Source organism: Helianthus annuus, chromosome 16 (assembly GCF_002127325.2).
Source record: "Helianthus annuus cultivar XRQ/B chromosome 16, HanXRQr2.0-SUNRISE, whole genome shotgun sequence".
In the NCBI taxonomy this organism is placed as follows: domain Eukaryota; kingdom Viridiplantae; phylum Streptophyta; class Magnoliopsida; order Asterales; family Asteraceae; genus Helianthus; species Helianthus annuus.
In genome coordinates, this window is record NC_035448.2 from 138,343,849 (window position 1) to 138,415,937 (window position 72,089).

Genomic DNA, 72,089 nt, shown 5'->3' on the forward strand with positions numbered 1-72,089 from the left:
CCAATCATAAGTATCAAGTTCTCAAAATGTAAATGTTTATCATGGAACTCAACGGTCCATGTGCCCACAATGATCGCGCCTCCCGTGCAAGCTCCATGAGTACCTATGGTCCTGCAAGGCATGTAACAGAGAGTCAACAACTAGTTGAGCGAGTTCACAGTAAGAAAGTTCGTAATAGTAAGTTCGTTGCATCATCATGCGTCATTAACTAAGTCATTTGTATGTTCATTTAGTGGGGGCTTCCCATGTGTATATGTTCAGTTAGTGGGGGCTTCCCATGTATGTGTGTACTAGACTAGAGCTAACCATAAGTGTTCTTCATAACCCGAGAACAGTAGTACGTACAAGGTTTACGTAGGTTTTACGTAAGTGTCCTTCTCTACCCGAGGACAGCGGTACGCGGGGGTTTACGTAGGTTTTACGTAAGTGCCTGTCATAACCCAAGGCGGTAGTGAGTATTAGTTTACGTAGGTTTTACGTAAGTGTCCTTCGCAACCTGAGGACAGTGGTAAGTACAAGTATACGTAGGTTTTACGTATGGGTCCTTCTCATCCGAGGACGATGGTATAGAGTCTAGTAACAGTGTAAGTCCAAGTAATTGTCTAATCCCATTCCTTTAATCCCATTCCCTACCCACCGGGAATCCCATGCCTTGGTAAGAGTGTGAACTCACCTTGGTTTGCTCGGCAGATACACAGAAAAGTAAATCAAGCTATTTGGTGGTCAACCACGTCCTACCATGGTTACCATACAAGTCAGGTTCGTATTCAAGTAGTGCACATATGTTTTCTACACATATTCCATCTAGTTGCATACAAGTATTAATCATGGCATGCACGTATAATCATGGCAGTTAACTGTTCATACAAGTTCAACAGTAGCATTACGTAAACAAACAAAGCCCAACAGTGCGGCCCAATTGCTTAGGCCCGTAACAGTGTGCATGTGTAAATGGTCTCGAGTCGAGACTAGAGATCTCGAGTCGAGACTGTGCGATCTCGAGTTGAAGTCTACGAGTTCTCGAGTTGCAGCTGAGGAGGTCTCGAGTCATGCGTGTACTAGTCGAGACTAGACGGTCTCGAGTCGCAACCGGACTCGCAACCATGGTCTCGAGTTGTTCTGTTTGTGCTGATGATGTGCGGTCTCGAGTCGAGACTGTGAGTTCTCGACTCGCAATCTGTGTCGAGACTAGGAAGTGTAACCGATTTCCTTGATTGATTCCTATTATTCCCGTAATGTTTGCTAACAGATTTGGCAGTTTCAAAAACAGATCAATCAACACTTTAATTCAGCAATCAATCATAATCCTTCATCCCCTATCATCACCTAGTCAAGAACAATTAACTATCATCCTACGAACATGCGATCGGATCTTCTGATTTAACGAGTTCAAAGACTAACATGCAACCTATTTCTTATAAATCACGAATCAAACTAATCAAAGCTTTAAACTCGAGAATCACAATTCCAGTAACATCATCATCATGTATAACATATGAACTATTGAATCATGAGATTATAAATCAATAACAAAATAGTTTCCATGCATGTGACCACATCATGTTAAACTCATATTCCGGATTCATGATAAAACACATAATAATACACATCAATCAATCAACAACCAAATAAGGACAAGACGCTAACCGGAAGTGTGATACGATTGGCTTGATTGAGATGGACTTCGAGTGGGAAGGTTGCCGTCGCGCAAGGTAGAGGAGAAGAGAGGGATCTTAGGGTTTGTGTGTGTTGATGATTTGCAAGTAGTGAGAAAACTAATCCCCCTAAAGGTTCATGAATGCACTTAAGAAGTGGGCCGAACCCATTGATGGGCTGCCCTTGGTTTCGGGTCGGCCAAGTATAGTGAGCCGAGAAGGGAAGTGTGCGGCCCAAAAGGGCTCGTGTGACCGGACAAGTGTTGTGCAACCGAGCTTATAATATTCACATGCACTTACGTAGCACATAGTATAACAAAACATAGTATTCAAACACGTCAACTAGTCACGTATAGTCCAAACAAGTTACCTCAAAACACAGAGAAAAGTTCTAGAATACGGGTTGTCACATTAACTAGTCCTACGACAAGGAAAATATGCCTTAACATGTCTAATATAGTTACCTAATCAGTGTAGATGTCAAAATTTAGGTTACATATGCTTAAAATGAATTTATGCGTAAAAAGGGTATTTTGGTAATTTTCCTAAGGCATATAAACTACCTATCATACAACTACTTAAACGACGTGACCATAAGGTATAACCTCGGAAGGTTATTCCCTATACAACTATAGTCACCTAATGTGTTTGGTTGGATCCTAAAGATCTACCAAATGGGTTGGGTTCGAAAGTATAAGCGATTGGTTAGATCGCTTACCTTTACGACCCTAGACAAGCACAAATCTAAAAGTGACGAGTTAAACATGCTAGGACATGTTTAGTTAAGTTAGAAAACAGGTTTGGTATTAAAACAAACAGTTTTAATATCCTAGAGTAGTTTGGTTACAAAATACATGAGAAAACGCATTTTGGCCGAAACTACGACTCGTCACTGAGCCTAGATAACGTGGTAATCAGTAGGTATAGTCACTAGGGACTATAACCATCGTGATTACGCTCACGTTATGAAGTTCAAACGAACTTTGCGTTGACCATAAACTGGTCAATGCAGAAAGTCAAACGCAGTTTTGACTTTAACGCTAAAACGAATGAAAAACGCGAAAGAATACTTACAGAAGGTCCCCGCAAGATTTGATCCGATTCGCTTTCAGGTAGGAAGCATATACTTCCACTTAGAAAGCTTTGAATCAGATCAAATGTGAGGAATGCAAGTGAAAGCAATTGGGTATTTATAGGATTTCTAGAACCGTTAGGATCGTTTATCAGGAAACGAGCTTCGATCTAGACCCTCCACTTGTGCCCATTGTTTTGTAATACTAGGGGTACTAGAAAACCATCAAAATTTGCCCCTAGATTGATCAAAAGCATGTCCAAATTCATTGAATACCAACTGCTGTTTCAGAAAATGGTTTTCTATTACAGGGCCTCTCACACGGCCCGCGTAAGATACACATATGAACCTACGCGGCCCGCCTAGATAACTATTCAGAAATTACAGTTTTAGTCCCTACACTTCAGAAACATGTATTTTGGCCCATTTTTGGCACGTTTAAGCCCCGTTAACCTCATTTCAAGGCTCTAAAATGAAGTTAAAGTGTAGGGAACTTGAAACATGCTCAAAAATATTTCAGATGTCAGTTCGTTTGGTCGTACAATCGCGATGTTTGCTTAATTACGACGGAATGCGCATAAGCGCGAAAGACGATCCAAATTGCGCGACGAATGAATTTTTGTCATGCCAAACACTAAAATAAAATATTTTAATGCTTGCATAAGTTTTTGGATGTCTGGAGGTATTCAGAACGTAAGTTATGCGCGAAAATGCAAACTTATGCACTTTTTGACGCTTTTAGTCCCTGAATGACCAAAAAGTTTATTTTAGCACACCGAACCCCTCAAAGCCTATTTCTAAGCTATGTAAAGGATATTTAGGGTATGTTTAACTTATGGTCAAGTTCCGGAATGTTCGTTACAGTTCAAATTGGCATACTTTCGTAGTTTGTCATATTTAGTCCCTGTAAGCGAATAGACTTGATTTCGGCATACCTTCCAAAACTTATATCTAAGTTATGTAAAGGTTATTTAAGGTATGTTAAGCCTATGTCACTGTTCCGGAGTGTTTGTTGCATTAAACTGGTTACATTTATGCATCAGTGCGCGTATAACCTTCCAGAAAGCGATTTAGAGCCCGAAATCGAACAAGAGTTGATATGTGCAAATGATACACATATTTTTACAAATCCCAAGTACGAAATACAATATTTCATTGGTTTGGTATTTGTTTGAAGGTTGAAGTGACACAGATGTCACACGACGAATGGAATTTTATCATGCCAATCACTAAAATAAAATATTTTAATGATTACATAAATTTTTTGGTGTCCAGATGTGGTCAGAACGTAAGATATGCGCGAAAATGCAAACTTACGCCGTTTTTTACACTTTTAGCCCCTGTAAGATCATATAAGCATGTTTTCGCACATCGAACCTATCAAAGCTTATTTCTAAGCCATGTTTATGTTATATATGGTATGTTGAACTTATGATCATGTTCCGGACTGTACGTTGCCTCACGAAACGACAGACTTTTGCAAATTGACGCAAATAGTCCCTGAGAGCGAATAAACTTGTTTTTACCATACCAAAGCCTTCAAAACTTATTTCTAAGTTATGTAAAGGTTATTTAAGGTATGTTAAGCTTATGTTACTATTCCGGAGTGTTTGTCGCGTTAAACTGATTACGTTTACGCACCAGTTTGCGTATAACTTTCCAGAAAGCGATATAAAGTTTAAAATCGATCAAAAAAAACAAAACGAGCAAAATGTCAAACATAAATAACAAACATTGGGATCAAAATACATTGTTTTATTAATATTGAATTGTTCAAAGTCTGTAAAATGATTACACAAGCACAAATGTCACACTTAAACATTCGTTGGATCGGTTTTAATCGATGGGACAAAGTACTGTACCAGTGATTCGAGTTATTACTCTGATTACGGGCAGAGTTTTAATACTTCGGGTATAGTGGATAGAATAGCAGAGCTTCAAAGAGAAAAGAAAGTTTTGAAAGATTCCTGAAGTCCCATGCACGTCCAATTTATAGTCTAGATTTCATCTCGTCACGTCGCGCGGCCAAATCAGCTAACACCTTCGCGTAGCGCGACCTGGCTAGCTAGGGCATAGGTGGCGTGAGTCACAAGGTAGGCCTGCCATGTGGCGCCATGTGTTAACTAGTGATCATAGGGTCTTCGCGTCACGCGACCAAGAGTTGTAAATACCATCGTGTAGCGCGACGTGGTTAAAGGCAGGACTCCTTCGTTTTTCGTGTTGGTTCTGGTCGTGCGTGCGTGGAGTTTCGGTTACGAGTCGTTATAATCTTTTCAAGAGTTGTTACACTAAGCCTTATCCATTTATTGATAAGTATTATCTGCACAAAACCACCATCTCCGCCGCACCACACCTTCCCCACCACCGTTGTTGCTGTTGTGTTTTGGTTTAACGAAAGGTAGAAATGTTATTGTAGACAGAGGGTGAGAATGTTAGTGTTTGGCTGCTGATTTTGAATATTAGGGTTGAATGTTGTTGTCATTGGTTTTGAGGTGAGAAAGATGGAGAGAAGAGGTGAATAGCAGCTAATGTGTTCAAGATTTTAGGGTTTTAGTTGGTTCACTCAAGTACTCAACTGAGAGAGGTGGCTGCCATGGTGGTGGTGGTGCAATGGTGGTGAGGGAGGTGGCTGCCATGGTAGTAGTGGAAGGGAAGGGAGATGGTAGTGATGGTGGTGGCTGCCATATCAGCATCCAAGTCATCATCCACATCAATAAAAACTAACTGGGTTAGATCTATGTTAGAAAAGGCTCGTTGTGAGAAATATGTTAAAAGGTGAGACCATCAGAAAATATTTCTGTAGTTAGGACTGTTGACGGTCAATTGCTAATAATTAGGATTATTTAAATTCATTATTTCGATAATATGATTATTTAAATCCATTATTCTTATAACTAAATAACCTTTAATATGTGGTCTACCGACGAATTTAGTGATCGCCCTTCACTATGTGTTGTGAGTTTAAACCCGATAGGTAGTATTAGAGGTAAAAATTATTGTTAAAAAATTATCTTTTTTTAATTAAATAGACCGATTTTATTTAACTATTTATAATAATTAATTTTATTTACATAAAGACATAATGGTTCAAAATAAAATTAATAAACGATAATTAGATCTATAAATACTTATTTTATAAATTTTCAATTATTAACTTCAATAATGTATCTAAAGGCTTACTTATTAATGGATACCCATGGCTTTATAGCCTAGTGGTATCTTGGTAGTTAGATAAAACTTTGGACCAATAGGTCCTGAGTTCGATTCTCACAAAAGGGGGTTTTCCCATATTTATTGGGTTTCCTCCTGAATTGGTGTTGGTGTATAGGCATTATGCCTAGTGGAGATGGATATGATCGGGTGGTTCTGCTGGTGGCACGATGATACTCCAGTGGTCCGTCAGTGATCCAAATTTGCCGTTCAAAAAAAAAAACAAAGGATTCAAGTCCGACTTGAGACATGTGTAGAATTTAGGGTGTGTGAGTTTGTCGTTAACTACAAAACGCCCCAAGGCTTTCTAATTTTACACTCAACAATAAGCACCAACACATTATATAAGACCGATGTGGTTTTGTTGATCCAACACATGATATTAAACAAAAATTCCTTCAAAGATGTAGACATTGACTTTTGAAGTCAAACCAATGAATTTTATCTTCCAATTGATATAAACTGCTTTAGATGTTTTAAATAAACTCCATTGCAAAAAACTTAACACTTCATTATCAGTAAGAACCCCAATGATCATCATGTCAAGATAGTTTGATTTATATAAAAAACTTAGGTTAAAAAATACAAAAACGGTCAATGTTGATTTTCCTAAGCTAGAGGCGAACGAAGAATATGATCCTCTGAGGTATCGACAGCAGGAACAGAAGCGAATGGCCACATTGGAACTCCATGGTATCCCATGAACGGTACAAACTTGCCGTCAACAATTGGGCTTTGCGGATATGGGAAGAATGCTGATGTGGCAGGTGGTCTGGTAAAGGCTTTAATTTGTTGCTCTAATCTTTCTTTCTCTGCTTTCAGTTTCTGTTTCTCATCTCTTAGCTCGGTCTTTTCTACCTACAAAACATATATAAGCAATTGATATAGTATGACTTTTATGGTCAACTCTGTGAAACTAATAGACATGATCACTTGACGATTACAAAATGTTTGCATATTACTAGAACTGCTAAACACATTACACACAGAAAAGACTAAACGGAAATTGGTCAAATGGGTCGAAACTTGAAAGCCGACCAAAGTGTATTTTAATGAGTACAATTGTCTGAAATGATTATATTATCATCAAAGTAATATACAACGCAATTCTTAGTTTTAAAAAAATAGATAAGAAAAAAATATAACCCGAACAGGGGGGGGGGGGGGTGGGGTGTCGGTTTCACATGACATGAACCAAACATAAAATTCACGGGTTGAGGTTTAGTCTAAATGAATCTGAGTTAGTTTCAGGTTTAACACTCAAACACGATTAGCTAAACGAGTTGTGTTCCAATCAAGTTGTTCGCGGGTTGACTCATTTAACCAATTTATTTTACAAATTTTTAAAACGGTTTCTATGTTATAACTTATACACTGATTGAATATTTTAGGCAAAAATAAAATAGAAATGAGTATCATGTTTTATAGTATAAATGTAATTGTTATATACATTTGAGTTTTTGGTTTTGGGTGTAAATTTGTAATTTTAGAATTTTAATTTTCAAAAAAAAAAAAATCAAGTTAAATTGGTCTGTTGGGGTTTTTTGGGTTTCTTTCGTATTTGGGTTGGACCCACGAACACGAACAATTTAACAAACCTACCAGAACCTACCAATTGTTACTCTAAAATATCCAAATTATTTCTCCAAAACAGCTATAATACCATGATTAAAAAATTACCTTTAATTCGTTGATTTTCGCTTGCAAATCTTGAGTAGACTCCTTAAGCTTCACGGCTTCTTCTCTCAACTGAATCACCCTTCGAATCGCATCTCCCAAAATAACCGTTTTATCTGTCTTGGGTGGTCTTCCTGGGTCAAGTATTTCATTTAGCTCTTGAAACCTTTTCAAGATTTGCAATTAAAACTGTTAAACACCATCCCCTTTTATTCTAACAACAAAAGGTTAAAACTTTAAAAGAAATACTCATACCTTTCATTCATCTTATCTCTCCTCTTCTTCTCTCTGCATGCTTTTGTATCAGTAGACGAGCATGATGCGGGATTCACCCTGAGAGAAAACATTCTCATATGTATGTCGAATAAAACAGCAAAATTTCGTGAAATCAACGACAAAATGTACCTTTTTCTTGATCCAAGTTCCTTGCAACAAGATGAGTCCAGATATTCGGTACTGCAAGTATGATAAACCAATAGATTATTACTGTAGTGAAAAAAAATTAATTTTCTTGATCCAAGTTCCTTGCAACAAGATGAGTCCAAATATTCGGTACTGCAAATACAAATGGGTTGTTGTAACATACAAAATGGCCTTAACATAACAAGTAAGGAAGCTTTTTTTTTTTTTGAATTTTTTTCCATCTACTTAAGTATGATGTTTAATTGCAAAATGCAAAAAAAAAAAAAAAAAAAAAATCGCGATTTTACGCTAGTATGTAGTTACTGTAATTACACTAGAGTAGAGTAAATATAATTACTCTGCTAGTGTAAATACACAATTTTTTTTAAAAAAATTGGGACTAAAATACGTGCTTAATAAGATGAGAAAAAAAAAATAAAAAAAATTCCCTCCTTCACTTCTCACGTTAAGCCAATTTGAATGTTAAGACCCATTTGTACCGTAACCTAACCGTAATTTTCCATGAACAATGACTTTGAATTAAATCAACGAGTTAAATGTCATTTTAGTCCTTGTGGTTTTGGCCATTTTGCCAGTTTAGTCCAAAGGTTTTATTTTTCGCCTGTGGGTCCAAAAAGGCTTCACTGTTGCCATTTTAGTCCACTGGGTTGACTTCATCCATTTTCTCTGTTAACGAGAAGGGCAATTCGGTCATTTTATATGTAATTCTGTTAACTAAAAGGGCAATTCGGCCATATAAAATGACTGAATTGCTCTTCTCGTTAACAGAAAAAATGGATGAAGTTAACCTAGTGGACTAAAATGGCAACGATGAAACCTTTTTGGACCCACAGGAAATGAAACCTTTGGACTAAACTTGCAAAATGGCCCAAACCACAAGGACTAAAATGGCATTTAACTCTAAATCAACAATAAAAAAAGTTCACAACAATATTGCCACATCCAAACACTCAAAACTAATTATTGCCACATCAAACCACAATAATAAGTTCAAACACACATCCAAAAATCCAAACACCCTAAAGTAGATTAAAAATTGCAAACAATAACACTAAAAGTAATACCACTATACATCTTAACCAAGGTTTAGATTTAACGCATTCTTAAAGGATTAAAACAATCCTAATATCACAATTCTCATGGTATTAAACTAACACATGTGAATGACAATCCTAATCCTAATCTCATGTGGTGGCGTTGATAGCCGAAAGACAAGGGGGTGCATGCACTAATCGGCTTTTGTCCTAATTGCTGAGTGTTATGTGCCTTATGTCCAAGGCTTGATGCAAAACTACTACCGAGCCGGGGGTCTCACTGGAAGCAGCCTCTCTATTCCTACGGGGTAGAGGTAAGGCTGTCTACATCTTACCCTCCTCAGACCCTACCTTAGCTTTGCTATTGGTGGGATATACTGAGTATGATGATGATGATGTGAATGATAAATCTATTGATTAGATGTTTACAGGCTTCATGAATCCACTCTATGAATTCATATGCTTTTCAAGAGTAATATTAACAACCATGAGAAAACCAAGAAATATGAAGACACGAAGTTACAAACAACAAAGAGTATCAATGCAGACATAACAGATTAACTCATCCAAACACTCAAAAGTCAAAACTAAGTATTGCCACAAAAAAAAAATCAAAATAATAAGTTTAAACTAAGGATGTAAATGAGACGGAGCGGCTCGAGAGCTACTAGGGATCGGATTGGTTAAAAGCTCAAACGTGCCAAGCCTTAACGAGCCCAAGCCCGAGCCTGAAATATGACTCGTTTAGTTATCGAGCCTTAGTTTGAGCTTTACATACAAAGCTTGTTTAGGCTCGCGAGCCTAAACGAGCCCAAACAAATTTTATATTATTTGTATAGATGTATATAATATATCTACTATTTAACATTGGCGAGCCGAGCTTTGGCTCGTTTAAGCTATTGAAGCGAGCTCAAGTCGAGCTTTTAGCTCGTTTAAATTTGTTCTCAAAATATCTCGAGTCGAGTCGAACCGAACTCGAGCTCTTGGGTTTTACTTTCGAGCCGAGATCGATCTTAAAATAAGGCTCGAACCAAGCTGAGTTCCAGCTTCATAAAAACAAGACGAGTCGAGGTCGGCTCGTTTACACCCCTAGTTTAAGCACAACCCTAAAGTATCTCAAAGATTGCAAACAGTGGCATTTAATTCGCATATTCTGATCAGTGATCACCAAAATTTAACAGCATTATATATCTTCACAGAGGTTTAAACATACAGCATTCTTAAGGAATTAAAAAAATCCTAATCTCACAATTTTCAGGATATAAAACTAACATATGTGATGATATAACTATGATCTACCAATTATATACTTAAATGCTTCATGACTCCACCCTATTAACAGCAATTTTACGTTATTAAAAGCTAGAGATATGAAGATACGAACAACAAAGAGTATCAATGCAGACACAAATGAATATATTCTTATAAATTGACCTAAAAACCGAAATCGATCAAATCGGAGAAAGAAACAGACCTAATATTCGTCGAGCCGGTAAAGGGATCAGATGACCAAAGGAAATCGGAATCGAGAGACGGAAGTTGACCTCCGGGGAGCGGAATCTGATCGATCAAGCTGAAATCGAAGAAGCTTGATGAATTATCATCGTGTTCTGGAGCAATCATCGTATATTCTGGACGGAAAGTGATAATACTAGCCGGAATGTTGCAGTTGCGGTGGTTGACGGTGGAGATGTCGCGTGAAGTGGTGGAATATATTATATGTATGTATTTTGGGGGAAAAGTGGAAGATGAGGCGTGTGGGGGAGGATTGGAGGGCTGCACGTCACCAACGAAATTATTTTTGTTGTTTTGTGGAAGTGATAATATTGTTTTTCTTTTTGACTCTTTTGTTGGTGTTTTGGAGGAGTATTTTATATACGATTCACGTGTTAATTGTGTTAGGGTTTTGGATTTTAATAATTTAAAGTTTTACTAGGTGGGCGATAATAATTTTAACTTTAAAAATTCCCTCTGATAATCCTAATTTGTAAGACTTTGGCCCCCATCGATCCTTTTCTAACTGGGTTATAACCCAGTTAGTTTTTGCTGACTTGGACGCTGACGTGGCACACAACTTTATTATTTGCTTACGTGGACAATGATTTGGCACTCTTATCATCACCTCACCATCACCATCAACCACCACCGCCACCACCACCACTGCCATCTACACAGACCACCACCACTGCCATCTCCACCAACACTGTTGTCATCTCCACCCACCACCACTACCATCTCCACCACCACCACCGGCTACCATCGCCATCACCATTTGTGTGCGAGATGCGATGTTGAATTTCACGCAGCAAACAAGCTGGCAAGCAAGCACTAAAGGCTGCTACTCAACACACTCTCCAAAAAGTTACCCCCATGTGATATTTGTTAAGAGAAAACGACGTTTATTTTCTATGTGGAAGATCGGGCTCTGTATTGTCGTGATTGTGATGAACCGATTCATTCTGCCGGTAGTCTTGCTACTAATCATCAGCGATTTTTGGCTACTAGAATTCGGGTGGCTCTTGGATCTGGTTGTTCGGGTGTGGGGAGCGACAAGATTAAATACGAGCTGAGGCCACCGACTACTGAGGCAAAGTCTGATATGCTTCTTTGATTTGATTATGTTACAGTGTAATTGTGAGCAGAATTAATGCAATAATGTAGCTGTTGGATTCATAACATTGTACTCGTATATTTAATACATCAGGTTAGTTAATAATTACAAGATTTTCATGTTGAAATTAACCATTTCAGTGAGATAACGAAAACATAGGTTCATACTTGAAGGGTTATAGGTCTCGTTGAATTCATTTGCATTGTGCCACCACATGGCCTAATTTCATTGGTTTAAATTAAAGTTACATTTTTGAAACAAAAATCAATTATTTTTTGCAAAAGTAATAGTCAAACACTATTTGTCCCCTATCATCGATCCTGGTAGTGGAGATGGTGGGCAGTGTTGATGGAGGTGAGGTGGCGGGCAGTGTAGATGGAGATGAGGTGGTGGGGTGGTTATGGAGTGGGAGATGGGTGGTTGTGGTTGTCACACCTCAACCTATGGCGAAAACATCGGAGTGAGACGAAAAAAAATCGTTCAAAGCATCATAACACTAATTGTGACAATATAATTAAATCAAAATTTCATAAATGACTGAAGTAAATACATTGTTCCAAACAAAGACAAATTAAAGCAGAACATGGTAATTGATTATTATTAAGCGTGTTTCTATGTCCATCCTAACTTGATTTCTTCACCCCTTCGTCTAATCAACCTGCAACATGTATTAAAATAATGATCAACAATAATGTTGGCGAGTATACAAGTTTGGATACATAGTATAGTAATAAAATGTTTAAACGTGCTCATATCCAACATGAATAACACATACAAGTTACTAATATGCTGAACTAGTGTAACTATATGTCAAACCCAAGTTTCCAACGCAATCTTGATTACCCAACATCGTCGAGACAAGGAGGGTGTAACGTGTTTTACTTAACAATACCCCAAGAATCAAGGGTGGTGTGTTAATCCTATAGCGCTATAATTGTTAAGGTAGGCTAGTAAAGTTAATGAGCATATAGACATAATGTATACATAGCATATGAGATTAACAAGTATCACATGTTTTCATGTTTAAATGCGGATATAGTGTGATTTTGCATAAATAAATCTCAAGTGCTGCGTGTTTTTGTATAATGTACATGTTGCACCCAAAGTGTTTAAAACGAAAATGGGATCGAGTATACTCACAGTTTTGCATAGGGAATACACTTAAACCGCGAGAGAAGTTGATGAAGTTCTCGAGATCACACTGAAATGGTTAAATGAGAGTATAAGTATTCTGCTGTGAAGAGTGTTGGATCAGCAAGTTAAAATACGCGAAATTATACGAGTTGAAACACATATCAGTCCATTCGTACGAACGGAGTCGTCTGCCAAAAACGAACCGACTGATTAGAGTGTGATACGAACTGATTTAATTAATGAAATAGTAAGTAATTGATTTAAACAGTAAATAAAATGATCGGTGTGATGGTTGATGCTAAAACAGAAGGTAAAACAGTTATGATTGGGTAACAGGCGGGTTTGTATGAATGGACATTGTCCGTTCGTACGGACAACTGTTAACATGAAGAAAAGTTTTTGTTTTAAACTGATTTGATTGGAAATGTTAAAGTATTTGTTTAATCAGTAGATAAAATGCTTAAACAATGGCAAACAAGTGCGAGAACAGAACTGAAAATAAAAAATAAAATATGTAAGAAGGGTCCGTTCGTACGGATGGACATAGTCCGTTCGTACGAACCAACGGTTCTTGTCGACCTAACGAAGGATAATCACAAGCCAATGGAATTCGGTCGTGTTGACCTAACGATCCATAACCAAATAATAACACATGCTAGGATGTTGTCTTAGAGAAAATCGGTTTGCATAATATTCGTGTAAAAATCGCTGGTTACCAATCATTTATTCGCTCATGGTAAAACTGAGAATTGTATATATTGTTGTTAATTGTTTTTACAAGGAAGAAGAATACAAATATATATAGGTGGGCATTTGGTAATAAACAAGGAAATACAATCTCTAAATTGAGGAGATTGATTCCAACGGTCCTTGATTGAGAGAAGGTAGCTGTCCATATCCACAATAAAGGAAATGATGATTATAGTGTGATCCTTTTTATTTCTCCATTTTCTAACACTCCCCCTCAAGTTAAGTAGTGGGATCTCCAATACTTAACTTGCGAAGGCAATAACTGAAGATTCTCCCGTTAACGGCTTTTGTTAATATATCTGCTAGTTGGTCTTCTGATCGGACGAAAGGAAGTTCTATGATCCCTGTTTCAAGTTTTTCTTTGATGAAGTGTCTATCAACTTCTACATGCTTTGTACGATCATGTTGAACAGGATTTTCTGAAATTTGGATTGCAGCTTCATTGTCACTCATGGTCATACTAGCTTCGTTTTGAGGAAATCCAATCTCAGTCAAAAGTTTGCTTATCCACAGGACTTCTGCCAGGCCTTGAGCAATTCCACGAAACTCAGCTTCGGGACTGGATAAGGCTACAACCTTTTGTTTCTTGCTCCTCCATGTTACCAAATTCCCTCCAACTAGAGTAAAGTACCCTGATGTTGATCTGCGGTCTCCCTTATCTCCTGCCCAGTTTGCATCCGTATATGCTTGAATCTTTAGATGTTTGTTTGGTTGAAAGAGAACTCCATGGCCTGCTGTTCCTTTGAGGTATCTTACAATCCTCCATACTGCTTCCATGTGAGCCACTTGAGGTTGATGCATAAACTGGCTGACCACCCCAACCGCATATGCAATGTCTGGGCGAGTATGTGAGAGGTATATTAATTTGCCCACTAACCGTTGGTACCTTTCTTTATCTGCCAATTCTGCTTGTTTTTCCATGTATAGTTTCTGATTTGCCACCATTGGAGTGTCGGCGGGCTTGCAATCGATCATTCATGTCTCGGCTAGAAGGTCAAGGACGTATTTCTTTTGATAAATAAAGATCCCTTGTTTAGACCTCAGTACTACAATTCCAAGAAAGTACTTAAGTCTTCCCAAGTCTTTCATTTCGAATTCTATGAATAGACTTTCCTTTAGCTTCTTCATTTCTTCTTCATCCCTGTAATGATCATATCATCAACATATATAATCAAACAAGTAACCATATTACCTTTGTGTTTAAGGAACAACGTATGATCAGAGTTGCTTTGTTGAAATCCATATCCTTTCATTGCATAAGTAAATCTGCCAAACCAAGCTCGAGGAGATTGTTTGAGTCCATAAAGAGTTTTTTTCAACCGACATACTTTCTTTGTCTTAAAGGTTTTTGTAAACCCAGGTGGTGCTTCCATGTACACTTCTTCTTTTAATTCTCCATGAAGGAAGGCATTCTTAACATCAAACTGATGAAGAGGCCATCCTTTATCTGCGGCAATCGAAAAGAGGACCCGGATTGTATCAATCTTGGCTACCGGAGAGAATGTCTCAATACCATATGTTTGAGTATAGCCTTTCGCCACTAACCGTGCTTTATATCTTTCAATGGTTCCATCTGCTTTGTGTTTGATTGTGAAGACCCAACGACATCCCACTGGATTCTTTCCTGGAGGAAGGTTACACTTTTCCCACGTGTTATTCCTTATAAGTGCCTCCATCTCTGTTTCCATAGCATCCTTCCAGTTCTTTGAATCCAAGGCTTGTTCCATAGAATTTGGAATTTGTTCATCGTATAAAGAGGAAGTAAACGCCTTAGCTTCTTTGGATAAGTTCCCTTTGGCAATGTTTGCCATGGGGTACTTGGAAGATCTAGTTTGTTTCTCTGGAGAGTACCGTTTTGGTGGGACCCCTCGATTGACTCTTGGAGGAAGGACATATCTATCTGTTGTTTCTTCTTGTATTTGCTCCCCTTGTTCTTCCTGCACTGTGTTTTCTATAGGCATCTCATGATTGTCAGATATATCAATGTTCTGATTTTCATGTGATATATTATCCTCATGTGTTTGAGAATTACTTACCTCAGACACCGGACTAGGAGGATCTTGGTTAGTAGCACTGATTGTTGGTTCACCAGATTGTTGGGAAGCTAGTGACTCGTGTTGGGTACTGTGATTAACTTCTTCAGTTGATGGGGCCCATTTCAACCAACTCAGTGTGTCATCATACTGCTTCTCCCCCTGACCACTGTGTTGTGAGGTATAGAAAAAATTGGTTTCAAGGAAGTCACAGTTCATTGTAGTGTACATGTGACGTTTTTTCGGGCTGTAGCATCTATATCCTTTTTGCTTGACACCATAGCCCACAAACACACAATTTTCAGCATAAGGGCCAAGTTTTCCCCGGTCTATTTTTGCTATGTGAACGAAGGCGGTGCACCCCAAAACTCGAGGTTGTAACGTGAAGGCAAGTGGGAGTTTGGTAAATTCAGAAAGTGCTTGGAGAGGAGTTTTTAGATCAAGAGCTTTAGTTGGTAGCCGATTTATAAGATAAGTGGCAGTGTTAAGAGCTTCGGGCCAAAAAGATGTAGGTACTTGAGATTCAATTAGAAGGGCCCGAGTTATCTCTAAGAGAATGCGGTTTTTCCGCTCGACTGTGCCGTTTTGTTCGGGAGTGTGAGGACATGAAGTTTGGTGAATCACTCCTTTTGTTTGACAAAATTGTTTCATTGAATCATTTATATACTCACCTCCATTATCTGACCGGAGGATTTGAATGTTTGTTTTAAATTGTGTTTGTACCATAGCATAAAACATAGTAAATTTATCAAAAACTTCATATTTGTGTTTTAGAAAATAAATCCACGTCATACGAGTGCAATCATCAACAAATAATACAAAGTAACGAAAGTTTTGCCCCCCAATCACTTCCGCTGGTCCCCAAACGTCCGAATGGATAAGTGAAAAAGGTAAATCAACTTTTGTGTTATTTGGTTTATATGTTTGTCTGTGACTTTTAGCCAAAACACAAGTTTCGCAATTTAAAGTTTTATTATAAGGAAATAACTTTGGAAATAAAAGATGTAAATAACCAGTGGAAAGGTGTCCCAATCTTCTATGCCATAACCAAGCTTCTCTATCTGTAGTCCCGTGAGCCAACATCACAGTACCATGTTGAGTCACTTCTTCCACGTAATACAATCCTTGACGTTCAGTGCCATGCCCAATAATCGTCCCCGTCCTGATGTCCTGTAGGATACAAAACGTGGGATGCATTAATACCAAACCATTTAATTCTTTTGTCACATGACTTAATGATAACAATTTATGTGACAAAGATGGTACATAAAGACAATTTGAAAGTTTTAAAGTTGGAGAGATTTCAATAGTTCCCCCTCCCTTAACGGGAACTACTTCTCCATTTGCGGTTTTGATGTGATTAATTTTGGGTTTAGTTTTAGAAACCATGTCGGATAGTTCAAACGTCATGGTGCCAGTAGCACCACAATCAAATATCCAAGCTTTGTCGAAATTCTCACACGTTTTAGCCATATTAACTTGCCCAATAAATTCTAAAAAATTTTCTTTAGTCTTAGATTTCCCCATAATTTCACTTTTATTTTTTTCATTAAAACACATTTTTGAGTGGTTTCACTTGGAAAAGTATAACTATTTTTAATATTTTGATGGTTTTTGTTATTTTCATAAAAAACAGAATCTTTATGAGATCCATTTGGCAACCTGTATTTATTTTCAAAACTTTGACTAGGAGTATCACAATTTTGACCATCATATTTTTCATTTTGGAAAGTGTATTTATTTTTTAAACTTTGACTAATGGGAATATCACAATTTTGATAAGTATCGTAATCGACAGAATTATTCATGGTCTCTATAGGGGGCCTAATTAACATTTTATAAACATTAGGGTCAAAGAAGCAAGGGTTGAAAAGAGAGGGGTTTGAGAATATATCCTCAAACCCGTTACCTCCATCCTCATTCATATCCCTGCTGCTAGTTCCGTCTCCGGCAAAGGCGACGCCGCCGAATCCGCCACTTTTCTGCTGATCTTCACTGTTACTAGTGTTTTCTGAGTTGCCAACGACGGCAGCCGCTTCCCCCCCCCCCCCACCTTTATTTCCCTTTTTATGTCCGTCATTCCACCACTCCGGGTAACCGACGAGTTGGAAACACTGATCCTTGGTGTGTTTCATCATACCGCAATGATCGCATTTTAGCTTGGTTTTATCAGCCCGGAATGATGGTCAATTACCTGTGCTTTTCTGACCCGTTCGCCCTTTTGACAGGAGACCCAATCCTCCAGATTCATTAGACCTGTTGGCGACTAAACCTACCGCCACACCGTTTTGGGAGGATGGGTTGTCGATGGTTGTTCCCAGAATACCCCAATGTGCCATCTCTTTCCAAACGGCTTCGTAGGCGCCTTCAGCCGAGGGTAGCGGGTCCCACCGGAGTATCTCTCTTTTTATAGTGTTGTATTGTCGGTCAAGGGCGTTCAGGAATTGGAATAGTTTTTGTTCTGACTGGAGTTTATTGTAGGTCGTTATGTCAACCGTACAGGTCATCGGGTTCGGATCTCTCCTTTCAATCTCTCCCCAAATACCTTGCAAAACGATCCAAAAATCTTCAAGTGGTGAGCCATTCTGTTCTATCCCGTTGGCCTTGACATGGGGATCAAAAGTTTGCAATTTGTCTTTCCCGCTACTGTAAGTGACAACTAACGCGTCCCATAAGGTTTTGGCCGTGGGAAATTCGGTAAGGTTACTTGCAAGTGCGGGTTCGATATTTTGGATTAACCATGAGAACACGACTAAGTCGTCTTGTTCCCATTGTTCATACTTTTCATCGGTTGGTTCGGGTGGTGCCGGATTTCCCGATAGGTGACCCAATAGGCTTTTTGATTTCCCCCCGATTGCTACTCGAATCATTCGAGCCCACCATGCAGAGTTTTGACTGTTAAGCTTGAGGCTTATTTTCAAGCTATCGGAAAGATTTTGTTTTGGGGTTTGGTTTTGGCTATTGAAACTGCTTTTGAGAAGATTGGTGATTTGCAAAGCAAGATCATCATTCTTATTGTTTTCGTCTGTCATGATGGCTTTGTCGGGATCGATTACGGGATTGAAGGGTTTGAAACAGAAGGGTAGATGATGAGCAGGCTAATCTTAAGATCGTGTGCTCTGCTCTGATACCATATTCACTAATGGTAAAACTGAGAATTGTATATATTGTTGTTAATTGTTTTTACAAGGAAGAAGAATACAAAGATATATAGGTGGGCATTTGGTAATAAACAAGGAAATACAATCTCTAAATTGAGGAGATTGATTCCAACGGTCCTTGATTAAGAGAAGGTAGCTGTCCATATCCACAATAAAGGAAATGATGATTATAGTGTGATCCTTTTTATTTCTCCATTTTCTAACATCATTAATAACCAAATATTGGTAATTGTTAATAAACTTAGCAAAATCAAATTATATATTCGAATACAAAATTTTCACACAAAAAATTAATCGTTATCAGTAACAATTAACTAAGATTTCATGTCCAAAGACCATCAAACCAAGTTCATACATGTAAAAGCACTAACATGAACGTAGATATGCCATCATCCACCTTAAAGGCGATGTCGTTCAGCAGCACCGATTGTTCATGAAGACATGTGGCGTTACGGCAACAGAACTCCCATGGGAAGATTATGTTAATGCTAGCTCAAGTTGGTTTTCCAACACCATGTTTGAAGACTTGTTGGAAGAAATCGCGTCCTGATTCTCTACATGACTACAACACTTCATTCGATGCCCTGCTGAACAAGGTAAATCTTAGTGAAACGCAAGCTGTTAGCTTATACCTTAAAGGCCTCAAACAAGAGGTCCGTGGGCCGAGAAAATGTTTAAGCCTTGTACCCTACACAAGGTATATGGGTTGGCACAAATAAAAGATATCAACAACAAAAATTTAAGGGGTGTAATAATTCCCAAGGGGGGCTCTTAGGAAGGGAACAAATCATCAAGAATTACTCCTTTGGTTAAGGCTTCGAAACTTCCCTTGTTGCTGCTAACAACTTGAGCCACTGAACCATCATGCGTTTATGGGTGATGAACTCAAGTTGAAAAGGTAATGGGAAAGTTTTTGGTGTACATAAAAATTTATTCCTGGGCATAAGACTAAGAATAACAACTTTACATACTCGAAGCGATCAGGGGCGCAGCTTTGTGGGGGGGGGGGCGCCCGACCCTTCAAACTTTTTGCTCAGTAGTGTACGATATGTAGTTTTCGTATAGAATTTTTTAGGTATATACGTTTTCGACCATCTGGTTGGAAATCTCAAGCTTCACCACTGGAAGCGATTAATGATGAAAAACAAGCAACAACAGAGTTTGTTGAAAAACAACCCATCATTTGGGCCTAGAGTTTAATTATGTCACACGAATTACTCGAGCCCAACATATATTAATTTCAAGCCCACCAATTAATTGTCTTTGTATTGTAGGCTGTATTCTCATCAAACAAAATCTATATTTCAATTTATTTAATTGGCTTCTGTGAACAAAGCATGATCAAATGATCTCGTTCATGTAGAAAACTATTTGAACTCAAATTAATTAGGTTCATAATAATTGTAATTAAAAATGGAATCTAGTTTGATCGTTAATCATTAATATATTTTATTTTTTTTTACTTGATTACACCGTGTTAGCTCTATTTCTCTCAAAACTTATTAAATATAAATAACAAGTTATAACAATACGTTTCATACAAAATTATTGGATTTTACTAATTACCTAAATACGCACATAAGTGTCTACAAAATGCACCGATCAATGTCAAGAATTTATATAGTTTAGGGGTCATTGTTTTTGGTCATCCGGAGGAGATAAGTCACGTTGGAAAGAGTTTAGGTGAATTTATGCATGAATTCTATCTCTCTATGATATGTTGTGTGGATGTCTCACTATTATTCGATTTACTGCTTGCTATCATTGCAGTTTGAATCTTAGCCGACTCAGCATAGTGTCACAGGGTCATCTCAGAGGCAGCGTGTAGGGCCCCCGGTCTCCTTTGGGCAAGCCATTCGGTCCTGCTTATTAATACAAGTCACTAGTCCACACACTCGCAAGGTAGGGAGTAACCACAACTTCTGACCAGTATTATGCAAGAAGCCGTTACATGACTCTCCTGAGTCATTGAGACTCTCTGGATGAGATGCAGAGGCGATTCAAAACAATTAAGTAGTATGGCACGTCGTAGCAATTAAGCTCAAATTTAATTTGATAGCTCAAAGCGTCATCATGAAGGTCGAGTTCCACTACAAAAAGAAAAACATAATTCCAACTTAAACTAGCTCTATTAGCCGAACAAAAGGTGAAATCACTTGAATTGTCTATGAGTCTATCGTAAATGTAACCTTTTCATTAGAACACACTTCTTAGCATCTATTGAGCCGGGGGTCTCATTGGAAGCAATCTCTCTATTCCTAACGGGTAGAGGTAAAACTGTCTACATCTTACCCTCCTCAGACCGTACCTTAGCTTTGCTATTGGTGGGATTTACTGAGTATGATGATGATGGTGATGACGACACTTCATAGCATCTTTTCATAATGGTGCAAATTAGCTACCAGAATTTATGAAAGCAATGTCCAATCACATTAAAGTGAAGTAACTGTTGCACTTATAATATCTAGGCTAATACATTCAAGAGCTCAAACACATAGGTGGCAAATTATGATGCTAACTTAAGTGTGTAATCCAATTCAACAACACGGGTAGACCTGTTCAGTAGTTTTCACTATTTGGAGTTACTTCTAATTAATGGATGGATTTGGATCCATGTATTGGAAGACTGTGAAACACTGGTTGATTGTTTCCAATCATGTCAGATTTTTAATCAGAAATTCAATGCTCATATAACAGCACAGATAATAATGTGCTTTAGTAATAAATTCATATCTCATGCATTGCTACAGAATCACTCATTGTAAGAACAAGAACATGGTTATGTTTTTCGTTCATTTAACTTTAACAGAATAAATAAATGGATAAGAACTCATAAACTAACATGTCTTCTGTTGCTTGCATTTGTTATCTAAAAGGATAAACTTATTCCTACTCGTCTAACAAACATAAATGTAGCCCTTATAATTGTACCACTTTGAGTTATAGATAGTATGCCATCTCAATGAAAGAACGCAACCGAAAACATTAGTAGCAAAGTGAAGACATGTTTATTAATTGTACCACCCTTCACTTGTAGGATTACCTCACTTAGAAACATGGAGGAGGTAGTTGTACTAAGTCGATCTGAATAGCACAGATTTAGCATGACTGGTTAATTGTGTCACCGCCATCAATAGCGGTCCCGGTGGGTTTCACTTGTATTTATTGATAAACTCTTTTTGGATGCCCTTTATTCTTTACTTTATGTTAAAGCATTTAACCCAAACCCTCATAGATGAGTTGAGATGGATATATAGAATACTTTCGGATATGACATTGTGCTCTAGGGGCATACAAGAAGGTCCGTTGACCCTTGTGATCCTCGTGTCACCAGAAGTTTTTGGATTTTTTTTATATAAGATGTGTTTTTTATTATAAATAAAAAGAAAACATGAAAATAACGTGTGCACATATAATGTATATATATGTGGATACTTGGTGGGCAAAAGTGAAATGGTACTAACTTTAACGTTATTTTACTAATTTCGTGAAAATAACGTTAAAAGCGGCAGATGGTTAATCTTGCATCATGTGGTGACGTTGATAGCAGTGGTACATGCACCAATCAATCTCTGTCCCGTTTGTTTGAGTGTTATGTGTCTTATGTTCAAGGCTTGATGCAAAACTACTATCGAGTCAGGGGTCTCACTGGAAGTAGCCTCTCTATTCCTACGGAGTAGAGGTAAGGCTGTCTACATCTCCTTAGATCCTACCTTAGCTTTGCTATTGGTGGGATTTACTGAGTACGATGATGATGAGTTGGATCTCCTAGTTGTAACTGATAAAGAAAAAAGCTTGTGAAAACCTTCAACTAAAAAGTTCTGGTTTTGCCACCGCGTGTCTCTAATTCTTTGAATATTATCAGCTTGTGCGGTGATAGCGGTGTTGGTTTAATATTAAGATGAACTCTTGGTTGGTGCATTGAATTCTCTACCTGCTTGTATATGAAAGCCAAACATGATTTATATTTGGATTTGAACTTCTTTATGGTGTTTTGATCGAATGGCATTAATATCAGTCTTCTCTTTCTGTCTGTCTAATGTCTATGTCTCTGCGTCATATACACACACTGGGTCCTGGCTAAGCAGCATGTGGTCATGAATGGCAACCGTGACCACTGGGGTTAGATTTCATTTAATAAGTTGCATTAAACATGGCATTTTCAAATTCTGCTCATAAAAATGTTGTCATAACTCATGCATTCTTTGGATTATATATAATTTATCTTTGGATTCTTACCCTACTTCAATATTTTTTACTGTGATTCAACAACAGTGTGTCAGTGTATGTGTTTTCAGTTATAAAAGAAGCTCAAAATATGATTGTGAACCGTAAAAACCATTAAATTACATGTAAATGTATATAGGATTTGAGTCTATTTATATATAACAGAATTATTAACTTTTATGAACGCTGATTGACTTTTTTAATTTTTAATTTTTTTTTTATTTTTTTCATACCTTTATCTTTCAAATTTCAGCAATGACATTTATAATACCTTTAACTTTCTAAAGACTTTGTAATCGAGTTTTATATGTTTATTTTTATGTACGTGTGGGTATAAATTCTAGTTGATTTACGTTTCGATATAAATTTTTCCTGAAATGAGTCGGGTCAAATATAGTCCTGCTGAGCCCGCTCTGGCTCAGCCGCACCACCCAGGGCGCGAGCCACCCGAGAAGCAAGCTATTACAGCGAGCGGCTGGAGCAGTATGGAGCCGAGGAGCAAGGCAGTAGATAAGATAGAAGAAGGGGTAGGCTCCCGGTGGAGCAGAGGATACGGTTAGGATAACGAACTTGAAACGCGGAGCCCGAGCGTCCGGCGAGCGAGTGGTTAGTGGCCAATAGCTATTTGTTCTTCGCCGCTTTGGGTTGTGGGGCTTACTTCCTAGCCCCAGTGGGAATAGTGACTAGCGTTATAGGTCGTTGGGCGGCCGGAAGGTTGCCACGAGTAAGTCAGTTTAGGGGACCGAAGGCAGTTCTCCGTGGACCGGACACGTAGCTTACCGAATCAGTTGCGACACGTATGGGAATGCATGCTACGAAAGATAGAGTCTGATACATCAACCGTCTACTCAATATCCTTGTACGGGTCCACAATCACTACATTTTCGTGCTTATTTTTATGTACGTTTTTCAGTTGTTCTACGTTTTAATATTAAACTTCTACGAAACGACGCGGCAACGCACGGGACAATTTACTAGTTCATATGCAAGTATCTATATTACTATATAAGCATTTACTATGTACAAAATGGTAAATTTCCATCAAATTTTAAGATGGCATATGAAAGGTCAAGTTAAAATGCCTAACTTTTTGTTATTTTCTTCCATTCATACCTCTCTTCCCTTGATCAATGGCATTTATGTTTAATAAATCTATACTATGTATCAGAGCCTTCCCCGAAAACTCTTGAAAAAATTTAGGCCTCAGGCAACGAAAATAATTGGGCCCAAAATTATGGTTAAGGGTAAATGAATTACAAAAATAAAAACTTAGTGATGGAGCAAAGCCTCGAACTTGAGACCTTTAAATTATTTTGAGATGGTTTTTGCCACTACACAACCAATATTTTTTTTTTTTGCATAACAAACGGATGAATATACTAAATATATAATTTAATAAATATATACAAATTATAAAGACTTTTCGGGTCCTTTGAAATTTTTGGCCTCGGGCGTCGGCACGGGTTTGCCGGGCCCAAAGCCGGCCCTGCTATGTATTAGATTATTTATGAATTATAAAAATAAGCTTATAGATAATAAACTCATCACATCCATCAAGAACATATATTCAAAAATACATTCTATTGTATTTGTGTATTTGGACTAAAGGACTAATCAGTGAATCAAAATTAATCAAATTTAACATAAAATGTGTTTTGTAATTTTAGAGAAGTTAGTTTAAAATTAAGATGTAAATAGTCGACTTCGTCGCAACACGCGGGTTTCACACTAGGTAAAAAAATGTTGCAGTACTATAAAATGTTTATCATAAGAGTTTCCATGTTTATCATAAGGGTTTCCCATGCGTTGCAGCCACGAAGCACGAGTGCTTTTATATATATACACACAGAACGTATATACGAGTTTTTAACATTTTTAGGTTTGAATTATGTTCTCGGCTCATCTTGTCGACTCCGCTGCAATACACAGATTCTCCACTAGTTAAGTTAAATAAAAATCAAAATTAAAAAGGTTGAAAATGTCTAAATTAACTTTCAGTTTATATGTGAACATCATCACATGACATGTGAACATATCAAATCACATATGAATTAGAAGGTAATATTATAGTCACACACCTATGAATTTTAGAACTCTTAATCTTACAAAACGAGAAAGATTTTCAACACTTTATTATCACTAGACTATAGCAATTTGCTCTTTTAATTTGTTGTAATTGCTATTTCAAGTTCATATATTCACATATGAATCGACTTAATCACCATTGGGTTAAACCATAATTTTATGGGTCAACTTTATGGTAACATGAAATTGGGTTTGCCTTTACTTGTTCGTAATCATAGGGCCAATATTTTTCGTGTATACTACCCTTTTAGATGGTTAAAGCATGAAGAAAATCTCTCTATAACGTTGTAAGTAGAACACCGACGTTCTTCTCATTACACATCGACAATGACTATCTCACGTATGAGAAACGATTTTCAAATTAGGGAACCAATCAAAGAAATTTAAGCCCTTCAGTTTGTCTTGTCGTTCTCAAAGATGGATCTTATTGAGAGATAACTATGAATGGGATAGTTTGTATTTGCGTATATCTATAAAATAGAATAGTTGGGTATCAATATGGATACTTTGGGTATCAAAATCATTTAATAGTTGATTATTCTATCGTAGTTAGGGAAAAGATCAAATAGGAAGTTAATTTTCGCTAGGAAGGATAGGAAGCCATAGGATTATGACAAGTGGCAAATTTTAAAATAAAGAGAAAGGGTATTTTAGTCAATCCAACTCCTTCTTCTTCCTTTTTCAAAACCCAGTAAATTCAAAAACCCACCATTTTCAAAACCCACCATCTTCAACTATTTCTTCACTTTCTATCTCAATAATCACTACATTATAGTGCGATCTTCATCACCAATCAATGATTCAGAACCCGATCAACGTGTTCTTCAGCTTTTTTTTTGAAGAAAACACAGTTTAATTTCATAAAAAAATCTCGTTTTTCGGGTGATTTTGGAGATAATCACTCGATTCGTTCGATTCGAGTGTTGATAAGTGTTTCTATCATTCAAATTTTTGTCAATTGATGGAGAAATCGGCTTCGATCCATGTAAGAAATTCTTTAATTTCATTTTCATGATCTGAGTTTTTGATTTAGCATTGCGTTTTACGATCTTTGCGGGGGTCCGGGGGCGGCAGCCTCCGGTAGTGGGGTCCCAGGGGCGGCCGCCCCTGGCGGGGTCCAAGGGGCAAAGCCCCTGGCTGGGGTTGAAAACACATTTTTTCCATAAATTGGCTTCGGAATTTTTTTTTTTCAATTAAATTGTTGTACTAAAAACGCATCAGAAAAATTAATTTTCCATAAATTGGCTCATTTAGGTAAAACACATTTTTTAGGTGTTTTCAGTCCATTGCGTTTTAGAATGAGTCATTTTTAAGTGTTTTCTGGCCATTGCGTTTTACATATAAGACATTCTTTGTGTTTTTGGTGCATTGCGTTTTAGGTAAAACACTTTTTTATGTGTTTTCAGTCCATTGCGTTTTAGAAAACAGACATTTTAAGTGTATTCTGGCCATTGCGTTTTATTCATTTCTTTGTGTTTTTGGTGCATTGCGTTTTAGGTAAAACACATTCTTATGTGTTTTCTGGCCATTGCGTTTTACAAATAAGACATTTCTCTGTGTTTTCTGGCCATTGCGTTTTACAAATAAGTCATTTCTTTGTGTTTTTGGTGCATTGCGTTTTAGAAAAATGTCATTTTTTAGGTTTTTTTTCATTCCGTTTTACGTAACTGGTGATTTTTCTATTGCGTTTTACGCAACTGGATTAAATTTTTTTTTTTAAAATATAGCAATAGTATACTCGTTTTAAAGATAAAAAAACGCTCGTTTTTTTGGTGCAATTTTTATAAAAAAATAATGTCGTATGAAAGAGTTATTAACGTTTAAAAAAGGGGGGGGGGAATTGGAGGAGAGAGAAACTATTGGCTTGGATTGACTAGAATGCCATTGAACAAACTCACGCGCCTCTTTTCTTTCAATTTCCCTGATTTAATCTTAGCCCTTGATTAACTTAATGGATGGTTAAGATCACTTCCTATCCTTCCTAGCCAAATAAACTTTCTATTGTATCTCCACCCATGGTAATTATTGAAAACTTTTATTAGTTCAATGCTAATATCCCAATCCCCTTTAACTTCTTGCTAATAGTTGGTTGCTGCATTGGAAAATTTCAGTCGATTTCATAAGTAGGTTATGTAAGCAATTGCATTTCTATGCAACACTTAGATTTTTATGCGCTTCTTAAACGAACACTTTGTTATGTATTGGCATTTTATCCTATCTATGCAAATTATCTTCTTGAAAATGGTAACTGCTTCTCCCCAGTTAAAATTCTAAATCGTTGATGTGTGATTTAGTAACTATAAGGTTAAAATATATACAAATATTAAATAAGATACAGTTACAAAAAATACTAAACCACATATAGGTAAGTGTGACCTAATTAAGATGAGTAAAGATAGAGCTGCTAAACGAGTCGTGTTTGTGGGTTAATGTGGCAAACCCGACACACACATGAATCTGAACACGACAGTGTTTTCAAAGCTTGTCATAAATATGTCTTGTTTAACTCAAAAAAAAAATATTATTTTTTGCACACTAAACTTTAAGTTTAGATGTGTTTGTGTGTGTATATATATATATATAAAAGCAAATTGGATTTAAATAATCCTAACTTTCTCAATTTGGCCGATGATAATCCCAACGCAATTTTTTGCCGATAATAATCCGAACTAGTCCACTTTTGCCCGATAATAGTCTGCGTTAAAAATAACTTAACGGAGTTAACTTCTTTTCCAAATTACAAACCGATGTTTTAGGGCTTTTGATTAGAACGAGTATACAAGTTGATTGATGTAAAATTATTAGGGGTGTTCAAAAAACTCGTGGCTCGCAGCTCGCTCGAAGAAAGCTCGGCTCGAAATTGGCTCGGTAGTTAACGAGCTAGCTCGGCTCGGCTCGGTTTGTAAACGAGCCGAGCTCGAGCTTGGTCTGGCTCGGCTCGTGAGCTGGCTCGATAAGGTTTACATCCTTCATTTTTTTGTCCCACATCGCTTAGAAAACAAAAACTAAGAGAGTATTTCCCCTATAAAAGAAGTTAAAGACAATGTACAAAGTGAATTAACTATTTATACTTGCATATTTAGCCATATGGTTAAATTAAATCGCAATTATGGCCCTTAGTCTATGAAGAAATTCATTTTTAAGTAGTAAATTTTGCGTTTTTTTGTTAGTTCGAGCTAGATCGAGCTGAGCCGAGCTAGCTCGAATTCTAATCGAGTCGAGCTCGAGCCTCAAATCTAGCTCGATTTGAAAATCGAGCTCGAGCCGAGTCAGCTCGAATCGAGTTTGAGCCGAGCTCGAGCTAGGTCTAGCTCAGCTCGACTCGGCTCGTTTACAGCGCTAAAAATTATCGGCCAAATTGAAAAAGTGTAGTGTATTGGTATTCTTGGAAAAACTTATTTGTTGACTTTCTCTATCCACATGCAATACACATACATATTCCCTCTCATTTTTTTATAAGTCGATAATTTTTTTATACGACATTTTTTTAAACTTGCACCATAAAACCGAGTATCTTTTTTATCTTTAACTAGTTTAAGAACCCGCGAGGTTCGCGGGTGGACTAAAACACAAATGAATAAGTTTAATTTATTGAAGTAATCGTTTGAATTAAATAACCGTTGAAGTAATAATAAATTAGTAAACTACAATGAGACAAATAATGTAATAGCTAAAATATTTGGTTAGATAGCTCTAATTTTACCACAATAACGTACCTATAATTTATATTTGGTTACACGTCTCTAGCAAATCGAGCTTTACTCCACCAGCCCGCCTTTACCTGGTCTTTTCGATGGTGGATCTTAATCTGTGAGTGAACATATGCCTGGTGTCAATATTTGTATTGTATGTTTGTGTAGATTTTTTTTTTTGGCTTGGAATTAGGATTAACAAATTTAGAAGCGTGGAATTGGGATTAAAAAGCGCGTCACTTACATTATGTTTGCTTTCCCCTGCTGCCCGCTACGCGAGCAAAACCATTCAGTGCAACTTCAGGTATAGATTGACTGCATTTGGGGCACACCGTGTAAGGCCTTCTTTTTGTGCCCCAGCCAACAAAATCGACTTGTCGATGAGAATATGTGATCATAGAATCTGCAGAGTGCATCACAAATTTGGACAGAATTTAATTGGCTTATACTGAAAGTTGTTGCAAATAAATATTACCATGCTAGTTTAGTTGTTTCTCTTGCTTTATTTTTGAGCAACCTTCTTCTTCTTAACCCTATGCATCTCTATGGCAGTTGAAATTCAAGGACTTCTTGCCTCCTGTGGTTGCAGGGGTGGTGTTAGCCACATGAGAAGTGAATCCCTGTGAAAAAAACCTACAAAATCTGTCGTTTAAGGTTGTAAGCAAGTAAAGGAAGGAAAGATAGATAGTCATAGAACCAGTATAGTATAGATTGGTTAGCTCTTTAACACGTGTTTCTTATTTTACATTTTGATCATTAGACCACCCGTAGTGGGCGTCATTTTCTCAAAAATATTGCCCAATAACGCCCAATTCCACCCCTTGCCCACCTCCATGGCCGTTTTCGGGCGTGTTTTCGCCTAGATTTTTTTTGGCGTGTTTTAAAACATGCTGAAGGGGGGATTTCTTGGCCAATCACATTTGATAACGTAAACATGCGTATCTCTATATTTTTTGCAAATTTTAATAACGTAAACTTTTTCAAAATAAGTAAAAAAAAGAAATATCTTGATGATCATAATCTTTCAAGAAAAGAAAAGAAGGCAGATGAACAAAATGAAACCCATGTTAGGACGAAAGTTAGTTGCATAGTTTAATTAAAGGTGTATTTAAGTTCAAATGCATACGCATCAGAGAAAACATTTTTAACACTTTTTTAACAGAAGGATAAAACAAATACATACTCCAGATCTTAAATAAATAAGTTTGAACAACGAAATTATCCAAATTGAACATCGCAACGGAGACTGCTCTATAAACTCACTTAATTGTAACAGAGAATAACTTACTTGTCTTCCGTCCTAATCCATCAATAAGTTGTCGAGGCCGTGGCAATGAGTACAGGCGGCGGTGATGATTGCCGGCGCCGGAGGCGCTCTCCGGCTGCCGAGCAGCAGTGATTAAAGGAGGTGGTGTTTGGTGTATCTTGGAATATATTCGGCCCATCACTCTAGCAATGGCACCAAAATCATTGTTGGGTCAGTTCCTTCACAACCACATACCACTGTGTAAACGAACCATAGGATACCAGAACTTACCCCATTCGTCGGAGATGCACATCAACCGTCGTCTTCAATTGCCAATCACTGATAGCTCGGCTCTTGCAGCCGTCTACAACCATTAAACGCCCAAGAACCAAACCATTGACACCTCTTTGTCGCCATTACCGGCATATCGTGTCGCGGTTCCTTGTTCTTGTGATCCAAATACCTGTAATACAACTACAAACAATAAGTGATGATCTAATCTACTTTAATTGGGGATAATATAAACCTAAAAAATAGATTGAAATACGGAAAAGCATCGCGGTTTCTATGTATCAGTCTTATGATTTATGTGTGATTTTCGGTGAAGCACTATATGAGAAGACATTTTGTGCACATGAAGAGAAATTCATTCTCTCAGTTGTTGCTACTGCCAATCGATTTGCAGTAAATGGTTAGCAGAGTTAAAATTATGGAAAAATAGCTTTTTTGAATATAGACTTTAAACAAATCAGTTTGAGAAGTTAAGTTTAAACCATACTGCAAATTCAAAGGCTTTTTCTAGATTCTTTTTGAAAGAAAAAAATGCTAAAATAAAATTCCAACTTTAAACTTTACAAGACAATTTACATGTTTCTATCTAGAAAGTGTATAACCACTATTGACACCTTAGGTTGCAGGAATGAACATATAAGCATGTTATACATTCTGTTTTATTTTTATAAATGCTAACTTCAAGATCACAGCGATAGCCATAATTTATAATTTATAAATTCAGATGTAACAGATTTAGGTTATATTTCATCGCTAAATGGATCAAATCGGTAACATCAAATAATTTTGCTAATGGGTCGATATGTATTGATAACCAAAACACTTTCAACACTAATTAACAAATCATTTAATAAAGCTAAAAAGACTGAAACCCTACCCATCTTTTCTGGAAACAGCGCGAAACTCTGCTCAAAGTTGTCTCATCTGAGAGAAATCAAACCAAAAGAACATATTTAAATTACAAAACAAATCAAACACATGGAATAAGAGTATAATCGGAAAACATACTCAAGAGGAACAATTATACCTTAAATCACCACAGGAGCACATCTGACCACCACAAACGTCGTCGCAAACCTGATCTTCACCAGTGCAGCCTCTGTAACTCTGCATCATCGCCATAGCCGGAGTGAAACCCTGCAATTGTAAATATCGAGATCAATACAACATAAAAAGTACGGTAATTATCGAGATCAACAAAAACCCTAAACAATAAACGTAAAAGGGAAGGAGGGGAATTACCTGTGACCGACCAACCCATCGGTTGTTAACGTATTCAACTCAACAATGATGCCGCGATTGGGGATAATTACGACGTTTGGGAGATTTTGGTGGAGCTTTTTTATGTGAGAAACAGGGAGCCAATGATTGGTCAATGACGACGAACACAACGGATTTTTCCGCTCCAAAATTGGTAGCGCTCGGCTCCTGAAACTTGAGACGTCACCACCTGTGGAAACCATCGTTCGATTTAGGGTAGGGGAAGGAAAATTAATAACACCAGGGATCGAACGTGCATTAGTGGAGCGTAATAACCAATACAGAACCAATTTACCAGCTGAACAAATATGATTAGTTTCAAACAAAATAAATATTTACACACAAACAAAAAAGGAAAGATAAAATAAAGAGCTAATGAGAGTGTGCCATGTGGCAGACTTTACTGTTCACAAGGTTCTAAAATTAATATATGGATAATACCAAGTTAACCACTTGCAATAGTAATCCATGACTCCTGGGCATATTAATAGTCCAGTTTAAGTATTTGAACGTAGACACACAAGTCTTAAAACAGAATAAATGATATAAAAATTGGGTTAAACATCAACTAAAAGGATTAGGAAGTTTACCAAAGTTTCAGCACCAGTATATAGTCAAACTGAAGCATAAATCTGACCTCTTCACCTCAAACAAAAACGTGAAATGGACCTCTTCTATTTGATTACAAAAATACAAACAAATAATCATTATACAGACAAACTGAAGCATAAATAATCACGAAATAGAAGCATAAATCTGGCAAAACGAACTAATATACTCATCAAAACCCTAAATCTGACCTCTTCGATTTAATCACGAATATACAAACAAAAAATCGGTAATTAAACAAATTGAAGCATAAATCATTGCAAAATAAGCGTAAATTTGAAACTATATACTCAATTAATCGCTAAAAGAACACATAAACCCTAACTTTTCATCATAATAAGGAATTGTAGATTCAAATGATATTGAAAGACATACTTAACCACATGAGGATTACGTAAGAGCATCCGTAGGATCGAGAGCGTAACTTGACAAACAAAATAGAAAATGCAAGTATCATAAGCATTCGAGCATCTTGTTTTTCCTTCAAAATAATAAGAGCATCCATCACTTAATTAATTAAAATAAGACATTATAATACCTTTGAAGATTTTCTTTTCTTAAATCGGTGGCAGGCTTCCTTCTTTTGGGGCATAATTAAGACCTTTCTTAACAGAGTAGCCTTTCCGTGCCCTGTAAAAAGTGTACAAACATTAAAACCTGAAGAAAATAAAACTGAAATAAAAAGTTATAACAAATAAATACATATCGTAATTGCAAATTCTTTATTTATAATTACATATCATATTTATGTACACGGTTCGGCAAATTCTGTACCGATTTACAACAGTCCATTTTCCTGCATTCGAATAATACACGTTACAAAGTATATAGAATCATACAAACTGGTCAAACCCCAGGGACGAAATTGACATTTTACTCCATAAATAAATAAATAAACAACTTACTTGATAAGCCTTTAGTGACAGATCAACTACTTTTTTTGTCATCACCAAACTTAAACTCCGTAAGATACCTATAATAGTCTAGGGATAAGCTCGGTACCAATCGTATCGATACCAAAGATTTCCAAAAGTGGGTACCGGTACCGTATAAATACCGTGTGGTACAGTTCGGTACCAAAAATGTCAAAATTAGTCCGAAAAGTGGCACAAAATAGTGTACGTGGCTAAAAATTTGCATTTAAAAACCATCTTATTTAAAAAACTTAAACATGAATAATATAAAATGAAAAATAAACAAAAAAATTAATAAAAATAAATATAGATTCAAGAAAACTTACATAACATAACTCAGCATGATCATACTCATCAGCCGTTACTATGCGCCAGCAATTCCATTTTCATATTTATCAAGACAAAGAAAAAAAGACATTAGAAAGAAATTCAAGTTATGGTTTCCAAACAATTTACAAAGGTAAACATGTCGAATAAAACATTTGTAGGTCCCTCGGAGGTTGAGGTTAAACCTATTCCTTGTTATGTTTAACGCACTAGCAAGTGCGGAATCCAAGCTAGAGTGCAAACCGTAGTTTAGATGAAAAGCAAAGTAACAAGAGAAAGAGTAGACAAGCAATATATCAAAGTTTTCTCTTGTATTTCAGTGGACACGGTTACAGCCCTTGACCAAACTGAAATGCTCTCTTACAAGACCTTGGGTTCACTCACAAATGCTCTCAATATGAACTTGAACAACTGCTAAAGAACTTGTTGTGAAGTGAAACCTACATGGGATATATATACCCACATCAGTTAACATGCACGAAGGATAAGGATTTCTGGTCGAAGGATCATTTATCGACCAGAAAGTCCATCGAAAGATTCCGAAGGATCCATATGTACCTCGAAGGATGATATATCCTTCGAGGTCCATAAGTTTCCAACGAAAGATGTCTTTCGAGGTCATCGAAGGATACATAACATCCTTCGATGACATCCTTCGAACCATATTATCTTTCAAACATAATGTTGACTGTTTGGCCAAGTCAAACCAGGAGGATGGTTGACTTGGTCAAACATTTAGTCAAACTCTTAAACAAATACAACAAAAGACGTAAACACAACAGACAAAAGACATCGTTTTATACATTACAAAATACAGACAAAGTACAGACACAAGTGCACCAACAAACTCCCCCTTGGCTGTAGCTTTGTCTCGGTCTTCGTGTCTCTAAGTCTCTGACGTCCTTTCCACTGTCAAATGATGTGATGACCATGCACTTCCTGCGTTGACCAGCAGATTGAAGCAGTATCGGGCCATCCTTTGAAACTTCAAAGCTTGATCTCGATCCTGAACTAAGTAGTTTATCTCATGATCCTTCAGAACAATAATATCCGATCTGGACATGTTAGTAATCCACATCGGATCTATTATCCTGAAGTTCTCCTGACTATCTCTTAAGAGGATCACCGCTTCTCCAGTATCAGCATCGTAAACCCAGCAACGGAAGTTTCCAAGAAAGTCGGTCTTCATCTTCAGCAAGGGTATCTTCTTCATCACCTTGGGAGGATCATATACCAGACGATAACGAGCTGTGTTTGTCTCTGGATCAAGTGTAAACCTGATCTGCTCGTATCTGGGAAACTGTGGCTTGTACAGAGGATCCTTCCAACCCAATCTCCTTTCCAACCTGATTTTCTTAGCGAACAGATCCACCATCTTTTCTTCGCTCCGATTGATGACATCTAGTTGGGCTAACACTACAACATCATAATATGGAAGTGTGAGAATACTGAGGAGAGTTCTGAAATACTGAAGACCCGTTTCTCTTTTCACGACCATGCAGTGAAGATCTTTGACAAACATCCAACTAATAATGCGACCCCGAGCCCGATTCTTTTCCAGCATCATATAGTTAACCTGTTCCAAAGGAGCGAGCGGAGGAGGATTCCTAGCAAGGAAATCCGCTCGCCATTCATTCACGGTTTTCTCACGGTTTTCTTGAGCTGATGGCGAATCAGAAGAAAGATTGGCGAACTCTGCAGTCTTTTCAGCCACAAAATCATCATCAAGGGCATTCACCTCCGCATTATCCTTTCCAACATATACAGGACGATCAGGATCCGAACCGATGAAGATTTCATCTATTGAAGAGAAATCGGTTTGATCCTGAACTAACGGAGTGTTATCAATCATGCTTACTGCAACATCATCCAATTCCGTCAGAGCCAGTATCTGTTCATCCGACATTTCAGAAACATATTCTCCATCTTCTAACATTTCACCCGTAACTGGATGAAACTTTGGAGCACTTGAGGATTCAGGTTGATCAGTGAACATTTCTGGTTCCAGACTAATCTGTTCAGGCCCTGTAGTTGTTTCCAGTGTTTCTGTCTGCTCAGTTGGCCCAGTGGTAGCTGTTGGAGGAGCAGAAGGAGTGTCTTGAGGTGTACCAGATCCACCTGCAGCACCGGATGCAGTTGCACCAGAACCTGAGGCAGTTGTTTGATCTGGATTAGCCGCATCATTATCTTGATCATCCTCACGCCTTGGGGGAACTATCCCTAAGGTTTTGCACCTTTCATTCCACAATGTACCAACCTTGGAATGAATCTTGTTGAAGTTTGCATACATGGGTTTGAAGGCTTCCATCAGTCTATCATCACGACTACTTACCTTCTCCCTCAACGCTTTCGCCTGAGTTTCCAAATTAGTACTATGCCTCTTCATAATTTCGACCTCCCTATCTCTTTCCTTGTTTGCCTGTTTTAACCTTTCAATTTCCTCGGCCTGTTCCTTGATCTTGATATTCTGAGCTTCAACAATTGAACACAGATGATTGTGTGCCATTACATCCTGTTTACGCTGGACACGATATTCTTCAATAGTTCTTGTGTGTCGACCAACTATAGATCCCAATTCACTGACTTGTTCAATCAGGAATTGTATCTTGTCAGCTTCAGAAAATCCAGATAAGGTTTCTGCCAGAGTTGGCCGCGAAGGCTCAGGTCTTGAAGAACCAGACTGACGAGCCTGACCCGAAGCACCTGTAGGACCAGTAATAGTGAGAGGGGGTCGAGCATGTGTACCTGAGGTGGGAGTTGCAGGCGGCTGTTGATCAACAGTCACCGTGCGTGTCCCAAAAGACCTCTGAGGAGAAGACATTAGCTCCAACGTCTCTTTTTCAGTAAATTGATCACCAGAGGGAGGAAACTGCTGCTCAGGAGCAGATGAAGGCTGAACAGAAACTGGAATAGAGGAGTCACCAGCAGCTTTCTTTGACGCACGAGTACCTTGTCGTTTAGCTTTCCTCTTTCTGATAAAACCCGGAGAAGTAAGGACATAATCCTCATCCCTGTCAGATTCTCCAGTTCTAGCTGTCTTCTCTATTCGCTCAAACCGGGGATTCCCGCGACTATCAAATACTTTCATCATCCCTGGAGGAGGAGGATTATCATCCTCAGACGATGAACCACCATCACCCGAACCTCCTTCCTCATCAGAAGATGAGCTGCTTTCATCAACTACCTTTCTTGGCTGATCTACCTTGCCTTTACCCTTGTCAGTCGCAACAGTACCAGACTGACCTGCAGCACCACCATCTCCACCTGTACTAACACCTGTTTCAACAACCACAGCACCACCATCACCACCTGCACCAATACTAGCATCAGGATCTACAAACTCTTCCTGAACTTCTTCAGTTGCAATATTAACATCCACTTCAACACGTGCTGGAGCACTAGAACTCCCAGCAGACTTCCTTGATGCTTTAATTCCATGTTTAGCCCCAAGCTGCGTGTCTGCCAAAGCGATCAATCTTGGCTCTTCATTATCAGAGTCACTTGCGTCTCGCCGCCATTTGTGGTTCTGTGGTGCCTCGTAGTTAGGAATATCAAGATGACCAATAAGTTTCCTAATTGGATCTGATTCCTTATAGGCGGCCATGGACTTGAATATCAGCAGAGTACGCTCATTCATTGGATTAACAGGTAGTTTATCTGCTTCAGCCTTTGGAAGATCAGGAATCTGATCGTCAATCATCATTTGCAGAAATCTGGGATATAGCCAGAACTTGGTGTTTGTTCGTTGTGTTGGTGACGGAAGTGGCCTTCGAGCGTTTTCCTTCAGATTGTCGAAGATATAGCGAGATATGTTGAACGGCTTGTTCAGAATCAACGCCGTAAACAATCCAGTTAAATCGATTGGCGACAAATCATACCCAGAACGCTTGTTGCTTAGGCAATGAATAAGAATATGCAACAGGAACTTGTATCGAAGCGGCATATACTTCTTGTTGATCTGATTGGCAAGAACGTCGTCGCTGTATCGCAGCCTCATCAGTAACCCCCACTGACACTGTAAGTCTATAGAAGTTGGATCTTCAGGTTGATCTCCAAGCTGTAGACGTTCTCTGATAGTGTTTTCTGTTATAACCACGGGTTTTTCAGCAACTGTTGCCCTGATCACTTCCTTATTTTCCACCGTTTCAATCACAGCTGAACTCCAAAACGCCTTGATGTGCGACTGATAGGCAACGTGCTGTGTTGTGATAGCATAATTGATGCGCGCCCTATGAAGATACTCCATGATTCCAGTAAACTCAGGACTGATACTGCCTTCCGGTTGTAGATACGCAGCCATGTTATGTCTAGATTCAGACATAGCCTCAACTTCCGATTTCTCCTTCTTTGTTGGCTTGGCTCGCTCTTTTCTTACTTTCGGTGCCATTTCTGTATAATAACACATTGACACGTAATTAGAAAAGTCAAATTGTCAAGTTAGGGTTTCATACTTAGAAAAATTTCAATTTCTTGAAAATTTTCTAAGTGTTGAACCCTCGAAGGATCACATCTATCCATCGAAGGATTGATCATGGCACGAAGGATGACAGATGGTTCGAAGGATGTCAATCTGTTCGAAGGATGTTAGTCAGCTCGAAAGATGTCACTTTTCTTGAAGGATGACAACCTTATCGAAAGATCATCTTTCGAAGGATCAAAAGTTTGAAAGATGTCTTGATCATTCGAAGGCTTGATCAATCGAAGGATGATCCTTCGAGGAATCTAACATCTTTCGAGACTCAACTCGAAGGATGTTGTTCAGCACATCTATCGAGGAGATAGTCAACATCCTTCGTGTTGACCTCCGGCAGTACTGTTCAACGGCAAGTTTTCCGGTGGGGTTTTAAGTGTTTTCCGGTGACAGTTTCAAGTATTTTTCAGGATTCAAGTGTTCATTATATCAGACAACACAACACTACAAACCATTTTATACCATTAACATTTTGACCCAAACCGGACATGAACACCCACACATGCTATTGATCCAAACCATGAACCCTAACCATTTCATCTGTTTTACCAAATCAAACACCCCTGTATTTAATATTCAAAACCAAGCATTCTGAACACAAACAAACACATAAAAGAACATCAAATAATCATCAAAAACTAAACATTGATTCATTTACAACATATTTATGTTTCATATTTATCATATCAGAAATTTGAGAAAGGAAACACATGATAATGTTGATTATTGAGCCATTGTATGTTAAGACGATGATGATTATCCTACCGAGTGTTGTTATTGAATCCTGATACTTTTAACTGATTTTGAAAATTTGGGCAGAGGTTCGAGAAGAATGAGAGGGTTTTGAGAGATGGTATTTTGAAACTGATAATGATGAATGAAGAAGAAGACCCTTTATATACCCTGACCTCGAAAGTCCAACCGCCTCGAAGGACCCAAAACCATTCGAAAGATGTAAATGTGTCTCGAAGGATGACTTTTGGTTCGAAGGATCCATATATGGCTCGAAGGATCCAGATATTTGAAAGATCTGGATCGAAGGATACCAGATATTTTGGAATCCTTCGAAAGGTATCTTTCGACCTAAACAATCTTTCAAAGGATCTGGTCAACTCGAAAGATCAATTGGTCAAAACTTTCGTTGACCAGAACATCTTTCGACTGAGACAGTTGACTTTCATTGACTTTCTTAACCATCTGATCTTTCGAGGGCCATTGCTTCCTCGAAGGATCAGATTTCCTACCAACACTTTGGATTTTTGAGAATTTCAATTTAAACCCTTCAAATTTTGGAGGTTTTCAGAAATGACCATTTTGAAAAGTTGTCCATTATGAAGTTCTGCAAAGGTTAGTTTTATGAAGTATCTCGGCTTGTCAGGTATCGGATCGAGCACCAACATCAGTTAATCAAAAAAAAATATTAAATGAAAAATCTTTTTGGATTTTGTGGTTTGATAAAATAAAAGGCAACAATTTTGATATCCTTTGAATGTTATCAAACGACATCACCGCTAATGTCGTGCTGATATACACCAAACGACAAAAACTGTTTAAAAAATAAAGCAGTAAATAAAGCAGTAAGTAAATATGTACAAACACAACAATATTTTTGCGAGTTTCTGGCGAAGAGAATCATATCAGCTTGCGGTCTTTTGTCAAAACACATTTCCTTTTAAAAATTCTTTTACAGAGGTGGATAAGTATTCTACCACAATTACCGATATTGTTGTCCACTTAAACTCAACAATCAAGTGTAATCATAATACAATGAGATACGTTTAAGGTATGATTTATACTTACCGACCGGTGTTCATCCACTCACGACACATTCCCGTATCAAGGTATGCACGAGAGTTCATCATACTGGGGAGTATACCATTTATCATCCGTTTTTAACGTATATATATACAATGTGAACAAGTCACTTATTTGAGTTTGAAAACAAGCCCTATGTGATAGAATCACTTATTGATGAGGAACTTGATTTTCGATGCATGAGGGCACAGGAGCAAGTCCGTGAACAGGTCAGTACTTCCGTACAGCAGAGAGACGAACTTGACTCCCGGATAGATGTGATATTTTATCACTTATTTTGTATGGACATGTGATTGTTTATCACTTATTGAGGTCGAATGCAGTATGAAATATGTACACATATGTATGGTATCATGGAAGAACTTAGACTTTGTCTTTTATAGAAACAACCATGATACCCAGATGATAAACAGCATAAACCCCGAATATCTCAGAACCTCGGCAATCTATCAAACAAAATTTCGGTACCAAGACCATATGCCAATAAACGGTTCCCATGCGGTTTTCAGTCTGTTATGTTTATATCTCCTGCATACTTTAAAATGATCGTGAGTCTACCGGTACATTATTAGTAGAGCTACTTATCATTTTCTTTTTCTTTTGATTTCTAGAAACATGTTTCAACCGACCTCTGATGTAATATCACTTTCTCTTATATTACCAAGAAACTCATTTTTGTTTTTCTATTGTTTTTGTGTTTTTTCTTGAAACTTTTCTCCCCCTTAAATGCAGAAAGTAAATAAATTAAAGACATATTTTTGTGTTTTTGTGGTTTTTCAATGTTTTTGTATTTTTCTTGAAACTTTCTCCCCCTAAAATTCAAAAATAAAGTAAAGTAAAAATATTTTTGGATTTTTGGTTTTTAGAAAAATATTTACAAAAACGATTTCCTGATGTCGGTTACTCTTGCTTCACCTTAATGCCGTTTACCAAAAGTAAATAATCAAATCTTGATTTATCAAATGCTTTGGTAAAAAGGTCGGCACGTTGGTGGTCGGTATGAATATGAACCACATCGATAAGTCGCTTTTCAAAACAATCACGTATGAAGTGATATTTAATATCGATGTGCTTCGTTTTCGAGTGCTGTACAGGATTTCTAGTGATCTGTAAGGCAACTTCATTATCAACATAAATAGGAGTAGTTAGGAATTCAAAACCGTAGTCCCGCATCTGTTGTTGGATCCATAGAACCTGGGAGCAGCAACTAGACGCAGCAATGTATTCTGCTTCACATGTAGACGTAGCCACACATGTCTGCTTCTTGCATTGCCAAGTGACTAGGCGATTGCCTAAGAACTGACATCCTGCTGTAGTTGATTTTCCATCTTTCTTGCAGCCGCCGAAATCAGAATCACTGAAAGCTTTGAGATCGAAGTTATCATCCTTAGGGTACCATAACCCGGTGTCAGGGTAACTCTTCAGATAACGAAAAATCCTTTTGACAGCAGCATAGTGAGAGACCTTCGGATTCGCTTGATATCTAGCGAGAAGACAAGTTGGATACATAATGTCGGGTCTTGATGCGGTGAGATACATTAAGGATCCAATCATAGAACGATAAAGTGAAGAATCCACATCATCCCCTTCTTCATCCGGAGTAATCCCGTGATTCTGCGGAAGAGGAGTAGAAATTGGCTTCGAATCTGACATCTGGAACCGGCTCAAGATGTCTCCGACGTACTTGGTTTGATGGATAAAAATTCCAGATTCGGACTGATTAACTTGCAAACCCAAGAAGAACGTCATTTCACCCATCGCACTCATCTCGAATCGATCTTGCATCACCTTTTCAAATTCCTTGCACAGCTTATCATCGGTAGAACCAAAGATAATGTCATCGACATACACTTGTACCAACAGAAGATCTTCACCTTTTTCTTTGATGAAGAGGGTACAGTCGATCAAACCCCGACTAAAACCATTGCTCAGCAGGTAGGTAGACAACGTTTCATACCAAGCCCGAGGTGCTTGATGAAGACCATATAACGCCTTGTTAAGTAGTAAAACCCTGTCAGGATGTAATGGATCTTCAAACCCCGGTGGTTGCTCGACATATACTTCCTCTTCGACTACTCCGTGTAGAAAAGCACTTTTAACATCCATCTGGTACACCTTGAATTTCTTAAAGGATGCGTAGGCTAAAAAGATTCTAATAGCCTCCAGACGAGCAACAGGTGCATACACTTCATTGTAGTCAATACCTTCGATCTGACTGAAGCCTTGTACCACTAACCTTGCTTTGTTTCGGACAACAATCCCACGCTCGTCCTTTTTGCACTTAAACACCCAGCGAGTTCCGATCTTTTTGTAGTTGTCGGGCCTATCAACCAATTTCCATACGCCCAACTTCTCGAACTGCTGAAGTTCTTCTTGCATGGCTTCCACCCAGGAATCATCTTTCAATGCCTCCTTCCAAGATTTAGGCTCTTCTTGGCTAACATAGCAGGCGAAAGACCAATCATTTTGTTGTCCCGATTCTCGTATCTCAGCATACAAGCCAGCATTTTCATTATTTCTGATTTGATTTCTTGTCCTTACACCACTGAGAACATCACCTATAATATTCTGCTGAGGATGAATGTTATGAATTCGGGTTTCAGAAACTGGAGGAACTTCAACATTTGACCTCAAGTTATTGATATTTAAATTCCCGATATCATTCTGAAGCTGGTGAGTTGTAGAAGATGATGCATTTTCTTCTTGGATAATTGGCGCAGACACTGGATCCGTTGCTTCTGAAATACCTTGAACCGGACGCAGTGCTTCACCATCATTTGCATCAACATACTCCTCATCTTCCGATGACAAATTGTAATCGACAGCATCATTAAACACCTCATTTGAAACGAGATTGTTGACAGAAGAAGAAGCTTGTGAGTCAACAATGATTGGACGACCTAACTGAGAGCCAGTCGCATTCTCGCTTTCAGACAACATTTGAGCAATTGCATTATCATCATCAAATGTCGGCAGATTAAATGAGTCGAAAAGACCATCATAGTCGAACATCCATGGATCTCCAGAAGGCTTCGGAGGATTAGAATATCTTTGAACTCTTACTTCACCCCATTCTTCAATCCTTTTGGTAGTCAGGTTCCATACTCGCAGATTAGGAGTAGCATACCCAAGGAAGTAACCTTCGATAGCTTTGGCACCAAACTTCCCGTCAGGATCAATCATGGTACATGGTGCACCAAAAGGTTCTAGATATTCCAAGTCAGGAGTCTTCTTGTGTAGGAGTTCGAAGCACGTTTTGCCATGTCTTTTCACTATGAGAACCCTGTTTAACGTGTAGCAGGCCGAGGCAACAGCTTCAGTCCAGAATCGAACTGGAAGCTGAGACTCAACCAACATGGTTCTAGCAGTCTCAATTAAGGTTCTGTTCTTTCTTTCAGCGACTCCATTTTGTTGTGGCGTGTACCGAGAGCTGTATTCATGAAGGATTCCTTTTGCAGTGCAAAACTCATCTATAACCCTGTTTTTGAACTCGGTACCATTGTCGCTTCGAATTCGCCTCACTTTTAGATTATACAGATTTTCCAACAAGGTGATCAAATTCTTCAGAATTTCTGGAGTCTCACTCTTGTGGACCTTGAAGTCAACCCATGAAAATCTTGAGTAGTCATCAGTAACTACCAAGCAGAAAACTTCTCCGTGCACACTCTTGTGTTTGACTGGGCCGAAAAGATCCATATGCAAACGCTCGAGTGGCATGTTGACAGTGTTAACCTTCTTCAATGGATGAGATTTCTTGGTCTGCTTTCCCTTTTGACATGGCACACAGACATCTTGAAGTTGAAAATTTTTCACATTAACATCTCTCACCAGATTGTTTTTGACAAGGTGATTCATTTTTCTGAGGTGAATATGACCCATCCGTCTGTGCCAAGAGATCGTCTCCTTTTCAGTGGCTTTTGAAATAAAGCAAGTAACTTGTTTTGACTGAGTTATTGCTTGGCTCATATCAAGGACATACAAATCATTAACTCTTGGTGCTGATAAGAGAATCCATTCTGCGGGAATTTTGAATCCTGGCTTCAGCACATAACAACCGGCATCATCAAAATGCACGGTGAACTTCTTGTCGCAGATTTAAGAAACACTCAGGAGATTGTGATCCAACTGTTGCACATAATTGATTTTGTCGAAACTCACAATTCCATTTGAGATCATTCCCTCGCTGGTGATATACCCTCCTTTGTCTCCAGCAAACGCAACATATCCTCCTCTTATACTTCGCACATCGAAAAGAAGACGATAGTCGCCCGTCATGTGCCTGGAAGCCCCACTATCAACAATCCAAAGACTATTAATAGTTCCTCCTGGAGCCGCCTGCACATGCAACTAACATATCAGTTTGAGAGGGGGACCCAAGCCTTTGTGGACTTGGGTCGTCCTTGATCATCAAGGAAAGTGATCTCAATCACTTGATGATTAGGAAATAAAACCTCTGGTGCTCCCCCTGACTGAATTACCTGTTTTTGTTTCCAAGCTTGTTGTCCCTTACCAGTATTTGATTTAATTGTTTTTGCATTTACTGGTTTTACAGTTGTGGATTTAGCTTGTACAGGTTTTTCTTCTTTGACCTCTGATTTTAAGGCCTTCTCAATTACCTTTTGGTTCTTTTGTTTTAACTTCTTTTCCCTTTCTTTCAAGACACGTGGGTCTTGTTTCGGGGAAACCGGTTGTTTTTGGTAATTGGTTTCTTGGGGAGCACTTGTTTTTCCTTTCAATTTTTGCAAGTATGGGCAGTATCTTACAATGTGCCCAACTGTTCCACATTCAAAACACATTCTCCGCTCTACAAACCTCGGAGAAACGTGTTGATGACCAGACTGAGAACCAGACACTGAACTTTGTGATCTAGATGTGCTTGGACCTAAATCACATCCATTGGTGTGTTGGGTATAATTGTTCTGATCATTTCGTTTTAAAATTCTAACTTGTTTTACAAAATCAATGTTAGATTTATTTTGAAATGTTTCAAGTTTGTCCGTACCCTTTGATCCAACAAAGTTCACTTTCTGTTCTCTTTTCTTAGCTGGAGCTCTTTTGTTTTGCACCCTTTGAACCTTGGGTTGCTCAACCTTAGATTGTTGAATTTTAGGTTGTGCAGCCTTAGGTTGAGGAGCCTTAGACTGCTCAACTTTGGGTTGTTGAACCTTTGGTTGTTCAGTCTTAGGCTGCTGAATTTTTGGTGCTTGAGCATTCTTGTTTTGAGCCCTCTTTTCTTGTACCTGGCTCTTACCCTTTCCAGAATTCACTTGTTGTTTTCGCTCAACTGGCAGTTTTTGGTTTCCGTATTGTTTTCTAATTAGCTCACACGGAATTGGTTCACATTGAGTGACCGTCACTTTGTTACCTTTGTTTCCCAAAAACTTATCAGTTCATCCTTCAAAAATTTTCTCAATTAAATCTTGATTTACATTTTTGATTGGAAAATCTCTGTCAGAATAAATTTTGCTGTCTCCCTTGAGCGTATACAACAAGTTATTCTTTTCAATGCTAGGTACACTGGGCTTCATTGCCTTTGGTGTTCCAGCCTTACTCGGTTTCACTGGTGGATCACACAAGATGTGATTCTCAATTGGAATGTCTGGTGTAACCGAGTTAGGCTGTGGTTTCTCATTTTCTTCAGATTCATCGTCCGAAGAATCAGCATCCTCAATAATCGGAGGACTCTGTTCCTTAACAGACGATGAATTTTTCACATTCTCAGATTCAGATTGTCCCGAGGATGATGTACCTGTTGTGAACCCGAGGCCTACTGCAAAGTCATCGAGACTGAGTGGCACATTAGGTTCAAAACGGGGCATATCCTCGTCATTAGGCAAATTGGAATAATTGTGATTCATCGGGGGAGGGCATGATTTGTAACCAATACATTTTGCATCCCCCTTTTTCCTTTGAACATCAATAATGTGATCCAAAACATAGCGGGAATTGGAATAGCTTTCCAATTTCTGCTTGATTGTTTCACATTCGCATCGAGCTGTAGCTAACTCTACCATTTGTTTTTCAATTGTGTCAATCAAGTTATTATTAGCATGTTGTTTTCTCAAAACAGCCTTTTGAAGTTCAGAAACATCATGTTTTAATGACGCAATTGTTGCTTTAAACTCTTTTTCATTTCTTGTTAAAAACAAGTTAGCCCCAGTTGCTTTAGACAGATCAACAATCAATTCTTGATTGTGTTTGTGTGTGATTTCAAACAGACTTTCCTTTTCTGCATACTCTAGACATTTAGCACATTCAACAGCAGCAGAAATAGAGTCAGGTTTAGAATCACATACCTGAGAGGTTTGTCCTTCAACATGAGCCATAAAGGCTGTATGAAAAGAAAAAGATCCATCTTCAGAGAAAAATTGAGAAAGCTTCTCGGAAGTTCCAGCAGCTTTCTGGCAAAGAATAGATCTTCTCTTGCATAATGCTTCAGCATCAGCCAATAACTCATCAACCTCCAAGTCTAAAGCATCACTTGATAAATCACCAGCATCAAGTGATTCCCCATCCATACTTCCACTGTAACCCGAGCTATCTTCATCTTCTGAAGATTCACCAGCAGACACGGGTTCTTCAACCTTTTCAACCACCTTAGCATAACATGCTGTTCCACCATTTCCTCCTTCACCAAGCTGAAGATTCCAGTTGCAAATCTCATCAGCTTGAACAACTAATCCTCTGTGGGGATTAGAGTTTGTGGATCCAGATGTATTTCCTCCCACGGGAACTATTTGTCTGTCAGAATTGTTCTGTTGCTGCTGAGGCTGTCTCTGATTCCTGAAAGGATTATGATTGCCTTGCTTAGGTGGCTTTTGACATTCCCGCTTGAAGTGACCCTTTTCACCACAGTTGAAGCAGGTGACAGCATTCTTATCAAAACCATACTTGGTGTTGTTGTTGCTTTCCAAGTTGGTTCTCCCCGTTCTCTCCATGAATTCCTTTGCTCTTCGAATAGCACTAGCAAGAGCCCACTTTATATCCATCATCTCAAACTCTTCTTTGTCAACTTGCTGGTAATCTTCGTTGGTTAGATTGATGTTTCCAATCTGACCTGCAACCAACCCACAGTAAGCACTAACCAAGGTGTTCAACATCTCCATATGCTCCTTGGCTATCTCGACACTGACTTTTGAAAAGTTGGAAGTGTCCAATCTGACAGTGTTCGGGTTGGAAGTAGCTTGAAAGCTTGAAGAACTTCCATAAAACCCTTGCTGTTGTGGTTGTTGCTGTTGAGCTCTGTTTGGATCCAAGAAAGGCGGTGGTGTGAATTGTTGAGCTGTCTGTTGTTGTTGTTGTTGTTGAGAAGAAGAATCTGGTCTTGAATACATCATTGTGTATGCTGAAGGATCAAATTGATTTGCTGTTGCAGGTCCGGTGTTGGAGATGAACGCTGTTTGAAGCTTAGCATGCTGAGAAGCTGGCTTTTCTCCAGTAATACCACCTGCAATCCCAAAATACATCTCTGGATTCTGAGGAGTGATTCTTCTTTTCGCCTTGAGCTTTTCTTCCACATCTTTGTTTTCCAATTTCTGTATTAGCTCATAAACGGTGATTGTGTCCAGAACACCGTTTTCCTTTAGGATCTCAAGATAACTGCTCCACTTTGCTGGTAAGCCATCAGCAAATCTCTTCACCATTTCTTGTGGAGTGGCAGTGACTCTGAAGGCAAACATTTCACTCAACAGATGATGAAATCTTGTAGATAATTCTGCCAAACCCTCGTTCTCCATACACGTGAAACCCTCAAATTCTTTCTTTAGCAACTCTTGCTTGATCTTCCTCGATTGAGCATTTCCTTCACACCGTAACGTGAGCATATCCCACAAGCTTTTAGTAGTTGTACAGTAAACAAACTGGTGGTATATGTCTCTGTGAAGAGCTTGCGTGAGAATCATGAATGCTTTCTTTTCCAACTCAAATTTCTTCTTATCATCATCAGACATTGTGCTGTAAGTTTCTGGATTCGATCCTGCAACTTCCAACTCGTTTTCAAATGGAGTAAAGAAACACATCCATAGATCTTGACCTTGCCCCTGAACATAAGTTCTCAGCCTTTCTTTCCACCATCCCCAATCATTGATGTGATTTAGTTTTGGCGGTTTTGTGCTTGTACCAGTTTCACTATCGTTCTGCATCATTGCTTGAATGTTGCTGCTTTGATTTGTGACCAATGCCCATTGATTTGCAGTTATCATTGCAGCTTGAGGTGGGGCAATAGCCTGCATCCATGCAGTTTTGTTGAACTCTGGCGCAGATTGCGTGGTGGATGATTGCGAAGATGATGACTGTGGAGTCAAAGTTGTTGTAGTCCACGCAGATGGATCCCATTGACCGTTTGTTCCCATTTTATATTTAATATATTAGGTGAAAATTAATTTAAAAAAAAATTGATTTTCACAAACTATGTTAAAAATTGAAGGATAACAAACAGCCGAAGGATCAAGGATCGAAGGACCTGAAAATCACAAACTGTTAAGTCTAAACAGATAAGACTCGAAAGATGCTCGAAAGATGGCACTTGTTCGAAGGATCAACAGTGTTCGAAGGATCACTGTTGAGTTTCGAACAATCACTTCGAAAGATTCTCCTACACGAAGGATCCTTATCTTTCGAAGGGAAACAGTAACTCGAAGGATGTATCTTTCGAAAAGATTCCTTGACTCGAAAGACAACACACTGACTTCGAAAGATGTTCGAAGGATGGTTATCTGTCGAATCTCCTTGATCGAAGGATGATCTTTCGAGTTCGAAAGGTATCTTTCGAACACGTCTGACACACAGACAGAAAGGACGACTGGTTGGTGAAAAGGTGATGTGGTTGGTGAACCAACTTTCGGCAGAAGGGATGTTTCTGCACCAACTTTTCACCAAGTCAGATTTGACTTTGAAAATAATGCCCAAAAAGGAAGTTTCTTATCCACAACCAACCACCGGAGTTCAGCCGGAATATTGGCCGGAAAATAGCAAACCTCTTTGAACAAGATTTTTAAGTTACCCAAACCTTCCCGTAACACACCCGGTTAGTTTAGAACACATTTTTATGGTTAAAAATGCAAGAAACACACTAAAAACGGGTGCTAAACCAAGAAAGTTTTTGTCCAAACACAACCAAAGTCTTGCACAAACCCGGTTTTAACAAGGAAAAGAGCCACGGCTCTGATACCACTTGTAGGTCCCTCGGAGGTTGAGGTTAAACCTATTCCTTGTTATGTTTAACGCACTAGCAAGTGCGGAATCCAAGCTAGAGTGCAAACCGTAGTTTAGATGAAAAGCAAAGTAACAAGAGAAAGAGTAGACAAGCAATATATCAAAGTTTTCTCTTGTATTTCAGTGGACACGGTTACAGCCCTTGACCAAACTGAAATGCTCTCTTACAAGACCTTGGGTTCACTCACAAATGCTCTCAATATGAACTTGAACAACTGCTAAAGAACTTGTTGTGAAGTGAAACCTACATGGGATATATATACCCACATCAGTTAACATGCACGAAGGATAAGGATTTCTGGTCGAAGGATCATCTATCGACCAGAAAGTCCATCGAAAGATTCCGAAGGATCCATATGTACCTCGAAGGATGATATATCCTTCGAGGTCCATAAGTTTCCAACGAAAGATGTCTTTCGAGGTCATCGAAGGATACATAACATCCTTCGATGACATCCTTCGAACCATATTATCTTTCAAACATAATGTTGACTGTTTGGCCAAGTCAAACCAGGAGGATGGTTGACTTGGTCAAACATTTAGTCAAACTCTTAAACAAATACAACAAAAGACGTAAACACAACAGACAAAAGACATCGTTTTATACATTACAAAATACAGACAAAGTACAGACACAAGTGCACCAACAACATTCAATAAAATTAACCTCTTATCTTTCTTCTATAGTTGAAAATAAACAGTACTTGAATTTACATATGTTTTATTTTCTAAAGAAACTTTGTAGCAGGTTCAACATATATAAATGCCCTTACACATGTTGAATTTCTTATAAAAGTTTGTTTTGAAAATGAAAGAAGTTGAAATCATCCAAACCAAGCAAATCGGAGAAATCCAGTCTTGTAACCAATTGGACAGAAGACATCTTCACACATGTCTGCATTTTCTGAAAGAACAAATAAGATTTCAATCAATAAGTTTGGAAGGATACCAAATCTCAAAATCAATAACTCTCATAGCATGTTGCTTAGAATAATAACTTAATTGTTTATCTAGAAAACCTCCTTCCACCACATGAGGGTAATCTTTAATCTTTATCCACAAGAACATCTTTTACTTCCCTAAGCTTCTCAACTTCCATTTCTACTTTAATAGCTCGATCAAAAAAAAAACTGGCTTCCTTTTCAGTTTCCACAATCTTCTTTTTGAAATCAGATAATGTACCTCTATGTACAAAAGTATTTATATCAAGGGCACCCATCTGTGGTGTGTAAGAAATTGGGGAGTAAATCAACTTAGGGTTCAAAACAAAATCAAAATAAAACAACCATTGACTTAAAAAAGGACGATTACTAATCTAAATCAAAACCCTTGTAGTGATCAGTTATACAAACATAAAAACCCCTACTTCTAAACTGATCTATAAAGATTCATAGTCTAATACAAAACATAACAATCACATGAAGAAAATAATAAAAACTAATAAAAATACACTAACTAAAATTAGAAACTGTATCTGTGCCCCAAACCACAAAATCACTGGAAATACGAACTCAAAATGAAAGAACCTTACCTTGATTGTCTACCATACCATCACATGGAATCACCTCATAAGTCCTCAACAACCTTAAAACCCAAATAACATGAATCTACCTTTGCTAGATCTGTGCCCCAAACCACAAAATCACTGGAAATACGAACTCAAAATGAAAGAACCTTACCTTGATTGTCTGAAGAACATACGTGCAGAAATAGATCAGTAGTCGAAACCCTAGTTTAGTCGGCCTTCTTTAATGGTCTATGGTCTGGACCCTAGATCAAGGAGAAAGATGTAAGAGCAGAAATTGTGGCGATTTAGGCTTGAATCGACATCACCAAATGGAACGATGTCCTTCTTCATTTATTTAAGGGTGAATACAGAAAGACAGAGAGAAAGAGAAAATCTGGATCTAGGTTCTTGGGAATTTGAGAGAGAGAGAGGGAGAAATGGATTGCCGCCCAAAGAAGATTTGTGTGGAATATTAAGTTGACAGGTGGCAAAAACATGTTTAAGCAAATGCCAAGTGGCCAAAATTGTTTTGTTTTAATATAAGTAATAGATTTGAGTAACCTATTGCTGTATCAAATATGAAAACTAAAAAAACCTAAAAAATTGTGTTATATTTCTAAGTTTTATGATATTTTTGTGCTAGATTTTTTGTACTACATTTTTTTTTTGTGCTGGATTTTTCTGTGTTATATTTTTTTTGTACTAGATTTTTGTGCTAGATTTGTTTGTTCTAGATTTTTAATGTTGTATGTTTAAGAAAAAAAGGGCGAAGGATTGTGTTTTAGGACCAAAATACTCTTTCATTCTACTAGGAATGCCACATGTCATTTTTATAATCTTTCTTAGCTACTTAGGTAAAACCCACTTTTTAGTGGATCTTCCCCTACACACACACACACACAAACACACATATACAGGGGAGAGTTACATTAAGAACGCTAAATATAGTACGTGAACCGTAAGAACGAATGAAAAAACCAATCAAAATCATTTTTTAAATACAACCCTCATTGTAATTAAAATACAACATTAAAAAGAGAATTTAGAACATCAAATAAATTATTTCTCCTCTCAAAATCACTCTTATTTGATTTTTTACACATGTGTAAATTTGTTAAATTTTCATTATTTACAAATTCACGTAAATTTAAACGTGTAAATTAAATTTCTAACATTGTATTCGAATAATAATGATAAGTGTAAAACAAATTTGAATTCAAATTGCTTTTGATCAAGTTCTCGTGGCTTTTCATTCGTTCTCACGATTCTCACAATATTTAGCGTTCTTATTTAAACCTTCCCCTGTATATAGGGGCTAGTTAACGTACAATATGCCTTATCCTATATTGGGTACAAGATTGCCTTACAACATGCGAAATTTTCTTTACAACATGCGATTTCCCTTTTTCTTCAACATGCGATTTTGTTTTGATTCAAAATGCAATTGTAGTTTATAACATGCGAACTTGTCGTACGATAAGACATATTGTACAATACACTTTCACTATATATATATATAGGGTGGGGTTCTAGAGTGAACACTAGTGTATTTATGAACTGAGTGAACAAATTCTGGCCATTGATTTACACTTGTGTATTGATAATCAATGGCTAGGATTAATTCACACAGTTCACTATCAAGGGGATTGTTCACAAATGGACATAATCAATGCGAATTTTTCTTTACAACATGCGATTTCCCTTTTTCTTCAACATGCGATTTTGTTTTGATTCAACATGCGATTGTAGTTTATAACATGCGAACTTGAAATCTCGTACGCTCGTACGATAAGACATATTGTACAATACACTTTCACTCTATATATATACATGGTGGGGTTCTAGAGTGAACACTAGTGTATTTATGAATCGAGTGAACAAATCCTAGCCATTGATTTACATCATCAAATTGTAAAATACACTAGGTGTGTTTTTATCATAAAATCCTGATTAAATCCTGGCCATTGATTTACACTTGTGTATTGATAATCAATGGCTAGGATTAGTTCACAAAGTTCACTATCAAGGGGGTTGTTCACAAATGAACCTAACCCTATATATAGTGAAAGTGTATTGTAAATTTTGCTTTAACGTACGAGCGTACGCAATGGCAAGTTCGCACGTTATAAACCCAGACAGGGAAATCTCGCATGTTGAAAAAAAAAAACAAAATCACATGTTGTAAAAAAATACAAATTTCGCATGTTGTAAAGAAGTCGCATGTTGTTTTACAAAAACCAAAATCGCATGTTCAAAACTAAAATCGAACGTTGATACTGCATCTCGTACGTACGCATCGTACGTTAAGGTAATTTGTACAATAACCAGCCTCTCTCTCTCTCTATATATATATCTAGAAGAAGGTTCTATGTAGAACACTAAATATTACGAGAACATGCAAAACAAAATGAATCACCCATTTTTTCAATCCTAAAAACCTAACAAGTGAATGAAACTATTAAAAATGTAAAATTTATTGTTTCACATAGTAGAATTCAAAACAAAATATGAAAATTTTTAGTTTTCATATAACCTATACATATGTTAGCTTATGTGTAGGTTAAATTACCTAGATGTATGTAGGCTATGTGTAGGTAAAAATATATGGATCTTTCATGTATATATAATACACATATGAATATAAGAAAGATAAAATTTAAAAAATATGAACCTTAAATCCCAAAATTTATTCATTTCAAGCAGTTCTTTTTGTTCTCGCAATAATTAGTGTTATGTAATGATCCCATCTTTTATATATATATAGGGTAGGGTTCATGCGAGAACCACCTTTATTGCGAGAACCAATGTGAACACAACAAAATAAACCCACTATACCACCAAAAACCTAACCCCCCCACCCCCCCACCCAAGCTAAATGCTAAAAACTAAATCACAAAGCTAAACCCCTAAAAAACCTAAAAAAAATCTTAAAAAATCTAAAAAACACACAATTTTTTTTTATCATTTTTTTTATAAAAATCGCTACTTTTCGTTAATAAAAATACAAAATTTTTATAAAAAAAATATTAGTTTTTTTTTGTGTGTTTTTTAGATTTTTTAGGTATTTTTGGTTGTGTTCACACTGGTTCTCGCGATAAAGGGTGGTTCCTAACAGATTCTTCTTATATAGTATAACATAACATAACATAACATAACATAACATAACATAACATAACATAACATAACATAACATAACATAACATAACATAACATAACATAACATAACATAACATAACATAACATAACATAACATAACATAACATAACATAGCATAACATAATATAATAATAGTTATAATTGAAAAATCAAGAATGTTACTTCTTATGTTCGTAATTAACAATTGTTATCCTGAACTAGGTTTAAAGAAGTTCGCGGCGTTGCGACGAATTTCTTTTATTATTTAGTCTGTGTTCACATGTGTTTTGAAATCATTATGAGCGTGTTGCGAACGGAACTGCTGACAAAAATAAAAGAAAATGTAGAAAAAAACACTAAAAGATATCCGAAAGAAAATCAACCAAAAAAGTTTTATGGTAACGATGTTGTTCGTATGAAACCTGTGGTCAGAGATGAGCAAATTGTTCTGGGTACCGGTACCAAATTTGCCGAACCGAACGATCTTAAGTACCAATTCGGTACCGACTTTTGGGGTTCCTGGTACCGGTTCACTACCGTTTTTACCTTTATATACTGGTACCGTAACCAGTATTTTCGGTATAAGTACCGATTCTGTATCGGTTGGCACCGAGCTCATCACTACCCCTGAAACTAAAAAAAGAAAAAATTAAAAGTTGAAGAAAATCAACAAAAAAAAGTTGTACGATACCGTTGTTCGTACGGTAACCGTAACTAGGGATGAGCAAATGGTACGCGTAGCAGCACTGAATTTCCCGAACCTAAAGATTTCCAATATCAATTCGGCACCAACTTTTGGCGTTTTCTGTATCAGTGTCAGTTTTTACCTTCATGTACTGATACCGAACAGGACCGTACCGGTATTTTCGATACCAATAATGGTTCGATACCGGTTGACACCAAGCTTATCGCAACCCCTGATATTAAAAAAAGGATTAAAGTTAAAAAGTAAAGAAAATAACTATTATTACAATATTAAAATAATAAAAGTATTAAAAAAACTACGTATTATTATAATATTAAGATCACTATTAATTTCAATTCGTTTATTAATATATAGTAACAGAAGGTTTAACAAAAAAATTGACTGAATTAAACCCAAACTTGTATCCCTTTGAATTTCTTGGTTTGCGCTCACTATTTCTGATTGTATATATACAATAGTCATAGAGGGGAATAGTGTTAGGGAGTTGCCTGACACTTCCTCATTCGCCCGAACAAATTACAATTTTACCTTTGTTTAGAATTACGATTTTACCCTCAGTTCAAAATTACGTCTTTGCCCCAGTTCAAAATTACAATTTTGTTATCGTTGTAGATTTTTACAAATTACAATTTTACTCTCAGTCAAAATTACGGTTTTTGCCCCTAGTTCAAAATTACAATCTTGCAATTGTTATACCGTTTGATAAGTTACGATTTTACCCCCAGTCAAACCTATAGTGACAGGCTGTCTGACACTTCCCCTTTGGCCCGAAATAATTACGATTACCCTAGTTTAAAATTACGATTTTGCTCATAGTTCAAAATTATGCTTTTGGCCTCAGTTTAAATTTACAGTTTTGTCATCGTTGTAGATTTTGATAAATTACGATTTTACCCTCAGTCAAATATACGATTTTGCCCCCAGTTCAAAATTACAATCTTTTCATCATTTTAGTTTTGATAAATTACGATTTTACCCTTAGTCAAACTTACGATTTTCCCTTCAGTTCAATTACAGTATTGCCATCGTTTTCGTTTTTTTTTTTTTTTTTTTTTTTTTTTGCAAACCTATAGTAGGGTTTTGTTTTAATTGGTTAACTCGGTTTAATTTTTATTTGCTAGCGCTCACTCATTGCTCATGACAAATTACCAGTTTTGCCCCCGGTTAAAATTACAGTTTTCTCATCGTTTTAGTTTTTTTCTAGCAAAACTATGATATCGTTTTGTTTTAATTGGTAGAGAAATATTTGGCCTAGCGCCTCGCAACGCGGGCAGGGCATAAACTAGTTAGTTACATACTTACACGTCAAATCAAATTTTAATTTTAATTTTATTTTATTTCTCTATAAACTGATTTTTTTTTTAAATTATTTAACCAAAAACCTTTTATATTTGTAGTTTTCTAGTTATTACAGTTTTTTTCTTTCATCAAATCAGCCTTTTATATAAAAAAAATTAGGGTAAAAACGTTTTTATTTATTTATTTTTGATGTTTTCCTAAATTAAGTTTCTTAAAAATAACTGTTTTACATTTTTTAAAATGTTACTGATTTGATGTTGTTCATGGATTTTCTTGGCGATGTGATTTATCATAGGCAAATATCAAGCTTTGAGAAATAGGGAACAATATCCTTTTCTCTATATATTGTTAAGGAGAGAAGTATACTTTCTTTTTATCATTAAGAGTAGGCTGGCAAATCGTGTCTTAATAGGTTTAACAGATATCTGATAACGCGAACAACAAAAAATTTAAACATGAATACGACTCGTTTAACTACTTCATATCCAATGTTTATAAGACAAATGTATATTTTATGCACCTAAAAGGAGAAATAATGGATCCTAACTTTCAATTTTTGATTATTTTTAAAAACGAAAAAAATTCACATGGTGTATTTTTCTGTTATAATGTCTTAACAAGTTACCTACAGGTTACCTATTGCTAGCCCTAAATTCAAGAGAGAATTCTCCATTGCTAAAGAACAAGATGGCTGGTAACTATTTCCCTTACTACATATTATCTAGCCAACACTTGGATCCAAGTCTACCCAAACATTTCCACGCTCCCAAATATTCCACACTTTACTAATTGAATTAAAAAAATGAGGAGGGCAAAGAAAAAGAAAATGGCGGTAAATAAAGAAAGGTAAAATACTGATTTTAGAGTTAAATCTCATTTTGGTCTCTGAGGTTTGAACTATTTTGACAGTTTAGTTCAATGGTTTCATTTTTTGCTTGTGGGTCTAAAAAGATTTCACCGTTGCCATTTTAGTCCACTGGTTTAATTTCATCCATTATTTATGTTAACGAGAAAGACAATTCGGTCATTTTATATGTAATTCTGTGAACTAGAAAGGTAATTCGGACATATAAAATGACCGAATTGCCTTTCTCGTTAACAGAAATAATGGATGAAGTTAATCCAGTGGATTAAAATGACAATGGTGAAACCTTTTTGGACTCACACACGAAAATAAAACCTTTAGACTAAACTGGCAAAATTACCCAAACCACATGGACTAAAATGACATTTAACTTTTGATTTTAATAAAAGGGTGATTTTATGTGTACATCACTTAGATCTTTTTTCTTTTAAGACCTTTTTATCTTTTAATTATTATTAACATGTTAATATGATAAAAGAACTAAAATAACAATATTTTTAGGTACTTTAAATAAGATTTAAAAATATAATAAAATATAAATGAACATTTTACAATTTATGATAAAAAAAGTATTTCTTTCTCAGGAAACTAGGTTATAAACTCATGAATTAGATGTAATTGTATAATATAAAAATGAAAGTATAATTAATAATGTGTACAAAAATTTTCATTACAAGTATTTTTCTTGTTACGTATGATAATACAAAAAATGAAAATACAATTACAATTAAGAAATTACTAAATATTTCTTTGTGCAAGACATTTGTTGTTATATTTGTGTTTCTATCGTCTTTATCGACTATGTTTTGCTTAAACTGAACATTAAAGAAAGTTCTCGTTAATTATCACCCATATTTATTAAAGTTAAAGGTATTAAAATATTATAATTTGAGGCATCTGAAAAAAGGAGCTGCTAAACTTATTTTTTCCAAGTTTTAGTAAACGTATCCTCTCCTTTAAGTTTCACATTAATACAATCCAAATCTCTTTGTTTTTTTTCTTTTATAATTGTTTTTTCAAAATGTTCTTTTTATTATTTAAGTAACTTTCTTTAACGATTTATTTTATACATTCTAAACATATTTTTTTTATTTTTAAATAACGTTTGTTTTCTTATTTAGAAAAACACCTTTCATTTGAAATATTGTTTTATTTTTTTAGAAAAGGTTAGTTTAATAATATTTATAGAGTTTTTACCATTTTTCGCATCTTTGTTAATAAACAAAATGGTTAATTAACGTTTTCATGATCATTCGTTTAGAAAATGAATGTGTTCGTTCGTTAATATTCTAAACGAACCATTCATGAACACTACAAACAAATGTAAATGAATATTAACAAACATAAATGAAACACACATAAATGAACATTTACGATATCCAAAGTGGTCATCGTTTTGGTTTCACATATGTGTTTTCTTTTAATTTATGATCGGTTGGCTTAAAAATTTTGAAACCCTAACAAACAACTTGGTTTACGGTTTAAAATCAAAGACGATCACATAAACCCAAATCAAACATTTGGTTTATGGTTAATGACTATTACAATAAAGTGAACCGCTCATCTATATTAACATTGCTGGCAATTTTTGTTTTCGATAATTTGGACTCTTTCTTCTTAAATTATGCAATCAAATTTAAAACTTGCATTTAGGTTAATTATTTTATGCATTTATATAGTTTTTTCATATTTTTTTAGTTTTGTATTAATGCATTATTTTATTTATAAAAAAGTTTATTTCTTATCTTTTGGAAAAATGTTATTATTTATTTTATATAAAAATGTTTTTTATTTTCTTTACCTAAACTATTTTTGATCTTTAAAAACATACAAAGGGAGAATATGACAAGTTTTAATTTATTTTTTCAAGAAGGGGGTATAAAAAGTAAATAAGATGTACTTTTAGCCTAGCCTGAAAAAAATAATGATAATTGTTTAATAGCTCACTATTTTAGTTGAAGTGTTTCTATCCTTAAATAAGTAATAACTAGAATTCAGATTTCATACTAATTCTTCTTAACTAGAATTCAAAGTTTATATTATTTTTTTTTTGAAAAAAATATTAAAATATATAGATTTCAAAATTCGTTACTTAAAATAAAAGAAAATTAAAAATTTTGATGAAAAAACATATGATTCTAACACATGATATTCTTTGAAATCATTTGTTATAATAAGGATGCTTTAGAAAACTAACATTTATAGAAATAATTTGATTTTTTCTTTATTAATATTTTTTTGTAAAGTTATTTTTGAAAAAATATACTTTTTATAAAGTTTTAATAAAGAAGCCGATTTTTGTATATAAAAGCAAAACTTATAAACACATGTATATGTCTATGTATGTATAGAGAGAGATAGATGAAAGAGGTGTGTGAATATTAACTCTGCTTATAAATTGTAAAAAGACGATAAAGAGGGTTAAACTAATGGTTCGGTTTATACGGATGGTTGCATGTTCGGAACCATCAGTTGGACAATTACACTGTCAAATCCAAACCATTTCACGGCAAAATCTTGTGAAAGATATTAAAGACATAGTCCAAAAAGAGGGAAAATATAAAACAGGAAGTATGAATTTCATGAGAAACCTAAGAAGGAACAATAGAGTAACATGTTGCAAAGTAGATCAACAACAAGAAAGGCATTTTGGTCCACGACAAGTTAGTCTCATATAACCCTACAGTTTCCTACTTATCATCTAACCATTGTCACAAAAAATTGGCACAAACCCCAGCCACCATCTCAAATTCGTAACCTCAGGTGACATATCCGATTATGGCACCAATGTCGGCGTCTTCATCTTTACCAACAAGTTCCCCAGCGTCTACGCTGCTACCTGCCTCACTTCTGCTGATGATGTCAATGCCCCATCAATCAACAACGCTAATGTCATCGTGTTTTCCATTACTATGATCTGAGCCTTTGCTCATGCTTTTTTTCCCGCACCTTCTGTAACACCTCGCAAAATCAAATCCAATATAATAAAGACACGTGTCATGGACTTTAAACGTGTAAAGGACTGATTCCGAGGGACTAAAATTGTCAAACAATGTAAACATGTAAGTAAAAGGATCCAAAGTGTCAACATGCCATTCTTGTGCCTCTGATTGACCTCACATGACGTTCGTATTCTTTAATGAATAAATTGTCGAACATAGAAAGTCGTTTGTGCTTAAATTGAGAATTCTACGAAGCATAGGGGTTAAAAGTGTCAACATGTTAAAAGTTACCTCTGAGTGACCTTTCAACGATCCCAAAAGCATTGTAATATTTGTATATTTTGCTCTCAAGAATATTGGATAGTAATTTCATGGGGTTTCGATGAAAACAAGACTTTTCGGGTGATCTCATAACTAACCGGGAGCTTAACGGAGTTCATATGTGACCCAAGGCCCTTAAAAGTTAACTATGAGTGTCATAAGTGCAATAAATGGAAGTTAAATAAACTTAAAATGGACCAGGGACTGAAACTGTCAAAATTGAAACAATTTTCACCTGAGAAGACGGTTGTCGCGGCCCGCGTAGACTCCCTTTAGTCTTACGCGGCCCGCGTAAAAGGTGCCAGCGACTGAAAAGTTGACAACTGCATGTTGCAGCCTGTTCCACCACCTTTGCATGGATTCGGAGCAATACCTGGGGCTTGTACATGGTTTTTACTGCCCTAGGGACACCTGTGATCATCTGATAACAACATAGGGACAAATGCAATGATCTTGAAGCATCAAAATTCCTATATAAGGCCCTTGTTTTGTTCTTGTTCTTGCACACATTTGAAGTTTACTCTCTAACTCACTCTTTGAAGCCTCCTGGAGCCAAAGGAAGCTTTCACAAGTTCAATATTCGTGCTAAGGACTATAGTAAGTGTTCTTAGCTTCCTAAGTTTAAGTTTTATTAGCTTAATGACCAAAGTCAAAGTTATCGCAATTAAGCTTTGACTTTGTGATTAATCACAAATGGTTCAGCCATTATTCGAATTGAAAGTGGCTATGTGTTGGTAATTATGTAGGTGTTAAACCCTTAAAAGGGCACCTTCAAATTATCATGTTATCTCAGTCAATTGTCGGGTCAAACTTATTAATAAAAAGTCAAACGGGTCAGTATTTACAAATTAATTCATAACTGATAATACAGAGGTTATGGAACATATTTTAACACTTAAATAACTTGGTAAATAATATATGAACATGTTTAGGCATTTTCAACCCGATAATTCTGAGATTTGGCTCGGTTCGCAACCGAAAGTCGCAAAAGTAGACTTTTGCTTTGACTTTCAGTTCTGACCCGATTTAGCTTAGTTTAGATATGCCTTAGGGTTCCTTTGGGGCCACATTATATGTTAGTAAAACCCTCTGAGATTATGCTACATGGTTCCTTAATATTCCGATTCATTTGCATGTTTCCGTTAAATTCTTAAATATGGACCATTATGCCCTTTTATCAACAAAACGAGATTTTTGAAAATGTAAGAGGACAAAAACCTTTATTACTGATATTTAAGTATGTCCTAAAAATCTGACATCAGTTTATGGTCTGAAATAAGAGTTATGCTCAATATCGTAAAATGAAAGATTATTATTAATTAAATGGCATTTTTGACATAAATCCTATTTAAACCCAATTTTTGGCACCAAACTTCCTACCCACTGTTGTAATATAATATTTTGGGATTTTTGAAAATTTTTGTCGAATTTTAATCTGAACATAACATAGAGTTCTTGCATGGACTCGGTAATTGACGATAAAGCCCCCTTTGTTAATAAAATGAGTTTTAGGCATCATTTGCATGCCAAACCTTTTCTACTGATATCATATGTTAAATAAAATATTTTAAGCAGTTGAGACTGATCAAAAACTCAGATTTCCTTTTTCAACCCGATTATCGTCAAATACCGACTTTTATGCGATTTAGGCGCATACTATGGTTTAAAACCATATTTGGCACCTAAGACTTGTTACCTACTGATGTTATGAATAAATTTTTATACTTTAACAGTAAGTTTAAGTTTTGAACTCAGGTTTCCAAATTTAACCCTTAAAGCGTATGTGAAATGACCAAAATGCCCCTACGGAGCATAGTTTGGCCATAAATGATAAATTTCACATATGTATGATATCTTACTGATATAACTTGTTGAAATAAATATTTTTACTGATTATTTTAGACCAGAACCTCAGATTGTTATTTAACCTCTTTTATAAACTTTAAAATGACCAAAATACCCTTACGGGGCTTAAATTGATTTTAAATTCGTTTTGGGCATAATGGGAGATATCCTACTGATATCATAACATATTTTAAGCATATTAACTTATGGAACCTGTACATGACTCATTTGGTTACCCGTTATGCATATTCGCGTTCGGTACGGGTTATGTAACTAGTTTGCATAAATTAGCCGAAACGGGTCAAACCTTATCATTTTTATCTCAAAATCCATAAGGTGTTTAGTTGACCCATTTTATACAAGTCCTCATACTTGTTGAGTCTAAATCACATTCTAATCCGGTCTTCGCTTAATCTTGCGTTTTGAACCGTAAACCTTTCTTTAAAACTAACTGGTCTAAGTTATAACTTAAATAAGACCTGTTAGGAATCTAATAGGTTATTAAAACCTTCGTTCTAGATTAGGAGCCCGGTAAAAGCTACTGTACTTGCTGATTTGATATACGACTGAGATTAAATTTATATTTTAGCTCAGGTAAATACTTTTAACTTATTTTCCGTTATACGGGCTTGGGATACGGTATTATAATAATACTGCTTGGTCGGGTATTGAATGTTTAATCGATTAGTGGTTAAGCTATTGAAATAACCCGTTTTAATCTGTCTTGTTTGATGCAATGCCTTTGGGGAGTTAATGACCATGTCCTGGATATCCTCGGCTCATTTATTAGAAATGGCCACGGCTTAAGCACGGGGTGTAGGCATACACCTGACAGTTGCGTATGTATAAACGGTATCTCACTCTCTTGTGGGCATATACTTGTGGCGAGTCTATTAATCTAATCCGGCTATTCTAACCGGGTCCCGAATGGACGACAAACATGTAAAACTGTATACAAGATTATTTAAATAATTGTCCTAAGTTATAAAAGAATTTTGTACATTGTGCATTTAAATAAATTTTATAACTACTTTTCAAAAGAAATTCAGTTAATTGTATTTACTAGTGTAAACTAACGTATTTTTCAAAAAGGTTAAGTGCAGGTACTAAGCGTAATGGGTTGGAACTCCTGAGTGATTAAATAAACAGTCTTGCAAGCTTTTATCACTTTAAGTCTGTTGAACAATATTTCTCTTGTTTTGATCCACCTGTGGATCCATTTACAACCGGTTGTGTAATTTTTTTTACTTTACTTTCGAACTCGGTTTGTATAATTGCTTTTAGACTTCCGCTGTGCATTAAACTGTGATTATTTGACTATGATGATATCAACTACGTCACGATACTCCCCACCGGGCCCACCGGTAATACATGGAAATATCGGGGTGTGACAGGTTGGTATCAGAGCCAACATTGAGTGAATTAAACACTAGCCTTTTGTGTTTAATCTCAATGACACAGTTTACACATTCCTTGACTTCCGAGTCTAGGCAAAGGACTTAGGATTAATCCTAATCTTATTTATTTTTGTCTTTTGTTGTTTTCTTTTGTTTTAACAGGAAAATGCCGCCACGTGTAAGAGGAAGAGGTGGCAGAGGAAAGGCTCCAGTGCTAACAAGAAATGATCACGAGGCTGGGCCATCACATAGCGCACACCATCCGCGTCAATCGGATCGAGTCCTCACGAAGACTGGAGGACCTACCTAGAGCCTGCGAGATGCTCTGTCTCGCTTAACTCTTCACCATCATACCACGATTCATTCGGGCTCCTCCAGAACAACGATTCCGACCACTCGCACCACTCCTTCATCCTATTGCAGCGTTCGGGTTCTCACCATGCCTTTCAGGACCCGACCCCATACTTCCAGAGCCGGTTCAATCCGGTGAACTAGGTGCAAGAACCAGAGGGTCCAAACCCTTTGGGACCAGTTGATCACTATCCTGAGATACAGGATATGGAGATGGATGATGACCCCGATCCTTAGATGCCACCATCTAGGACGCCCACGCATCCCATCGAGATTTCTGATGGATCATCTTTTCATGGTTCGCCATACAGGGGCCCTTACAGTTTTGCTGAAAGATGGGCCACATACAACTGGGAGTTCACTCCCCCTTTCAACCCACAACATCAACAGTAACAGGATCCCTCTGAGGATTCGCGTTTCCAGGCGGTCACGCCACCGCCACAGCCAGAGCAGCAACAGCCTCCAGAACCACCGAGGCAAAGGAGATCAGGTGCACGGATGTCCGTGCGAGGGGGTTTCCACTTCAGCACCCCCCAACACTCAAGCAACAGCCATTACCCGCCGTTGTATGAAGACCTACAAATGGGTGGGCCTTTAAACCCAGTTTCCGAAGTCGACTCTCCGCCAGTCGCACCACCACCACCACACATGGGTTATGATAACCCAATTCCTTCTTACGCCGGTGCAGCGGCGTATAACCCGTTTGAGCAGCCAGCTTACTCGGGTTACAACTACTACAATGCCCCTAACGTCGACCCGTACCTCGAGGCGGCGAACTACAATGCCCTTCATCCCGAAGGACCCTTTCAAGTTGCGTATCCAACTGGGTACCCAGCATATGGGTATCAATACCCACCACCGCCTCAACCTTCGCAGTTGCAGCCACCGCAGCCACCACAGATCCAACCACCGCAGCAGTAGGAAATCCTTCAGAGGTTGAACCAGGTGGAGCGAGAGGTATACGAGGAGCGTAGAAGCCGCCGGGGTCTACTTAAGGGTCTGACAGACCTAATAAAGGGGAAGAAGAAGAGGGATCATTGAAATTCCTTATTTAATTGTTTTGTAATTTTAAATTTCTATTAAGTCCCTATGTGGACATTTATTTATTTATGTACTTGGTCCTTGCGTGGACTTGTATTTTCTTTATTTTAGCCCCTGTATGGGCAAGTTATTTATTTAAAAGTCCCGTTTAGGGCATCTATGTGCTTCTTCAATTTAATGGAATGTTTTAATTTAAAATTTCATTTGTCATTATATGTATGAATTATTATATGAAATAAATCAAAATATTACTCCATTTTAAAAGTTGATCTGCCAATAGATATTGAAAGAAAATCTTGAAGGTATAACCTAGCCTATATGTCATTTTAGACATGGCCCAGATGGTAAAACCTTTTTAGGATTCAAATCCTTGTTAACATCTGAAAACATGTTAGCATTCCTGGCAAATATGATTCGATAAAATCACACAAGTCATCCTTATATTGGATTCCTCCAATTCCTTTTCTCTATTTAATTTAAACATCCATTAGTGATGGAGTGCCTACGGGCCATACTTATTGTCCTATAAGACAAAAGACAGTTGTAGTCTACGACTCCCTGTCAAGAAAAGGTGATGAACTATGTTCAAGCCTTAATGCCTCGATCCTATAAGATCATGGCTTATAATTTAAAATTGTCCTTGTGACTAGGCTTTTGTGCCACTCTAATATTTTAATGATTTATAACTAAGGATAAATTATAATGAAAATTCTAAATAAATATGACTAACAAATTAACCGATATGGTTTATTGTTACCATGGGTAATGAATCATCAAAACTGACAATTCCATAATAGACTTCTGAATAAATCGTTGTCATCATTTTTATGTAGCAATCAAGCTACATGGCTGAATCAGATGAGGTTAACAGTCACCCAAGGGAGAATAATAATACCACCAGGATTAATGTAGCTGGTGCAGATCTGCAAGCCATGATAGATAATGCCGTCACTCGAACTATGGACAGGCAGTTCAAAGAATCAAGTGGTACTCGTAGCAGGACCCTATCTGTACCTCATACGAAGCCACCCTCCAAGACTCATGTATCTCATAAGGACGAATCTCATCATTTGTCAAATCAGAGGAGCGTTCCATCCAAACGAATCGTGCTCGATCAGGAGCCGCGTGTTAAGACCTGCTCTTATAAATATTTCGTCTCCTGCAAGCCCAGAGACTTCACAGGGGAGAAAAGAGCCATTGATTGTATGACTTGGCTCGATGAGATGGATACAGTGGTTGATATTAGTGGTTGTGCAGAACAGGATATTGTGAAGTTTGTTTCACAATCTTTTAAAGGTGAAGCTTTAACTTGGTGGAGGTCCCTAATCTAAGCTACAGGAAAGATTCCGTTGTATAACTTGACTTGGGATCAGTTTGTTGCCCTAATCAAAGAAAATTTTTGTCCTCAACATGAAGTTGAGAAATTGAGACTGACTTCTTGACCTTGGTCATGAAGAACTTAGATTGTCAGGCATATCTTACGAGCTTCAACACCATGTCCCGATTGGTTCCATACTTGGTCACACCGGAACCGAAGCGCATAGCTCGTTTTATTGGAGGTCTAGCTCTAGAAATCAAGGAAAACGTAAAAGCATCCAGACCTACCACATTCAGGTCAGTGGTATATCTGTCTCTTTCGCTCACACTCGATGCAGTCAGAAATAAAGCTGCTAAAGCTTCTGAAGAAGGAAAACAGAAACGAGAGGATGAGGGTTCTCATCGCTCTAACAAGAAAGGAAAGGGGAACTCAGATCATAGGAAGAGTTCTGGATCTAAAAAGGATAACCAACAGTCGGGTGAGAAACCCAAATTTAAGACCTGCCAGAAACATCATTTTGGGAAATGTAGGTTAGAGTCGAAATCACACTCGCAGTCATGGCCGAATGGATGTGGGATTTGCAAGTCCAAAGAGCATAAGATTTTGGATTGCAAGAAGTTGAAGGACGCAATCTGTTATGGTTGCAACGAGAAGAGCCATATCAAGACGAACTGCCCAAAGTTTGCAAAGTACCCTGAAGAGGCTAAAAAGACCAATGCTCGGGTCTTTCAAATGAATGCTTAAGACGCCATTCAGAATGACAATGTGATAACACGTACTTTTCTTATCAATGATGTTTATGCTAGAGTGTTGTTTGATTCTGGTGCAGACAAGTCGTTTGTAGACAACAAATTTTGTAAATTGTTAAACCTGCATGTTAAAACTCTAAGCATAAATTATGAAGTAGAATTGGCCGATGGTACGATAGAGACTGCTTCAACAGTGTTAAATGGATGTTTTATATCCATAAGGAATCACTCTTTGCCACTGTCCTTACTTCCGTTGAAATTAGCAGGATTCGATATAGTGATAGGCATGGATTGGTTGTCTCACAACCAAGCCCAAATCGTTTGTGATAAGAAGCAAGTGGTTATCAAGACTCCTTATGGTGAGCCATTAACAATTCAAGGAGATACGCAGTACGGATTGCCTAAGCAAGTGTCTATGCTTAAGGCATCAAAGTGTTTGAAGAAAGGTTGTGTCATTTACATGGCACAGGTAACCATTGACGAACCAAAGCCCAATATCCAAGACATCCCTGTTATTTCTGAATATCCAGATGTATTTCCTGAAGAGCTACCTGGTTTACCTCCAGACAGGCAAGTGGAGTTCAGAATCGATATTTTTCCTGGAGCAGCACCTGTTGCAAGAGTGTAACAGCCGTCTAATTTTACTCAAATTTTATTGTAAATAAGCGTGGATTTTTAAAAAAGATAACTTTAATTCATCATAAGTACAAAATCAGAGTTTTAAGTGATCACATATTAGTCATCTAACAACTAGTTTAAACATTCAAAACATGATTAGTGATATTGTTTACATCATAAGCATTGTCTAAACAAAGTTAAATTAACGCGGAAGCTCGATAGGTTTGTGTTCGGTTCTTCAAAATATGCTTGATCGCCATCCGGAAAGTCCCCATCATTACCTAAAGTCAAAACCACTTAAAATGTTAGTTTTGACATTGAAATAGTGCGTATAAACAGGTTCCAGCATCAAATTATAAAAAAATTATTAAAATTCAGTTTTGGTCCTGCCGCGTGTCGCGCCAGAACCCACTCAATCTGTCGCGTGTCGCGATGGCTTCCGCGTGTCACGCCAGGTCCAAAGGATCCTGTCGCGTGGCGCGGGGGAGACCATTTTCCAGCGAGTGCAGGTTATTGACCTGCATTTCCTGCCAGCTCCGGATTTCACCAAAACTAACTTCAAATGATCATAATTTTTTATCCGGAAGTCTGTTTTAGGTGATTCTTTTTCCTATACGTCTGTAATTTCATTACCGACGTGCCTATTACAATCACCATACCAAAAATTTGATTTACGGACCGAACGACCAAAAATCATTAAACAATTGTTCGACCCATTCTATTTACACCCATTTTGCTACAATTTCAATAGTAAACATAAGGCGCCTTTTCCCAACTTCCGGGGCTTATTATCACCGGCATTTCATTTCCAATCTTATGTCTTCATGCTCCTGTGTTGTTGTCACCAATGCTAACTATTAAAACACTAACACTACTAATTACACCACTATTCGACCCGTTTGGCTCATCTATGGAATCCTCCATTATAATGACTACCAAACGATTTCTAGCCGATTCTTAACCTATTAATTCAAGTAACGAACATTGTCGCTTCAATCAACACAACTTTTATTCTACAACACAACTATACTTATTCTAATTATCAAATTACTTAATGTAACGAATCAAGTTACATACCTTCAAAGCACGCCCTTCAAACGCAAGTTGCCTCCGGCTTGTCCACTTGATGCTCCGGTATCCTTTCCTATAGAGTTCAACCATGGCATGTTTAGAACTCTTTTCAAATCATATACCGCATAGTTTGCTGAAACATCACAAACTATGCGTTTTAACTTTAAATTTCAGTTTTAAGCCTTCTTTGAGACATTTATACAAACACTTTAAGGGCAGAATTTTACATGATTTATTAACAAGTTCATAACTTGTCATATAGCCCAAATTTACATCAATCAAACTATCTTACATAAATGTTAGCCTCTATAATTCTGAAATCACTTCACAAATATCAAATTACACTAGAACAACCACCAAATTCCTAGTGTTTATCAAGTTCTTCATAACCCACTAATCACCTACAATGGTGTTTATGGATTTTACTAGAATTAAGCATGATTTCATCATATACTTGTCTAGGGTTTACTCCTAGACACTATATTGTTCCTATTACACCCATATAACAAACATGCATCATCAGATTTCGAATTCCCTAAGTTCATGAGAATTTCAAGTAGAGAATTTTTATCAAATTTCACATACCTTATGACCTCCTTACAATGGGGATCACTAATCCAGGCTCGGATTTCGTTTTGGGATTGATCTTGACCTTCAATTTGTGAGATTTGTGAGAATTTAGGGTTTGAAGGGGAGCTCTATGTCGCCCCCTGTGTTTCAGTCGACCAGACACACACTTTTGTGTGTGTTTGGTGTGTTTTATTTTATTAAATTGAATCAAGTTTCAATTTTAACACCTTTAGTCCCTCCAAATTCGTTTTTATTTTATTTTAAGTGTTTAACCCACTCATAAGTCACTATCTAACTAGGTTAGTGTCATTCCTAGTTAGTTTATTTTACTTATTTATCTACAACATATTTGTAATATAAGAATTTATATTTTCGGGGTGTTACAAAGAGCACCTTATAGGTTGGCTCCAACTGAGATGAAAGAGTTAAGGACTCAGTTGGATGATTTGTTGGCAAAGGGTTTCATTCGACCTAGCTCGTCCCCTTGGGGAGCGCCAATTCTGTTTGTGAAGAGGAAGGATGGCTTGATGCGTCTGTGCATCGATTATCGCGAGCTGAATAAAGTAACAATCAAGAACAGATATCCCTTGCCCAGGATCGACGATCTGTTCGATCAACTGCAAGGGGCAAGTTATTTCTCCAAGATTGATTTAAGGTCAGGTTACCATCAGCTGAAGGTCAGATCCGAAGATGTGCATAAGACTGCATTCAGAACTCGTTATGGTCACTACGAGTTCTTAGTGATGCCCTTCGGGCTCACAAATGCACCCGCAGCGTTCATGGATCTCATGAATCGCGTTTACAAGCCATATTTGGATAAGTTTATCATTTTTTTATTGATGACATACTTATTTACTCGAAGAATCAAGCCGATCATGAAAGACAACTCCGATGTATTCTTAAACTTCTTTAGCAAGAGAAGCTCTACGCCAAATTTCAAAATGTGAGTTTTGGCTCTGAGAAGTCCAATTTCTTGGACACGTTGTGAGTGAGCGTGGTATCCAGGTGGATCCCGCTAAGATTGAAGCCATTATGAACTGGCAACCACCAAAATCGCCTACAGAGATTCGTAGCTTCTTGGGTCTAGCAGGATACTATAGGCGTTTGATTGAAAATTTTTCAAGAATTGCTGCACCCCTAACTTCATTGACTCGCAAGAATATAAAGTTCGATTGGGGTCCCAAGCAACAAGAATCCTTTGAGATTCTTAAACAAAAGTTGAGCAATGCTCCGGTGTTGACATTGCCAGAAGGGATTGAAGAATTTGTTGTATACTGCGACGCATCGCACACAGGTATGGGTTGTGTGCTCATGCAGAGAGGCAAGGTCATATCCTATGCTTCACGACAATTAAAGGTGCACGACAAGAACTACACCACCCATGATTTAGAATTGGGTGCCGTCGTATTTACACTAAAGCTTTGGAGGCATTATTTATATGGAACCAAGTGTGTGATCTATTCTGATCACAAGAGCCTTCAACATCTGTTTAACCAGAAGGATCTTAACATGAGGCAACGTCAATGGATGGAGACTTTAAATGACTATGATTGTGAAATTCGCTACCATCCAGGCAAAGCGAATGTTGTAGCTGACGCTCTAAGCAGAAAGGAAAGGGTTAAGCCTATTAGAATTAATGCCAAACGCATTGAACTAAAGAACAACTTGAATGAAAGGTTATTAGCTGCTCAGAAAGAAGCTGTTTTGGAAACTAACCTTCCGAATGAGAAGTTAGGCGTCACTGCTGATCAATTATCATATGGCAAGGATGGGATTCTTAGGTTAAACGGTCGAATCTGGGTCCCTATCCATGGAGGACTTAGAGACGTGATCCTTCAGGAAGCTCACAGTTCAAAATATTCAGTCCATCCTGGCAATGATAAGATGTACCAGGATTTAAAGGCAAATTATTGGTGGATAGGTTTGATGAAATCTATAGCCACTTATGTGACTAAATGTCTGACGTGTGCACAGGTTAAAGCCGAACATCAAAAGCCGCCAGGTTTACTGCAACAGCCTGAACTTCCCACTTGGAAGTGGGAAATGGTAACTATGGATTTTATCACTAAGTTACCAAGTACAAAGCATGGGAATGATACTATTTGGGTTATAGTCGACAGGCTGACCAAGTCAGCTCACTTCTTACATATTAAAGAAACACACAGCTCCGACAAGCTAGCTCAGCTGTACGTGGATGAGATTGTATCTCTCCACGGAGTGCCAGTATCTATTATCTCCGATAGGGATACTAGATACACGTCTCATTTTTTTGAAAAGCTTTCAGCAATCCCTAGGCACTCGTTTAAACTTCAGCACTGCTTATCATCCTCAGACAGATGGTCAAAGCGAGCATATAATTCAAACACTCGAGGATATGCTTAGGGCTTGTATTATTGATTTAGGTGGAAGTTGGGATGACCGTCTTCTGTTGATTGAATTTTCGTATAATAATAGCTATCATTCGAGCATCCAAGCCGCGCCTTTTGAGGCCTTGTACGGGAGGAAGTGCAGAACGCCAGTTTGTTGGGCGGAGGTTGGAGATGTCCAACTGCCAAGACCTGATTTATTCCTGGAGACGACATATAAGATTGTGCAGATCCATGATCGTTTCAAAGCTGCCAGGTTTAGGCAGAAAAGCTACGCAGATAAAAGGCGAAAACCTCTAAAATTCGAGGTAGGAGATAAAGTGTTACTTAAGGTATCACGCTGGAAAGGGGTGATGCGTTTTGGCAAGAAGGGCAAGCTAAGCCCAAGATACATAGGACCATTCGAGATCATCGAATGTATCGGAACTATAGCTTACAAGCTAAATCTGCCAGAAGAGCTCAGTGGGATTCATAATGTATTCCACATTTGCAACTTGAAGAAATGTCTAGCCGATGAATCGCTAGCAATGTCGCATAAATACGTACAGATAGATGAGAGCTTGAAGTTCGTCGAAAAACCTTTGTCAATCGAGGATCTACAGGTTAAGAAACTTCGTAGAAAGCATGTGCCGATTGTGAAGGTAAAATGGGATGCCTGTAGAGGCCCAGAGTATAGGTGGGAGGTTGAATCCACAATGAAACAGAAGTACCCTCATTTATTTCAATAAATCTCGAGGTCGAGATTTCTTTTAAGGGGGTGAGGATGTAACACCTCGCAAAATCACGTCCAATATAATAAAGACACGTGTCATGGACTTTAAACGTGTAAGGGACTGATTCCGAGGGACTAAAATTGTCAAACAATGTAAATATGTAAGTAAAAGGATCCAAAGTGTCAACATGCCATTCTTGTGCCTCTGATTGACCTCACACGACGTTCGTATTCTTTAATGAATAAATTGTCGAACATCGAAAGTCGTTTGTTCTTAAATTAAGAATTTCACGAAGCATAGGGGTTAAAAGTGTCAACATGTTAAAAGTTACATCTGAGTGACCTTTTAACGATTCCAAAAGCATT

At 37.3% G+C, this 72,089-nt stretch overlaps 1 protein-coding gene and 2 long non-coding RNA genes across 5 annotated transcripts; all 3 read right to left on the reverse strand.

Moving 5' to 3' along the window:
* Positions 1-6,427: 6,427 nt before the first annotated feature.
* Positions 6,428-10,858, reverse strand: LOC110916272 (transcription factor bHLH115). Its single transcript, XM_022161007.2, has 5 exons — positions 10,546-10,858; positions 8,020-8,070; positions 7,870-7,947; positions 7,618-7,780; positions 6,428-6,795 (listed from the first exon to the last, which is right to left on the reverse strand). Exons 1-5 carry the CDS (start codon positions 10,692-10,694, stop codon positions 6,547-6,549), a joined length of 690 nt encoding a protein of 229 aa, XP_022016699.1. The 5' UTR covers positions 10,695-10,858; the 3' UTR covers positions 6,428-6,546.
* A 17,777-nt stretch (positions 10,859-28,635) lies between these two features.
* Positions 28,636-29,120, reverse strand: LOC110918572. The gene is made up of 2 exons (XR_002581419.2): positions 29,009-29,120; positions 28,636-28,880 (listed from the first exon to the last, which is right to left on the reverse strand). It is a non-coding gene; the product is annotated as an uncharacterized LOC110918572 (long non-coding RNA).
* A 910-nt stretch (positions 29,121-30,030) lies between these two features.
* On the reverse strand, positions 30,031-33,100 carry LOC110917317. 3 transcript variants are annotated; one of them, XR_004883626.1, is made up of 9 exons: positions 33,076-33,100; positions 32,907-32,966; positions 32,709-32,800; positions 32,152-32,235; positions 31,544-31,751; positions 31,329-31,438; positions 31,179-31,225; positions 30,302-30,473; positions 30,031-30,213 (listed from the first exon to the last, which is right to left on the reverse strand). It is a non-coding gene; the product is annotated as an uncharacterized LOC110917317 (long non-coding RNA). The 3 variants fall into 3 exon arrangements; XR_002580474.2 differs by having other exon boundaries at positions 32,152-32,594; XR_004883627.1 differs by having other exon boundaries at positions 32,152-32,594; positions 32,945-32,966; positions 33,076-33,099.
* Positions 33,101-72,089: the final 38,989 nt, after the last annotated feature.

What these genes read in the sequence shown, in the direction of transcription:
- LOC110916272 (XM_022161007.2), bottom strand. Translation starts at nt 10,694, where the DNA reads ATGATTGCTCCAGAACACGATGATAATTCATCAAGCTTCTTCGATTTC. An exon ending in GAACTTGGATCAAGAAAAAG is followed by an intron (nt 7,948 to 8,019) that starts GTACATTTTGTC and finishes GTTTTCTCTCAG; the next exon opens with GGTGAATCCCGCATCATGCT. An exon ending in AGAGATAAGATGAATGAAAG is followed by an intron (nt 7,781 to 7,869) that starts GTATGAGTATTT and finishes AATCTTGAAAAG; the next exon opens with GTTTCAAGAGCTAAATGAAA.